Source organism: Podarcis raffonei, chromosome 7 (genome assembly GCF_027172205.1).
Source record: "Podarcis raffonei isolate rPodRaf1 chromosome 7, rPodRaf1.pri, whole genome shotgun sequence".
NCBI lineage: Eukaryota > Metazoa > Chordata > Lepidosauria > Squamata > Lacertidae > Podarcis > Podarcis raffonei.
The window spans coordinates 29,916,430-29,988,257 of record NC_070608.1 but is presented as its reverse complement, the minus strand read 5'-3'; the positions used below and the strand labels follow the sequence as shown (position 1 = coordinate 29,988,257).

The 71,828-nt window shown below is 42.4% G+C and overlaps 4 protein-coding genes across 7 annotated transcripts in view; 2 read left to right on the top strand and 2 right to left on the bottom strand.

The window, feature by feature from the left end:
- The window catches only part of LOC128417321 (nuclear mitotic apparatus protein 1-like), a 24,860-nt gene extending 14,045 nt beyond the window's left edge, over window positions 1-10,815 (bottom strand). For 2 of the 3 annotated variants that reach the window (XM_053395785.1, XM_053395787.1), the window contains exons 1-3: window positions 10,699-10,815; window positions 7,598-7,687; window positions 901-979 (exon numbers count right to left, since the gene is read on the bottom strand). In XM_053395785.1, coding sequence (XP_053251760.1) covers window positions 901-979; window positions 7,598-7,683 — 165 coding nt within the window. In that variant the 5' untranslated portion in view covers window positions 7,684-7,687; window positions 10,699-10,815. Of the gene's footprint in view, window positions 1-900; window positions 980-7,597; window positions 7,989-10,698 lie in introns of those variants that run through there. The other variant, XM_053395786.1, reaches the window with a different exon arrangement.
- LOC128417320 (HIV Tat-specific factor 1 homolog) lies at window positions 3,674-5,219 on the top strand. Its single transcript, XM_053395784.1, has one exon. The coding sequence runs from the start codon at window positions 3,709-3,711 to the stop codon at window positions 5,068-5,070; it is 1,362 nt and encodes a 453-aa protein (XP_053251759.1). The 5' UTR covers window positions 3,674-3,708; the 3' UTR covers window positions 5,071-5,219.
- Window positions 10,816-27,849: 17,034 nt separating the features above from the next.
- Window positions 27,850-69,381, bottom strand: ZNF704 (zinc finger protein 704). Of its 2 annotated transcripts, XM_053395780.1 has the most exons (9): window positions 68,886-69,381; window positions 56,139-56,386; window positions 39,100-39,203; window positions 37,508-37,740; window positions 36,670-36,770; window positions 35,711-35,972; window positions 34,101-34,205; window positions 30,797-30,894; window positions 27,850-29,841 (listed from the first exon to the last, which is right to left on the bottom strand). In XM_053395780.1, the coding sequence occupies exons 1-9, from the start codon at window positions 69,192-69,194 to the stop codon at window positions 29,730-29,732; spliced, it is 1,572 nt and encodes a 523-aa protein (XP_053251755.1). In that variant the 5' UTR covers window positions 69,195-69,381; the 3' UTR covers window positions 27,850-29,729. The 2 variants fall into 2 exon arrangements, with proteins under 2 accessions (XP_053251755.1, XP_053251756.1); XM_053395781.1 differs by lacking the exon at window positions 34,101-34,205 and having other exon boundaries at window positions 68,886-69,380.
- Window positions 69,382-70,483: 1,102 nt separating this feature from the next.
- On the top strand, window positions 70,484-71,222 carry LOC128417340 (uncharacterized; the record flags this gene model as incomplete). Its single annotated transcript, XM_053395828.1, has 2 exons — window positions 70,484-71,187; window positions 71,218-71,222. Coding segments are annotated over exons 1-2 (678 nt in total), but the record flags the coding sequence as incomplete, so codon positions are not given.
- Window positions 71,223-71,828: the final 606 nt, after the last annotated feature.

Genomic DNA, 71,828 nt, shown 5'->3' with positions numbered 1-71,828 from the left:
AAGACTGCCAGGTTTATTTTGAATAGGGTATTTGGTCCATAACGGGAGGTATTATGCTTACATCTAACACCTCTGTATACTATTAAAGGTAAAGGTACCCCTGCCCATATGGGCCAGTCGTGTCTGACTCTAGGGTTGTGCGCCCATCTCACTTAAGAGGCCGGGGGCCAGCGCTGTCCGGAGACACTTCCGGGTCACGTGGCCAGCGTGACGAAGCTGCTCCGGCGAGCCGGCACCAGCGCAGCACACGGAAATGCCGTTTACCTTCCTGCTAGGTAAGCGGTCCCTATTTATCCACTTGCACTTAGGGGTGCTTTCGAACTGCTAGGTGGGCAGGAGCTGGGACTGAAAGACGGGAGCTCACCCCGCCGCGGGGATTCAAACCGCCGACCATGCGATCGGCAAGCCCTAGGCGCTGAGGTTTTACCCACAGCGCCACCTGTGTATACTATTAGTGTACAGTTAATACCTATTCCTAAGTGACGTTTCCTATATAAATGCAGTGACTATGCAACTGTGAGAACAAATTTCTGTGAAACAAATGTGAGCCTGACCATGCATCAAAACTAATTATTCTGTGTAGTAAAATGGACTGAAAAGACACTGATTCAAAGAACCATGTATGCATGAATGAAGTGCTTCTGTACATGCACAAAGACTTCTCATATCATTTTACTTGAGCTGGGCAGCCCCTCATGCCTTCCTAGATCTCACACTGGAAGGGTCTCTAAGTCTACATAAAGTGGCTTTCTGGAGGACAGGCTGTTTCAAAAAAGCCCTGTTAAAGCTGTCCAGGCCTGTAGATTAGCTCCTTGAGTCCTGATGACAGTTGACAGATTACAAATTAGCAGTTGTTTACAAACAGAATTCATCCAAAGGCAAGAAAACTTTGGGAGTTACCTTTATTTTTTGCAGCATTTTTTCAGCTTCTCTGGTAACTTGGGGTTGGACGCTTGTAGCCTTTTTAGCTCTCTCCCTAGTTTACAATGGATAATTAAGGAGCATTTGTTTGAGATGTTGGAAGGTCAGTTCATATGTTTTGGAAATACCAATCACATTAACAATCCCACGCTGTATGCAAATTTGCTATCGGTTTGAGATACCCTCTAACAATTTCTGCAGTGCTAATGAATGCACACCCCCCCCACACACAAGAGAAAATAGCTGCTTTCCAATTCAGATTTTAAGAAATTTGAGGGGGGGAGTAGCTGAGGAATGGGTACAATCCTAAAGTAAGCTCCACTGAGCCCAATGGGAGAGTTAAACATCTCCCACTCTAATCACTCACATAAATGTCTTGCTATTTTCCTAGTTTACTTAATAGGTATTAAAAGTTACATATAACCCTGAGTGAAAGGAGAGTTGTGTATCGTGAAATAGATGTTAGTCATGACATGTGGCCTTGAATAAGTCAACAAAGAGTGACTCGTGGCTGTCCTGACTGGCAAAAGCAGGAGACTGCTTTTGTGCCTCAACTAGCATAATTGACATATTTTTGTAAGAAGCCTTTCCTGGCTAGTGCCTACTTTAGCAGGTACATAAAGGGTTAGCCTCAGAATAGCAGACACACATATAAAGGAGTATAGAAGACATAACTACTGACAATAACACTTCATGCATATGTTTTACTGGCATATTCCAGGCCTGTTCTGTGCCTAGTTTTCACTAGAGGAGGGGTTCCCAAATGGTGGTCTGTGAGCTTCATTCAGCTGATCCACAGTATGTGGTAGTGGTGCCCTCCTTGTGGAACACCTTTCTCTTCAGATGTCAAGGAAATAAACAACTATCTGACTTCTAGAAGACATCTGAACGTAGCTCTGTATTGGGAAGTTTTCAAAGTTTGATGGTTTAGTAAGTTCTGATATATGCTGTGAGCTGCCCAGAGCGGCTGGTGAAACCCAGCCAGATGTGTGGGGGTAAAAATAATAAAATTATTATGTCTGCATTTAAAAACAGTACATATTTTAAATCGTATTTTATTGCTTCTTTTATACTGTATTTTGCTGCATTACAGTTTGAATTCAAATTATAAAACAATAAAAGAGCTACAATTTTCAAAGGGGGTGAATGGCCAATTCCTCTTCCCAGGGAGCTCTGGAAACTGTAGTTCTGTGAGGGGAACAGGGTTGTCCTAACTACTCTCTCACAAGCTACAGTTCCCAGGAATGTGGTATGCTGCTGCTTTGCAGATGGTGCTTGAGAGGTGTGCAAATTTCCAGTCATTCTTTTATTAGGATAATGAAAAAGGTTCCCTGTAGGATAAAGTTAAACATAAAGGAACTGCCTTCTCTCTCCTTGCATGGCTTTCCAGTGGCACTGAAAATAATTCTGGCAGATATGTTGTGGCCTGTTCCTGAATAGGCAGACAGAGACCTGACTTCAAGCTGTCAGTATAAAGAACATAAAAGGAATGCAGTACTTTGCCCCTCAAAGGATGGCCTTCCATATTCCTGAGGTAAAGTAGAGATGAAAGACTAAGCTCTGGTTGCCAGAGATTTAATATGCTGCCAGCTAAGCTTACAGCTAAATTTCTTGTCTGAGATAAACTGATGTTAAGAGAAAGGGTTTCACAGTCTCTGTGAAGCCAAAAGCATACACAGCTGGTCGCAATTTGCCTCTCGCAGAGGAAAAAGTCTGTTACTACAGTCATCCCTGCATATGTTTTTGGATGCATTCACTGAAGGGATCAAGGGCCCAAAAGCAGGGTCCATTTCACATTCATCATCAAATTGTGGTAGGAATTACCCCCCCCCCAGTAATACGTTTTAAAGTAAGGTTAATACAACAATTTACTGCTTGTGGTATTAACCATATTTAAAAGCGTATGTGAAATAACACTTTTAAATTTAGCAAGGGTTATTTGAAATGTGGATATTTATTTTGAATAATTTAGGCTGGAAACTTGTGCCAACTTACCTGGAACTCAGAGGCACTTGCTTCTGAGTAGACATGTATAGGATTGCAGTGTCATAGAATTGTAGAGTTGGAAGGGACACTGAGGATCATAGCTGGGCTTTTCCCTGCACACACATCCAGGGTGGATTTGATTTAAATCAAAATTTAAATCACGATTCAAATCACTAGTCAGTAAGACTTGATTTAAATCATTTTTTTTACAGAAAGACTCCTTCTTGCTGATATAACCTTAATATTTACAACCAGATGAAGGTTTCATTTTTGGAATATTAAATTTTCAGAGTAGTTTTTACAGTTATATCAAAAGTTACTGATTTGGTTATACTATTAGAAATACATAGACAGATAACTTATTAAACCTCACAATAATTTCATTATTAACTGCTTATATCTGGACAACTTTTCTGCTGTACTTTATTGGAAGGAGAAAAATGATCATTTCCTTAATAACAATTTAAATGATTTATTTCACTAAAACGACAACGTTATAGCATATGTATCCATGTTTGTTAACTGATGTGGTTAAACAATTAAAAAAAACACCTTAGACTGAATTTTAGCACACATGAAAAACTTGAAACAAATCCTTATTTCCTGATGAATAACCTTTGGACTATAACGTAACTTAAATAGAAAACTATCTTTAGAAAGATTTTCCCTTCAAAAGCATTTTATTTTTAAAATCTGATTTAAGGCTTCGTGAGGTCCTGCGACACCCGAGTAGGAGGCAGCTGAGTCGCTGCTGAGTCGCCCCGTGTTTTCTGCCTTGTCAGCCTGGGCTCCGGCAACAAGATGAGTATAGGCGGCTTGGATCAGAATGAGGAGTTCTACCAGCAACTGTGGCTGCAGGAGCTGTACGGCAAGAAGAACGAGGAAGGCAGTAAGGACCCTTTCACATACATGGACCCGGCGGACGGGATGCAGTACGAGTGGGATTGCGACAAGAAGGCCTGGTTCCCAAAGGTTACTGAAGATTTCCTGGCAACATATCATGCTAACTACGGCTTTCCCACTGAAAGTTCAGATAATTCACCTGCATCTCTTGCAAACACTAAATCTAAGACTCCTGCAGACTCAAAGACTACCAAGGTCCAGCAGCCAACAGTTCTAAAAGTATCTCAGGCAACAGATCTTAAACAAAATGGAGAGAAAATAAAACCCAACGCAGGATGGTTTCATGTTGAAGAACAGAGAAACACAAATGTCTATGTGACAGGTTTACCACCAGACATTACAAAAGATGAGTTTGTGCAGGTTATGTCAAAATGTGGTATTATTATGTGTGATCCGCAAACGGAGGAGCCTAAAATTAAGCTTTACAAAGACAAAGAAGGAAATCTCAAAGGAGATGGGCTCTGCTGCTACTTAAAGAGAGAATCTGTTGAACTAGCATTACAACTTTTGGATGAAAATGAAATCAGAGGCTACAAATTGCGTGTGGCAGTTGCACAGTTTCAACTGAAGGGGGAGTACGATGCCAGCAAGAAGAAGAAGAAATGCAAAGACTACAAGAAGAAGCTGTCTCAACAACAAAAACTGCTGGATTGGAGACCGGAGAAGAAAGATGGCAGCGTTCGAATGCGGCACGAGCGTGTTATCATTATCAGGAACATGTTCCACCCAAGCGATTTTGAAGAAGATCCTTTAGTGCTAAATGAGATAAGAGAAGATCTTCGGACAGAATGTGAAAAATTTGGACAAGTAAAGAAAGTCTTTCTATTTGATAGGCACCCAGATGGTGTTGCTTCTGTGTCATTTAAAGAAGCAGAAGAAGGAGATGTCTGCAAACAAGCACTCAACAGGCGATGGTTTGGTGGACGCCAGCTCTCTGTGGAGACCTGGGATGGTGTAACAGATTACCAGGTTGAGGAGACTTCAAGAGAAAGGGAAGAGAGACTGAAGGGTTGGCAGAAGTTTTTAGGTGATCCAAATTCAGAAATGCCGAAAACAGCATGTGACACAGATTCTGGTGTCCAGCTTCCAGAAGGCGTTCAGCCATCTAAAGTTAAGAGTGCATCTGAGGGTGGCCCAAAGGGTGAAGCAGCTGAGAGAGGAGATAATGGCAAGGGTACCAACGAAGATGTCACAGCATCCACAGACAGCAGCGTTGCAGGCAGTGATGAGGAAGCAGAGACATCTTTAACTCATTTGTAAAAGCATCTATGTAGGGTAACCTCTAAACCTCAGTTATCCTGTGCTTCAAAGTAACTGCAGGCAGCATTCAAATGAATATGTATGCATTACCCTATTGAGATATCAGTGTGTTTTTGAGGTGTTTCATTAAAAGTAACATTTAATGATAATCTTTAAAAACATATGTTCATATCTGCTGCTGTCCAAGCTGTGTGTATGTGTCCATAAGTTGCCAAGAGCCTGCTGAACTGAGCAGCTGTCTTGCATTATATCTTTGCTTGCCAGTGTTCGAAGTCCGTAAGTGTAAGCAGGTACAAACATGTGGTTCCTATTAACTACACAAGGACCTTTAGAATTAGAGGTATGAATGCTTATAATTTTTAGCTCCCAATTTTCTAAATGCCCCAATATTTGGGTGTTCCAGTACTTATTTGCATGAGCTGGATTTCCTGATTCTACACACTTTTAAAATAACAGATCACTGAGAATACATTACAGTATTGGCACCCTGTACATGTACCTGGGGAGTGGAAAAAATAATTATCACCCACAATTAATAAAGATAAATGTTCTGAAAGTGCTCTCCTTGGATGCAAAGTTTTAGATGACTGAAGATCCCCTTTCATTTAAAATCCTGATGAGATTAGATGACAAATAGGAAAAATGTGTAAATAAGACTAACTCTGATCTCTGTTTTTAAGTTTTTGATGATGACTTCATATTGGAAACAAAACAAGAGCTTGAGTGGTGGAAATGTGATTCTATTTTTCATATTACTGTGTTCAAATGTAGTTTGGTTTCAGGCATTTGTCAAGGGTGATGAGCATATGGAGCCTGTTCTTTTTGTATACTTGGTTTGACTACAGGAGACTACAAATGAAATTGTTTTGAGATTCCCTCTCAAAATTGTTGCTCAAATTTTTAAAGGCAGGCGTTTGTTTACAGATACAAGCCATTCAGAACTAGCAAACATTTGTCTTCAGGTTTTAAATGTACCTGCCTTTCCAAATGTTGAATATAAAATTATTTTCCACTATCATTTTTAACAAGCTCTATCAAATCAACTGCACTAAAAACTACCCAACAGTTACTATTTTTAAGCTCAGATCAGACATAATGAGAAACCATGAACTTCCATGATGAGAATGAGCAGGAGCAGCAGTGGGCATCTTCCTCTTAATATTTTATATTTGGGAATATGGGATTGTGTTTAAAAAAATTAGAGAGATTAAATTTGCATCACGCTAAAAAAAAATCCGATTTAAATAAAAAAAGTTTTAAATCAAAAAGATTTGATTTTTTTATTTTTAAAAATTTCTTTGATTTTTATCCACCCTGCACACATCTCATTCAAAAGTAGTCAAAGCCTAAAAATGGAAGGATGGAGGCTCAAGCTTTCCTCAAAGGAATTACTTCAGTGCTGTCCAAACTTTTTTCAAAGACGGCCAGATTTAATGAAGTGAAGGGCCGTGAGGGCCAACCAAAGGGCCGACCAAAGTTGCTGACCTTTTTTTTTTGGATTGAAGTTGTTGCACTTTTTAATGATTTTACCCCAAAGTTGTTGAGGGTTTCTTAGGATTTCACCCCAGGAAATAAACTGCCACAGAGACTGGATTGAACCAACCAGCGGGCCAAATTACGCCCCCAGAACAGACTTTGGACATGCCTGTATTACTTAAAAACCCCATGTCCAAATTTCAGCAACCCAAGGCACTCTTCCGTATTGCCACTTTACAACATCCACAATGAGGGATCTTGTATTCTCATCTGATTCTGAGCCCGGTTCAGCTTTCTTTTCATTTCCTGATTACTAGATTTCAGAGGATAGCATGCTTTCTGGAGTGGCTCTATGTCAGGCTTACTCAACCTCAGCCCTCCAGATGTTTTTGGGCTACAGCTCCCATGATCCCTAGCTAGCAGGACCAGTAGTCAGGGATGATGGGAAATGTAGTCCCAAAACATCTGGAGGGCCGAGGCTGAGGAAGCCTGCTCTATATAATATTGGGGCTGAACCAAAGAACTGTGCTGCTTGAGGAGGGAAATCCAAGCTGACCACCTTTCTACAATCCCACATACCATGTGAGTTACAATCCAGCAGGAAGTTGTCTTTTCCATTCCTCTCACGACAAATAGACACCATGGCTATTCATACACAAGAATGGATGGACCAATGGTATGACTTAGTCTAAGACATCTTCCAATGTTCCTAACTCTACCTAGCTGAAGCTGCTGCCTCTCCAAACATACAACAAAAATCGTGTTCAGGTTACAGCAAGGAAAATTGCAAATTTGTATACTGTCCTATTAACAGAAGATATGACACGTGTTTTCTAAATAAAGGAACATGCAAATGTTTTTGAACCAGTAAAAAAACAAAAAGGCTTACTGATGTATAAATAAAACCAATGAATGACAGTTTTCCAAAACAAGAAAGACTGCGATTCACAATATTCCAGTTTCCTAAATATTGTTTGTGGGGTGAGTGTGTGTGAACAGTTCTGAGTTTTCATAGCTACTTCTACTAAAACAGTATTACTTCAAAGGATATAGATATGACGTCTCACATTCCAGTAAGCAGACTTGTTTTTGCAAATTCTTTATGTACTCTGCTTCAATCGCGCCCAGAGAGTCCATTGTGCTGGTGGGGGGGGGGGTGTAAAGGTGAAACAAAGCATAGTTTGAAACAGCACAGGTAAGGAAAAAACAATGGGTGGTATCATCCCATCAGTGCAAGAATTTCCATTTGAGTAATGAGACTCCTCCTCTCCCCTGCTCCTCAAATCTGGTCCAGAGGTTTAAGGGAACCCCCAGAACAGATTTAGGGGGCACACAGGACAGCACATTTTTAACATACAAAGGGGGGGGGAGATCCTCCCTAGTCCTCCTGAGTTCCCCCTCTTCCCAGTTATGCCTTTTCAGTTCTGCTTTGCCCTGGCTTACATCTGAACAAAACAAAATGCAGATTTCAAATATGACAGCACAGACAGTTGCAGCACAGCTAGTTAAAGCACAGCTAAACATAGTTCTGAGGGACGCGGGTGGCGCTGTGGGTAAAACCTCAGCGCCTAGGACTTGCCGATCGCATGGTCGGCGGTTCAAATCCCCGCAGCGGGGTGCGCTCCCATCGTTCGGTCCCAGCACCTGCCAACCTAGCAGTTCGAAAGCACCTCCGGGTGCAAGTAGATAAATAGGGACCGCTTACTGGCGGGAAGGTAAACGGCGTTCCGTGTGCTGTGCTGGCTCGCCAGATGCAGCTTTGTCACACTGGCCACGTGACCCAGAAGTGTCTCCAGACAGCGCTGGCTCCCGGCCTATAGAGTGAGATGAGCGCACAACCCTAGAGTCTGGCAAGACTGGCCCGTACGGGCAGGGGTACCTTTACCTTTTTAAACATAGTTCTGAATAGGATCAGTCCAGCCTATTATGATCCCTGGCCTGTTGTCCACTTTTTTCCCAACCAGGGACAGGAGACATCATCAACCTGTTCCAGAAATTTATGTTAAGCAGGACTTGATATTTTTCTTCATATTTTTACTTAGATTTTAAGTGCCAAGTTTCTTTACGTTGCAATAATTCACTATTAAAGTACATACTTCATGGCATTTATTTAAATGAAGATTCAGAATCCCCTTCTGTGTTATTCTATCGTGTCCTTTGGAGTTGATTCCTGCCAGTGAAAATTTGTTTTATAAAGGCTTGAAATTGGGGGAATGCAGAGGGAGTCCCAGTGTGCAAGTAGAAGTCCTTGTGCTGACAGGAGGCTTCCTTTAGATGCAACCCACTTTTTATTAATTTTTACACCTTCTGCAATCTTAGGAGTTTTGTAAAAGCTTCCAAATCAATTTATTTTGGCTTTCTTCCCCCAGCCCCCAGTGTCACATTAAAAAATGGCAAGCCAAATGTCAAAGGTATTATTAAATTAAAATTTGTATACCACCCTTGCATTATTGTTGGGGGAAAAACTTACTTCCAGGAAGAAAGGTAACAAAATTCAAGGTGGAGGTTTTAATGAAGCTAAGAGACAGGTCTGTTGTTTGTTTGTTTGATTTTATCTATTTTAGTAAGTTTACATCCCACTTTATCTTCAAAAAGAAACCAAAGTGGTTTACAATAAGGAGAGGATACCAACGACCAATATACAAAAATTAATCAAACTAATGTGAAGAGGAGTGATGTGTATTTGTGTGTTTATTAAGCAAGTTGAAAGAGATGACTGCAGGGTCATGCAACAAAAAAATAACGACATGTTACATATTGTATAATGAGGCCATCCCCATCTTCCAATGTAGATTGGGATCCTGAAATTCAGCTGTTTCCCCATTCAGTGGCAACAACATGTGCTTGTTGTAGCAAAGCTGATATTGTAGTAATAGCCAGTAATTGCTTTCAGAGTGCTACAGTGGGCATTTTGCTGAACTCTAAATGAGCCAGATCAAAAATAGATTTGGGTAGAATGTTCATGTTATCTTGTTGAAGCGTTGTCTTATCTTTATATTCCAGGTAGGGTGGATAACAATCTTTAATGTATTAATGATGCTGCAAAATACAGGGTTCCAGTCACTACTAGCCTGAGGCTTCCCTCATAGGTCTCAAGGTAACTGCTTTATTTTATACTCACATAGAATCAGGTAGAAATCAGCTTCTTTGCCAGAGACTGAAATGTTACAAGTATATTTAAGCATTTTCAATAGTAAATACTGATAAAATGTCTAACTCAAAGGAACCCCTGTTCTCACCTCCCATGTGTATATATTATTCACACTGAAGCAAGTTATTAGACCAATATTGTGTAAATATTGAGATCAGTTGTAGGCATTAAGCGATATTATGTTCACTCTAATAGTCTTGATTATTTAAAGCTAGTCCAAGTCCGGTATAATGTAATGGGTAATTGTGTGTGTGTGTGTGTGTGTGTGTGTGTGTGTGTGTGTGGTTTGGGACACCTTTGCTTCTACCTGCTGTGCAAATTCTCCACTCAGCATGATTGGAGAACTGGTTAGAAGCAAATCCTATAATCTATATTTGGGGGGAAATGAAGTTATTATTATGACTGCATGACCATTCCTTTTGAATTTGCTCTTACCTTGCAATTAGGAAGCATTGTTGATGCGATTATAATTACTGTTGGGGTGAGAAGCTGAAATGACAGTTTTGTTTTAATTAAAAATGTATTAAAAACATGGTGCACTAAAAAGACCAGCTGAATAAAAGTTTAATGTGTTAGGCAAGATCCACTGTGCCCACTCTCCCTGGTCCAACTGAACCCACTGGAACTCGTGGCTGAGTAGACAGGCATTGGATTGCACTATTCATCATTTATCCACAAGATGTGCCTTAAAAACCATTTCAGCTTTGCAAACAATGCTACTGGCTAGGTGGGTTGGTGATGTCACATTTACAGCTGGGAAACTGAGGCAGCAAGCTAAAGAAATGATTTAGAAGATTTCTCTGATGTCCGACTTGAGGGGGATGGGAAAACCACCCTCAAGGAGTTAGAGGCGTGTGGATGTTTCAGCTTCGCTTTCTGCTGGCCAGTCTCTGGAAAACCCATCCAAACTCCTTGCCCCTCGGGGAGGTCGCTCCCTTAGAGCCAACCCTCTCTATATGCAGAGTATTCAGATGCAGATCAGCCCTGCCAGGTACACTTACCTGCTCACATCGCCGACACCTACGAGGGCTAAGCTACTAAACGTTGTGAAGCCCAACTCTTGGTCCAAGTTCAGCGCTGTTTGCTTCCTTGGCTTGTGACGCTGCTATAGAAACCTCCCCCCCCTCCTCCTCCTCCTGCGCAGACTCTTTGAGAGGCTTTTCAGTGCAGACTCTGTCCTCTTCTAACTCCCTGGTTCCCAAACTTTTCGAGGCACACCCCGCCCCCGCCCCGTTACATAAACACCCCGCAACCCTTCCCTATAAAAAAACCACCATTATTCAGAATAGTGGGTTGCACGACTCACTAAAGAAGACAATAATACAATGAAATTCAAAACAGGAACTATCAATTGCACATTTATTCAAAATCCAATTAAAACTAGTGTTATTCAAAAGAACAGATGAACTTGACCTAGCGATACCAGCTTTTTTTTATAAAAAAAATCAAGATAAGGATAGAAATATAACTGAAAAAGAGAGGGGGGTTATTGGTTAGTTTTTTTGTTCTTGTTTTTATCATGTATTTTGTGATTTTATATTCTTACCTTATGAACTGCCCTGATACCTGCTGGTGAAGGATGGTATGCAAATTTAATAAATGATGATGATGATGATGACAATAATAATAATACATGTTTATGATTGCTGTAAAAAGATGCAATCATATGAACATTACCTGGAAATAAGCTTGCAAACATCTGGCTTGAGATTTCCATCATGTTTCTCATCCTCTGTTTTTCCTTCCAGACTGGTTAAGAGCTTTGATGCACTTGACAGCTTGCATAGTTCTTTGTGACTGTTTAATTACGCCAAATAAAAGCATTAACTGCTTTTATTACTAGACAAAAGTGCATATTTTAATTGTTAAAAATTATACTTATTAGTCGTTTTAAAATGAAAAGTAAACTCAAAGTGACTTACAACGTAATACAAAAATAAAAGCCCATGTTAAGGTGAAACGAAATAAAAGCCAAAAACATTCAAGAGACCTCACTTTAGAATATGACAGTGGAATTTTATGCTATTTTAAAACTGTGATGTGCAACTCCATAACATTTTTCTATAAGAGGAACTTTCTTTTGGAGTTGGGAAAAGCAAGCCGCCCTACACAAAATTAGACCATTGGACTGCCCAACTCAGTATTGTCTAAACTGATTGACAGCTCCTCTCAAGGGAATGTTCCCTGCCCTGAGGATGGCAGGGATCAAACCTGGGGCCTTCTGCATGCAAAAGAGATGCTGAATTGCCCACTTAAGATCAGTGACAAAAGGCCTAAGGAACACAACTTGTTTCCAACTGATCAAGTTGTTTGCATGGTTTACATTGGCACTGGGTGGCAAGCAGGATTCTTGCACCTTCCACAGCTTTGTGGCAGGCGGAAATTCAATAGGTTAATCCTGTTTCGGTATGGAAACTCAATTAAGGGGGAAACCTCTATTTGTTGATACTCTGTCACACATATTATTATTTGTGTGTGACCCCTCCACCTCACTTGTAAAAGAGGCCATACATTTGCACATGGTATGTCTTCTTTTTGCAAGTGAGGTGGAGTATGCCATCAACAATAGGGTTCCAGGCCCAGAAAACCCTGTTCCTACCCCTTGTTCCCCAAGCTGTTGTTGTTTAGTCGTGTCCGATTCTTCGTGACCCCATGGACCAGAGCACGCCAGGCACTCCTGTCTTCCACTGCCTCCCACAGTTTGGTCAAACTCATGCTGGTAGCTTCGAGAACACTGTCCAACCATCTCGTCCTCTGTCGTCCCCTTCTCCTTGTGCCCTCCATCTCTCCCAACATCAGGGTCTTTTCCAGGGAGTCTTCTCTTCTCATGAGGTGGCCAAAGTACTGGAGCCTCAGCTTCACGATCTGTCCTTCCAGTGAGCACTCAGGGCTGATTTCCTTCAGAATGGAGAGGTTTGATCTACTTGCAGTCCATGGGACTCTCAAGAGTCTCCTCCAGCACCATAATTCAAAAGCAGAAATTCTTCTGCGATCGGCCTTCTTTATGGTCCAGTTCTCACTTCCATACATCACTACTGGGAAAATGTAAAACCTTCTAATGCTGTGGAGCATAGTGCCAAGCGCCTCTCACTCCCTTCCTCTCCTGCTAGAAGGAAGCCCCAGAAGAAACCTGGAGCCAAGGCTTCAGCAAGTTTATTGTCCACAAGGCACTTGGCTGGCCTATAAAGGAGCTTTGTGGGTAGTAGAAAAAGGGGCCCCGTTTTCCCCTTGTTTCAGCACAGCACAGCACAAGGAGATACAGCAACTGGGTTAAATATAGGTCTCAGCAGCAGGCAGGGCAGTGTTGATCTCACTCTGCTTTAGCTGCGGTAAAGCTCTAGATAGGATTGGTCTGCTAGGCTGCAGTGCAAACGGGAGGATACTCTTCCACTTTTCTGAAGTGATTAGTGGTTTGAATTCCAGCCCAGGTTACCTAACCCCTCACATGACTTCAGGGGGTTTTGGCTCCTCTTCTCCATTTTAAGTCTTTGCTGTTTTGGAGGCTGCTGTTGCAGCAGCACTGAATTTCCCAGTGACATCTGCAGCTGTGACCCCTGCAGTGAGAATCCAGTAATTCCTTCCATCTGTCTAGATGGGCCACTACAGCAATGGCTGCAATGTTTCAAGAGCTGAGTGCTGAGAATTTCCCCACTGGAGCCTCTACTTGAGACATCCAGTCTAAGCAGGAATATGTGACCCACCTTCAAAAAGTGGTGCATCTTTCTTTCTGCACCTTCCCCCTGTGGATCAATGCAGCCCCTGGGAATTTTGCATGAGAATTGGGATCTGTTCTCTGTGCAAATGCTTACAGGACAGAGCTAAAGGGCCAGTGGGGCAGGGTGGGAGGAGGAGGAGACTTGACCTTTTGTTCTATTATTAACATTTCCCCCTGCAAGCCTTCCCTTTTTTGTTTTCTGTTTTGCTTTAGTTAGCAGCCTTTTCCAAGGTTCAAGGTGTTTTACATAATAAAACTATGCAGCCATCCTAATCTGAAAAGACATGTGTTACACCCCATCTAAAAATCTTACCACAGGTGGGAGAATCTCAAAGGGGAAACCCATAGCCTTAGGGCAACAATTCTTTTAGGCTCCTCCTCAAATAGTGTTATTCAGGCAGGTCTTTGAAATGTTAATTTATTCTTGCCAACCAGTATTTATTGATGTTTTTACCAATGTTTTCATTGATCTTATTATAATTTTTGCATGTTGTGGGGGGTTTTTTATGACACTGTGGTTGATAAATATTTAAACAAAGAAATTACTTTTAGCTGCAGGGCTTCTAATCTCACAGGGAAAGTAGCACATAAAAGTTTCTGGGAAGGCAACTGTAGCAGGACAAGGAGAAAGGCACTGCCTTCCCACAAAGCAGGACAATTTGTTGTGATTTACATCTTCTTCTCCTCACACCAGATATGTATATTAACCCCCTTAGAGGCACTGGCTGTCAGTGTGCAGCTGCCAGACTAGAAGTCAAGATGTGAAACTCAAAAAACTGGAATCAGTGGTGGAATGCAAAAAAAGCTTGCTCACCCATTAGCTTGTATTAGCTTGTATCTGTGCCCAGTGTATCGCCACACATGTGAATAAGTGTTACTTACTGAGTTGTACAGCTCAAACATTTGGTGCACAAATTGTACATATGCTTTGCATGATGGATAAACTTGTTGCCACTAGTGTCTGACTTCAATAGGCCTTTTATCCTGATAGGCGTACTTATTCCCTCAAACCAAGATACAGTGGTACCTCGGGTTAAGTAATTCGTTCCAGAGGTCCGTTCTTAACCTGAAACTGTTCTTAACCTGAAGCACCACTTTAGCTAATGGGGCCTCCCACTGCTGCCGCGCTGCTGCAGCACGATTTCTGTTCTTATCCTGAAGCAAAGTTCTTAACCTGAAGCACTATTTCTGGGTTAGTGGAGTCTGTAACCTGAAGCGTATGTAACCTGAAGCGTATGTAACCCGAGGTCCACTGTATTAAGAACTGAGGTGTAAAAGCTATTGTTTCATGATTTTTTTAAAAAAATATTTCTGTACAGGTCTGTACAGCTGCCTATCTCTGTCATAAACAGGGACACATCCTTCTGTGGCCCCCAACCCAGGTGCTGGTAGAACAATTGGAGAGGTCTACATCACCTGTGCAATATCTTAACCCCCCTTGCATCATATTTCTTAATTATATTTTTCTTTTAATTTGAATTTTTATGCACTAGGAAGGGGAAAGGGAGAATAGGTCAGTTGATCCTGTTTTGTTAGGAAGGAGGAAAAACCCAGTCAATAACAGCATACAAATCTCTGAATCCTTTGCATCATTAAACTGCTGAACTGTTTCATTGCCTTAAAACAGGCATGGCCAAACTTGGCCCTCCAGCTGTTTTGGGACTACAATTCCCATTATCCCTGACCACTGGTCTTGTTAGCTAGGGATGATGGGAGTTGTAGTCCCAAAACACCTGGAGGGCCAATTTTGGTCATGCCTACCTTAAACTGCCAACCTAGCAGTTCGAAAGCACATCAAAGTGCAAGTAGATAAATAGGTACCACTCCGGCGGGAAGGTAAACGGCGTTTCTGTGCACTGCTGTGGTTTCGCCAGAAGGGGCTTAGTCATGCTGGCCACATGACCCGGAAGCTGTCTGCGGACAAAAGCCGGGTCCCTTGGCCTATAGAGTGAGATGAGCGCGCAACCCTAGAGTCATCTGCAGCTGGACCCTAACGGTCAGGGGTCCCTTTACCTTTACCTTAAAGAGAGAGAGGCACAATCTCAATCCTTTCTGGAATTGGCATCTTCTGATGTGGTAGTCCTCCTCCTACAGCCCAGAGGCATCAATATCTGAGACACTCACTTTCATTATGACGTCACAGGCCCTGGAGCTGAGCTCCGACTGTCCAAACAGATTCTGAGGCAGAATCCTTCTGCGCTCTTGCTCCAATTAATTTAGTGAGAATGTGACATTTAATAACATTTAATTTAGTGAGAATGGATGCAGATGTTACTAGGCTGCAGTTCCTATCAGCACCACCAGCACTGCCAGTTGTATGACTATCTGGAAAGACGACAGGCGTTAGCTGCTTTGTAAATAGCAGTTTTAGGGATTTTAAAGCTGCAAACACACTTTCTCACCACAAGAGGGCAACCTATGATAAAGATTTGCTCAGCGAAGACATGTATCTAATAAGATGGGTTTTCCAGCTGGTCTTGATGTCTTTCTGTTCTAGGTGCTGTTGTGCTGGATATAGAGGAGCCAGTTGCAGGGAATCCATGCTGGTGTGTGAGGCGACAACCGGGACACTTAACACTGGGCTGACTCAAAGTCCCTCCTCTGGGGCAACACCAGCAGATGCCTGTGTGCAGTATCATGCCAGACTGGTAAAGGTGCAAAAGTCTTGTGTATGGAGAAGATTCTTGCAGGTATATTTTACTCCAATATTTGGGTACCATTTTGAATAGGATACACAGGGCTTAGCATCTCATGGTGCCATAGGTGCCAGGCACCCACAAATGTAGGTGTCAGGGCCATGCAACCACAGCTGTGGGGCCAAGCTGGCACTCCTGCATAGTGTACACCACGGGTCAGCAAACTTTTTCAGCAGGGGGCCGGTCCACTGTCCCTCAGACCTTGTGGGGGGCCGGACTACATTTTGAAGAAAAAAATTGAATGAATTCCTATGCCCCACAAATAACCCAGAGATGCATTTTAAAGAAAAGGACACATTCTACTTGTGTGAAAACATGCTGATTCCTGGATCGGCTGCAGGCCGGATTTAGAAGGTGATTGGGCTGGATCCAGCCCCTAGGCCTTAGTTTGCCTACCCATGGTGTACACAGTTGAGCAAAGGGAGTTTTTATTACAATAGTGGTCTTCACTATAGCTGTACTTACGCAAGAATGTTTGCTTCTTAGGACTATCCGAACATGAAGGAAAAGTACCGTATTTTTTGCACCATAACACTCACTTTTTTCTTCCTAGAAAGTAAGGGGAAATGTCTGTGCGTGTTATGGAGGAAATACCTACGGGTGGCATGCCTACGGATTTTCCCCCTCTAAAAAATACGTGCGTGTTATGGTCGGGTGCGTGTTATAGAGCGAAAAATACGGTATGTATCAAAATATTAAAGTCTTGCTTCCCTTCCACTAGGGAAATGGGTCTAGCGTATATAAATTAGAGTTATCTCAAATCATTATAACAGATGGACAAACATTGGTGTTTAAAATTATTTAAACACTTTGGGGTTTGTTTGCTTTTTTGGTCTTGTCTTTATATCCATCCATCGTTTTGTAATCTGTCCTGAAGAAGAGCCATCACTTCAAAAATGTGTTGGACTTTTGAACCCTTTCAGTTGCTTAAATTCCATGTTTCCATAAGTGGATTAGTACATTAGATTTGGTTACGTGTTCCCCTGCCTTTGCTGGTGTCCCCCCCATCTTTTTGTTTCAGCACAAAATGAAGTAGACTAAGGAAAACAGCCCCCCCACGACAAAGTTTATACAACAAATGACTTTATTACAGGAAACAGTTCAACATACTGCATGGTAGTAAATCAATTATAAGTGCATTTAAGTAATGTTTCTGGACATCATAACAGTCTCAATAGTTCCGCAAGACTTCTTCTGAGTCTTCTGACTCAGTTCAAGCAAGTGCAACTAATGGAATAGCCATTAACAGTAAAATACAAGAAAACAATGATATTTAGACTAGATAAGCAACAGCATATTTGTCACAACCAAACATCACAAAGCACAGCTCACATACTGAAGACTATCACTAAAATGATTTGTTTTTTAAAACCAACATACTAATCTATTCCAAACAATCCGTTCTTGAACAATGTTACTTCAGTAACTCAGATATTTGTTTGCTTCCCCCCCTCCAAGAGGAAATATTTTATTTTTTTGCAATTATTATAAAGGAAGGGGGGGAGAGGAGGGCACAAGAAAAGATGTAAACATGTTGTGGTCTTTTGTTTTAAAGCCCATTGAGAGCAAAATACATTACATGCCACAAAGAAAGTGCATTTTATCTGGTGCCATCCATCAGAGCCAGCTTAAAAATCTCAAATTCCGCTTCTAAACTCAATGTTGTGAATTTACATAGGATTAGAGTTATTTATCAACTTCTGGTGTAAAATAGCTAGAAAACATTTTGATCAATGCATAAAGCCTTTTGTAATTAATTCATAAAGTAATACAAAACACATTTTATTTCCTTAGAGTACAGCGATAAAAACACAAAACATTGAACCTTACAGACCTATTTTTATATATCTTTATAATGTATATAGATATATTTATATACAAACACACAATATACCAAAAACTAGCAAAGCACTTCAAAACAGTCAGTTCCCCTGTCCTGTACCCCCTGGGTTTTGAAACCTGAACTAGTTTTTTTTTTTGTTTTTTTGCAATTACAGTCTGATAGGAATCCACAGAAGTAGTAATCAGAGTATATGTATCTGGCTAAAAATTATATAAAAAGACAGAACATTTTGCTTTTCAAATAACCTTCTAAATATATATTAAAAGTATCCAGTATTTCCATTAGTGCCAAAATTGGAAGCTCTCTTTTTCAAATATTTATAAAGTGAATTCCCCATATTAAAACAGACAATAAAAGAAATTCCTCCTGAAAACCAAAGGATGACTCACTCTCATTGCATTCTTTGGAAAGGAGCTCCACTGATTCCAGTGGAAGTGAAACCGCAGGCATATGACATAGTCTTACAGGTTCTGAAACACGTTAGTAATTTTTGCAGCATTGGTCTAGGGATAAGTTGCCTCCTGTCCCCGTGTCAGACTAGAGGTAGGCTGCAGTTATTCCCCAGATAGATTCGTGCTAAACTTTGGTGGATGAAATTCCACTCCCTGCTCAGAGGTACGCTTGACTCTAATCTGAGGCTAACCTAAAGTCACCTCCTTGGCACAGGGAGCACAATATACTACTGTGAAAAAGCCCTCTAGTAATGTAGTAACTGTAGCTCTATCTGCTCATTGTCCAAGGCTCAGCCCTTCACTATGATGTTTGCAGACAGATTCCTCCAAATCTGCATAGTTGTAATAACATCATATTGTATAACTGGAGTCTTAGGAGACTAGCAAGAGACTTTCATCCTGTATTGGACGGATGCTAGTTTCCCTAAAATTGTATTGTTAATCAGGCAAAAGGAAATATTTGGCACTGTGTTTACAATAAAACATGGCAGGATTTTAACTCATTAGCGCTACAGTAAAAAATAAAATTTAACAACGCCATTTTTACTCTGCAACTCTGCTCCGTTACAACTGCATATTCAGAATCTTGACTAGGTTTTCAAAAGTTACTTCTTAAATTGGCTGGTGGTATTTGAAAAGATCAAAACCACCTGATGACCTAACCCAGAATTCCTCAACTTCATGCCCATCCAGATATTTTGAACTATTACTCCCAAATCAATCCTACCCAACACAGCAACACTAGCTGGAGTTGACAGAGGTGGTCATAGTCTAAAATATAATGAAGGCATCAGTGTGGGGAAGACTGGCCCGACTCCCTATGGCAACCAGTTTCAAGTAACCACTCACAGGGCTGAATGTACACAGTCACTGATAGAGCAGGATGTAGAATGGACAGCCCACTGCAAGCACCACTTAACCTGCTCACAGTTAAGGCCCACTGACAAACACCCACGTCTCCTGCCTAAAAATAAATGGGACGTGAAAGCAGTTCAATTGCTTTCCCTTTGTCTTAAAACTGCATTACCTACAGCAGGCTTCCTCAACCTTGGCTCTCCAGTTGTTTTTGGCCTACAACTCCCATGATCCCTAGCTAGCAGGACCAGTGTCAGGGATGATGGGAATTGTAGTCTCAAAACATCTGGAGGACCGAGGTTGAGGAAGCCTGACTTAGAGGGAGAGAAATACACATTTCTTCCATGACGCCATTCCTTTTTGTCCCTCTAAAGCAGAATTTTAAGTGTGCCAAGAATGGAAATTTGAGCAATTCACCATGGGCGGCATTTAACCATTTTAGTAGACCTTTAGGAAGATTTCTGAACAGGTACAATGTAACACATGTTCTTATGAAAAATGCATAGTTTTACAGTTACAGATACATTCATTAAAATCCATAGATGCTTTTGGGAGCAGACATAAATCAAAACACAGTTTTCCTGCAAACGTTAACTGTGGAAGCAGTAATTCTGGGGCAGGGAACCTCAGATGTGGGAGCCAAATGTGGCCGTCAGGACTTTCCACAGGCTACACCCCCTGCCTGTCTTGAAATGCATCCTTGAACTCTGATAGTGCTTCTTGTTTGCCTGGATTGAGACTATAGGATGTGGAGTGTCTGCGTAGAAACTAGCCTATTGTACAAAGGTAAAATTCACATTTGTTGCTCTGCCTGCTTTTTGCCTCAGATCCTATTCTCCCCTGGGAACTTTCCCAGAAGGGGACGGGGTCCTAGGTCTGGAAAAGGTTCCCCCACCCCTGCAGGAACTGAATAATATTAACTACATTTCCTTCTTGAAACCCTTTTTTGTTATCAGAATCCATTAGTTCAATTTAAAGTGATATTCCCCAAACTAATTAGGGGATTCCCAATGAGCCTTTTGTTAACAGGTTGTTTTTTCCTTTAGTATAAATATGCTGCAGATTTATAGAACTCTGCAAGTAATGCCTAGAAAACCAAACTCAACACATGAATTAAATATTTAAGATTGACATACTAGGCTGCAATCCTAACCTGGGAATAGGCCCCATAGAATTCAGTAAGTTTTACTTCTGACTAGACATGGTTAGGATTGTACTGTCAATTTCTTAAATATAAACTAGTGCTTTTGCGCTTACCAAGTGTGCTTGATAACATGTATTCCATGTACACTTTGGAACTTAGCTTTTCCCCCGAAAAAAGAAAGCTTATTATTGTACCATGTGCCTCTCCAACATTCACTAAAATTATACATTTTCAGCAGCAATACAATCTTGACAGGGAGAAAAAGGGTATGGAAATCTCTTACACTTCTCTTCTAGAAAGCTCTGAACCTGACAAACATGCATATTAAAACATAACTTCTCACATGTGAAGGCTAGGAGCATAATTCACAAATAAGTCAAAGCTTCTATAAGCTGCAACGTAGCTCAGAGATGGACATGAGACAGAAACCGGAGATAAAAGTTGAATTAGCATAGACATTCAACAGTGATTGCAGCTATAAAACTCTGCTAGATATCCTTTACTCCAGAAAATCTTAGAAAAGTTCAGCAAAAATCTGCAAGAGAACTTCAGAAAAGTAGTTCTGTAGACTACAGCCTAGGTTTCCAAGCTTGTAGAGAGCCAGGCAAACTTTCCCCTCACAGGCTAACCTTCTCACAAGTTGATTTGTTTAGTGAGGTTTACACACTGAGCTGGCCTTGAGAGAGGTTGAACATATGTACAGCTTGCAACTTTGCCACGTCTGTCAAAAACCAAAAGGTAGGTCAGATTCAGACAGGTTGCCCAGGGTTGTCTTCTGATTTAATACCTCTGTTAGTAAACTGATATTAAAGCAGTTTCCTGTTTTGGACACCACAAGGAGCTCTGATTTAAAAGCAAACCAAGATCTCCACAATGAAGCCAATGCTCAAGAGCAGGGGAGGGGGAAGAGTATGCAGGCCTGACCCTTGTTCCTGTCTTCACAAACTATGGCTTGTAAAACAGGCGACGTTGCATTCAAACCGGGCCTATGCCACCTTAGTCAGAACCATGATATTTCCACAACATCAGAATCTGATTAAAACATCTACATCTAAACAGAATCTTGATTAACTGTAAGAAAACAGAAAGCTTGCAGTTCAGGTTCTTAGCCTCAACTTTCTAACAGTCTATAGTTCGTCTTTTTGACATTAAAGCATATATTTAAATACTTATTCCCAGCAAATGACAGGAGCTGCAGCCCTTACCAGTTTTGTCTGAAAATCAGCTCTACTATTTCATTTGAAACTTATTTCCAAATATGAACTTAGGATCCCAGACTTCAGATACATATTATTATCTAAGAACAAAATGGTTTCTCCCCTATCTTCCACTTTTAAAAGAAAATGACCACCTTTCTGGAGCAAAACAAAGTTCCTTTTTTTTTTTTTGATGGAGGGGGTGGGGAATCCACTGTAAATTATAATTAGCCGTGCTACTCTTTGTGAAGATGGACTGGTGTCATTACTGCAACCCGAGGAAGCTTTTATTGTATTAATCCAAATATTTAATCTGAGCTGGACAATTACAAAAGATCATGTTCATTAATTTACTCTAACTGTGTAATTAAGCCACAAGCTTGACTAAGTACTCAGAAGATAGGGTGGTATTCAGCTAAATAGCTGTGCAAGTGGAATGACTTCTCACCTTCCCCCTCAATAGTAGACCTTGGGGTCTCAAATTTCAGTGGGTCCCTGTGCAACACCAATATTTGGCGCCCCCACCTCTCACCTTCCATTCTATATCATAGTTGTGGCACTGCCTCCAACTCTGCCTCCAGTGTGACCGACCCAGTTGCTCTCCCCTAAACCCACCTCTGTCCCCCTGTGTGACCTTCATGCCATTCCCAAATCTGCTCCAGTGGGTTGGGGGAACTTCCCAAACAGATTTAGGGGGCCTGTGGGGAAGAAAGGGGGAAAGTCATCTTGTGCAAGTTTTTCTGCTTGTGCAGTTATTGAGTTGACCACCACCCATAGTGACTGGCATGAAAGATTTAGTGTTGTATTCAGTGGTGATTTTTCATTGACAGAAACCCCTTGGATCCAGCACTGGCTTCTATTAATGGAACAAGAGAGGGAGGTGGTTTTTACCAATTACATCCAGCAGATCCCAGGTGCCACCTCCCAGGCCGTTCTGAGGGGGCATGTCTCACAACCCCCAGGAGCAGATTTGGGGGTAGGTTGCAGGGGGGGGGGAGAAGGAATTGTGAAAATATCCTTCCTTTCGGACATGCTGAGGAAAACCTTTACTGGATCAAAGAGGCTTCTGTCAAAGTGTCTACTAGATCTAATATATACAACCCGCAGAAGCTAAGAGTGAAATAATTCAATGCATTTCTTCCAGGTTCTCATTTTATATCACATAAACACAAATCATCAAATACCACAAGGATCATTCAACAGTAGATAAAAAGTTCAATTATTTTGACATGAGAAGACGTAGGGGAAGGCAGGAACAAACTGCCATCTACCACTGATGTATTAATTTCAATGTTGGATTGTGTAGGACCCCTGCAGAAGCCCCAATGAAATGAATGGAGACTGTGATAATACTAATGCTTTGCTAAATGTAGTGGATTTTTAATGTACGTTAGCCTCTGTTCTCCACCCCCACCAGAAATCTGTTCACCTGATGCAAAGTACTGCCACCTTTGTACAATTTGAGTGCATTTTAAGGTATATGATATTGATAACCTGAATTGCATGACTACTGTATCCCTAAACAGGGCTTTCTGATATAGCTTGAATATTTGTCTTCACACTGACCTTCCTCCAGATCCGTAACAATAGAACATCAATGGTTAAAAAAGAAAAGAAAAAGCAAACGACAAGATAACCTGCTCCCTGGATCTTTAATCTTTGGCTAACTTTAGGGGTTTTAGATAGCAATTTTTCTTTTTCTTTTGAAGAATGTAAGGGGGGGGGGAGAGATCATTCCTTATGATGTTTGAAAAGCTTTTAGTCTTGTGGTTAAAAACAAATAATCATTATCTAGGACTGTGGGTCAATTCAAAGTATGCTTTGAAACCAGAAGATTTGAAATCAAATTTTAAGCTACCTTCATGTTGTCTAAATGCCAGAACTAGGCAGAGACTAGTTTAAAACATACAAGACTTTTTCAGGACTAGAATACTAGTTAACCTTCCTTTCCTGTGGGACATATGGCCCTGAGAATAGAATTCAAACTGACAATGACAAGAAAAATCCCTCTCTGAAACGGATTTTCAAATTACATCCCTATTCAAATTTATGTACTCTCAACAAATTTTGGAAACCTATTAGATTGGCTAAAAGTTCTGGCTATACAGACTTGCTAGTAAGATGCTGCAAAATTATTCTTCACAGTGGCTTATACTTTTCTTCAACAAGATAGCCCTTTGTTTAATAGAAAAGCAATATTGCACCATTCAGTAAGGCTGTTGTTGCTTTCCTTTTTTATTTTTTGCTATAACTACTGCATATCTCAGACACTAAGACCACCACGAGACAGGTTAATTTTACAACGTTTTGTAAAGAGCCAATTAAGCTTGCTATTTCTTGGCATATCTTTAATTACTTCTCCCTTTTATATATAAATTGTGGCAGAAAAAAAAGCTTTCTGGATCTATACAACAAATGGCATGGCACCTCAAAAAATCCAGATTGTCGTGCAATGTAAATGTATAAATACAATATTAGAAATATAATGTCACATTCTAGCACCCTAAATAGTGTAAGGGACTCAGCTTCATTGTTAAGTAGTCCTAATTCAAAAAACATAAGCAAGTTAAATTAAACATGAGCTTAAATGTTTTGCTGAACTAGGGACTCCTAAGACAGAAAATCACACAGAACAACGACGCTCAAAAACCTCTTTTCCTCAGACAATCCACCTGACTCTAACTTGTCTGCCAATCAACTCCTACTCTTTTGTCTGGTGCAATAGATTCTGGAACACTTGCAATGCCTAGCAGCTTCCTGGCCATTACTATATTTACACTGGGGCACTCCAAATTTCCAAAGAACACCCTTGCAAACTGATTATAATCAGTTTCTCATTGGCATCTGGTTGGCATTTTTTTTTAAAAGACTCTGAATTAGATGGGTCATAGGCCTGATCCTGCAGGCTCTTTTTATGTTCTTAATATACAGAACAACACCCCTCGCTCTCTATTTCTTTGGGCAGACTTTAGTATTCATTTCCCACAAAACTTTTTGCAAAAGTTAAAGTTCTCGCAAGATCAGCATCCCTATGAGAGCTCTGATCACGAAAAGGAATCATGCACTATATACTGGACTTGAGGGCCAGGCATTTTGACAGAATGGGACTATACAAAAACAGTATTACATTATGCTCAGATAAAAGATTGGTGGCCCCTCATTCACATACAAAAGCACTGCCTTTAAAAAATAAATAAAAAGGAAAGGGGAGTGTTGGGTTTCTTGTATGTGTAGCCACAAAAAGGCCAATTATGCCGTATTTTCATATGCAGGAATATGAATAAATCTCATTTTTATTTAAAATTCTATCTTGCTGACATGAAGTAAACACAGAGGGAGCTTCATTAAAACAAATCTATAAAGAAAAAATAAATAACAAACAATTTTAAAAAGCTCTGGTAAGAAGTTCACATCTGAACACAGATCAGAAGGGAAACAAACCTCAAGCTGTCTTACAGCCTCTTCCTGGCCTGTTTCCCCCCAGCACAATACTGAGTTTTCATGCACTTGGCACCCCCTTGAATCTGCTGCCCATTTTGGGATTGAAAAGATGCCTGAAAGCGGATTCTGCAACACCTTGGGTACAGATAAGACCGGTATTCCCTGGGAAATAATTTAATTTCTCCTTTGGGAGAGGATCACGGGGGGGCAAGTGGACACCCCATGTTGATCCACTCTAATACGGGGCATAGGAATGATTGGCTTGACAATGTCCAAATACCTTTTTGTCTTTGAAAGACACACTATTTGCACGTAATAAAGTTTTTGGTTTTTTTTTTTAAAAAATTGAGCGGTCATTCTGTTGCAGATACTTGAGCAGTGTGATTGTAGAAAGAACGGTCAACTGCCAATTGAATTAGGGTCCACTGGAATTCAATTCCTAATATAAACAAATGTCACCTTTCAAAACCCGCCTTACTGAATATACACAAGATTAAGATAAATGCTCGTTTCTATAAACAATTTCAAGGGACTAATTTTTCAAATTTTATTGAATAAATCTGGCTAGAAAACAAAACTTTTTATACTTTACATCTCTCTCTGTGCTCAACCAATTCTATCTGAAACAAAACTATATTGCTATTCTTTTTGTTTTCCTTCCCTGAGGGAAAATAATTTATTTACATAATTTTAAGAGTCAATAGGGCGGGGTGGGGAGATAACAATTAGGGGGCAAGCCTATGGTAAGATTCACAGTTTAGGATGGCGTGGATCTTTAGAATAGGGATCAGGTCGACAACAGCATATTCCACATTTCACCTAGAATCAGTGACAAAGAACCAAAGAACCAGAAACAATTGTGTGAGTTCAAGAAGCCTCAGATTTGTTTTCTTCCACTGCATGCTCAACTTCTTTTGAAATGAAAGAGGCGGTTTTTCAAAGGGGGAGTAGAATAAAAACTTCCACTGAGCTACAAGTCCCGTGCATGTTTTGTTTTTTTTGTGGTGGTGTAATTTTCATGTATAACACTAACCACAAGACAGTTATCAACGGGTTCATCCAAGAAATGGCTAACTCTGACATGGTCGGACATTTAAAAACCAGCCTTTAAATAGTTCACTGCAGCCACCTGTGGTTCAGTGTAGCCTTTTTCTCACCTGACAAGCTGGCATAATTACAATTCTAGCTAATGACCTACTTTCTGTGGTTTTCCAAACCCTATTGAAATTCTACAACAATAAAAAAAAATGTTATTCTGTAAGCAATTTTAGAACAAGCAGTTACTATGTACAACAAGGCAAGCTCAAGCAGTTCTGTTGTAAAATTATGCTCTTCTCTTCCTATCAGAGGTCTGGTAGAATCACTTATAAGGTGGTTCAGTCATTGAATAAGCAACCAAATCCTATCTTAGGGCAGCTTGGCCTTAAACCTAGCTATGGCAAACAGTAGTTCAAACAAAGCCTATCTCAGTGTTGCCACATGGAACACTCCCACCGTTCAAGACTTGAACCATACACAGAATAAGAAAGCTTTGCAGAGCAGAGAAATGAAGATGGGAGAAATAAGTTGTCGATGCCGATTAATTTTTATGAACGCTATCGCATTAAGACAGAGTGTCATGGGCAATATTCAGCAGGCACTATCCTGGGAAGATCATGTTTCAGTGTTTCTAGCCCTCATGAATGCAGAGTTAAGTTGAAAATGCCTGACAAAAATACTAAAACGATCAAGGGTCAAACATTGGTTTTCAACTCTTGTGAATATTTAGATATGTCAAGGGCTGACTTCAGCTCTGAACATTTGAGAGCACCAATAATAATTTGGTACAGTCCCTATCATATGCAACCATCCTGAAACAGAATTTCCAATCATATCCATAAATACATGCAACGAAATAGCAGCTGTGGGTTTCTAGTTTATTATGTATTTCCAATACCTGCCCTGCCCTGCCCGCCAACAGCCTAAATATTTAGCATCCTCTGCCCTTACACTTTCTGGTTTTGTGACCTTGAGTCATATTAATGGTTTATTTGAATGTGAGTTACCATTCTGCAACTTGTATGGCAATATTGTCCTGTGAAAACGCCACAGAACTAGAACAGGACCATGTGAACTTCAACTGGAACATTTAATTGATAAAGAATTTGTTCTTTAGTGCAAAATATTTCTGCGGTACTTCATTCTTCTTAAAACATGTGATTGCAAAGTCAAACTCTTGGTCTATCGATGCCAATAACATCTATTCCAAATGGTAGCGGCTCTCTAAGGCCTCATGTAGAGGTCTTTCATAGTCCTGTTTAAGGTTTTTTAATGGAAATGCCAGGAATTGGACCTGGGTCTTTTAGCAAGCATGCCTTCTACAAACATTGCCTATGCAACATTAGGAATGAAGCTGTGGCTTACCTTTTCTCCCCCTGAACATTAAGGAAGTAGGTTAATGTTTGTACTCATCTCCAAGCAACAGGTCCAAACAGAGGTTATGGGTGATCCCTATTGAGTGAACCTCAAACAGATCATTGTGAACACTCAAGAGATATACGGCAACACATAAGAATGACTGCAACCTAAAGCATGAACACAGGGTGGGACTGTTACATTAGGTATACAACTCTGGAATTAGCAGTTAGCTTCCCGATCACATAAACACTATGCATTGCTGGTAGTCTTGCCAAACACCGCTGACATTTGAAGATGCAACTAAAAACAAGGCTTCACTCCACTGCCTCTCAAATATTACTTTTTCTTTAACTTTTATGGTCAGACTAGATCTAAACAGTTACCATATAGTAACAACACTATTCATTTGTCATTTTGTATTGAACTCATGCCTTCTGTTATTTCACTGCCACATCTCCAGGAGGGCATGATCCTTATCCCGCAGCTGTTAAGACTGACTGCATCAGCTCAAGATCTGTAGGACTGTGTTCTTTGGAGGTGTTAGAGAAAACTGCTTGAATTTCTTTTGGGACTGCTTACATGGGAGAACCCTATTGATGCAACCCAGTCGTTTCCCAAATACGCTTGTTTTGGAATCTTAGGCTTACCTGTACAGAACCCTACAAAGGAAGAGGCCTATTATTAAAGCTATTTTTTTTAAGTTTGCATGAGGACCAACCCTAGCTATAGATTCTGTGCTCCAATTAAACGTTGTGCTGCCCCCCATAGCCATCGGTAGACACCAGTATCTGTGGTCTTACAAAAAATAAAATTTGCCTATGACTTGTAGTCATGCAATAGTTGGACTGACATCCACATAGGCTCCCATTCTTGCTCTTGTTTTCCCAACTTGGGATACCATTCTTTTTCCACCTGAGTTAATATCACAGGACAAAATCCACCAGGATGTTTTAAGAACAAGTACCCCATTGTGCTATTGCACCAATCTCATTTTGTTTTAGTAGGGCCTGCTCAGACAAACAATTTCTATCTACCTGTATGCATTTTCCCCACTGATTTTCAAAAGCTCGCTCAGCCACCACCCCACTAATATAATCTGTGCCTTCTAATGGACCCCACCCCCCAATACTAAATTACACTAAAGCACCAAGACCTATCAAAGTGCAAGGCAGCTTGAAGACCTTTTATTTCTGACCTTGAAACAACTTTACCCTCTAAGGATTTTTTTATATACACATATAACTGCTATGCTACACTCATATTTTACTTATTGGAAAGCATTTAAGAAGTTGTTGTTGAGCTGTTTTCCTCCATGTAGCCTTTACCCCCAGAAATAATGCCTTGTATTTTAACTGATCTGTTCATTTCAGAATGTCATATAAAAAGGCAGGGAAGGAAGCTGCTGGTTTGGATCGTCACATCCCTGAATAAATGCTGACAAAAGTCCACATGGCTGCCCATGCTTCTCCTTAACAGGACCTTTAGCACAAAGAATTTTCCTGCAATCACTTCTAGGAAGATCATATTAGAACCCAAGTTCTTATTCTTATTTCAACCAAAGGTCGTTTAATGTTATTGGCTCCCTTCCCACTTGTGGTTGTACTTTTTAGTTTGGGTGTGCTGGTGATTCCCCTGCCCTCTCCAGGTATCCTCCTTTAGCACAGAAACAAGACTTGTGCTTGGGCTTCAGGTTTGAGACCTCTCACAAAAGATTCTTCACAAGGATGCTTGTCTTTCCAGCAAAGCCGCATCCTAGTACCTCTAAAGGACACTTCCCACTTCTGAATCAAGACTTGCTCACATTATAATTATTCACCACTCCTGGGAGAGCTGCTCTTGAGAAAACTGTAGCTTATGTTATGCATTTGTGTGGTGCATAAACATTTTAGGAAAAGAAGTATCACTTGATTCCCCACCCTCCCCATCCCAAAGTTCACAACACAGACAATAATGCAGTGTGAAAAAACACATGGTCCCGGCAGGCAAATTGTTCAAGGTTATTAAAGAGAGTTCTTTTCTTTTTTTTCTTTTAAAGAAAAAAAAAGACATATAGCTGCTCCTGCTTCAAAACTTTTTGAAGGTTTTGTTTTTGTTTAATTCGCACTATATTGCTGCATGTTGGCTTCGAAGAAGTCCTTCTCTTGGGGTATAACTACTTCACCTTAGAGTGCAAAGTAGAAGCCAGCACTGAAGGAAGTGGACAGAAAAAGAAGAAGAAAATCACACAGCCTGGCTGTAGCGAGAAAATCCTGCCATAAATCACTCCATACCCCTCCATCGTTTTTTCCATGCTTTAGTCAATGAACCTCTGGCAGGCCTTCTTCCAACGACAAGCTGTGCACCACATATCTCTGTTCTCCATCCCATACACTTTGCGACATTTCTTCCCCTCTCCTCTCGGTTTTCTGCCAGAATAATGGGAAGGAAAGCTGGTTTATGGTTATTTCTTCTAAAATGCTGACATGGAGAATTTGCTATAAGTGTTACTGGAAATCCAAAGATTACTTTGAGCCCAGTTATCTCAGACTGGAGTTGAAAAAGGATGTAAAAGACAACCAAAATGGGAAAGTGCTGCAAGGAGCATAGAATCAGGAGAAGTCTATCCAATTGAGACTAGTTTGTGGTGGTTGTGGTGAATGGAAGGAGGGTTTTTTTGTAAACCAATGAAAAATTTCAACAGAATGGAACACTTGGTTTTCTTTCTATAGCCATTTTAACATGAATAACCAGCTGTTCTAATACTCCTTAAATTTTCTTTGAAGGGTCAAATATGAGGCCAACTATTCTGCTAGGAGTGCAATTCTATGCATGTCTACACAGAAGTAAGTCCAATAAGTTCAGTGGGGCTTACTCCCATGGTAAGTGAATATAGGATGGCTACCTAAATCTTTACAAGTGAAGTTAGCAAGAATCCTTCATCCTCATTCGGTAGAACAAAAAGTCACTCCTTCAGACCCATTTCATTTAAAAAAAACCCTCTTCAGATGTCCTTTATCAATCTCCTTTCAACTCCAAGAAAGGAGCAAAGTTATATTCGCTGATATTTCAGGGATTCCCACCCCCCTTTCCCCTCTCATTTCCTAGCCAAGCAGCAAATCAGTGGACACAAATTTTTCTTTAAGAAGAGATGGAAGATGGGCTTTGTACTTATTTTTCTGGACTGAGAAAGAATTTAATGGGATTTGTGAACAAAAAAATGTATCAATAATGATTTTAAAAACATTTTCAATATTATTTTGCTGTCTAGTTATATTGAAAAGAATTTCATCGAAACATATGTAATGGAGGGGAAGCAAGTAATTTACAGTCACACCCTCAATTAATTTAGTGATTTGCTGTCAAAAGCAAAATGTCTCTTACCTTAGGCCAACTGACAGTCTAGGAGGGGATGACAGAACGGTCTGAATCTGCTGCTTCTTCTCTCCACTCCCTGCAGGACGTGTGTGAGTTGGTGAAATCTAGAAGCAGAGATGAAAATACAATTCTGATTACAGAATTTCAATGGGAAGGGACACAATGGATTATATGTACTGCATTTCCTAACGGCTCCTCCATCCCATTGGCTCTCCAACAGCCAAGCCAAGCATTCAGCGGAGCACATGGCAGAACTGAATGCGTCTCATGTTAAAAAAAGAGAGAAAGTTTCAGCCTCCCCGCCTCCATATGCATGGAAAGAAATGTTAAGTGACAGGGAACATCTGAACATGCAGTGTCCCTCGACAAATATCTGAACTAGCCTGGTTCCATGTAGGACTATACTACATTGCCCTGCTGAACATTTATTCCAATTCCTCTGCCTCATCCCTCTTCTACTGCATTTGTCTCAAATTCTCTGGCATATCCAATATCATAAAGAAATGAATGGTGGTGCGGGAGAAGAGATGGGGACTGGGATACCCACCAGAACCAGCAGCTATGGGGCCAAGGGGAAGTTTAATAGTAGAATTTGCAGTTTAAACGAGCCAGCACTACCCATCCCTAGCAGGTGACTATTTGGACGTCCCTTTAAAATGTTCAAGGAAGACTTCATGACTTATGCACAACTGTTATGTCTTCCCTAGGTTTAATCAGAACTTTCCTGTAATTCAAAGACGCTGCTTCCTGCACTCTCTTAGTACCAATATCTAGTTGCAACAGAAGCAAAACACACTTTAATCTTCCATCAGGGCACTGAATCTCTGGCACTTGGTCCTAAAGGTAAAGGACCCCTGACAGTTAAGTCCAGTTGCGAACGACTCTGGGATTGTGGTGCTCATCTCATTTTACAGACCGAGGGAGCCGGCGTTTGTCCGCAGACAGTTTTTCTGGGTCATGTGGCTCACATGACTGAGCCGTTTCTGGCAAAACCAGAGTAGCACACGGAAACACCATTTACCTATCTACTTCCACTTTGACATGCTTTTGAACTGCTAGGTTGGCAGGAGCAGGGACCGAGCAATGGGAACTCACCCCGTCGCAGGGATTTGAACCGCCAACCTTCTGATCGGCAAGCCCAAGAGGCTCAGTGGTTTAGACCACAGTGCCACCCACGTCCCTTTGGCACTTGGTCCTATGACATTCCAAATCACAGGGTGAGAAGGACAAGACATTCAACACATAATAAACAAGGAGGCTGCTACTCAAGTGACAGACCATTAACGAGCCTGTTCCAAGAAAAGCCTACATAGCTTCATCAAGACTTCATCAATGTTTGGCCAATGGAGTGAAATTTTAATGCACACTGCAAAGAGATTTCTGCCTGCAACCATCCTGATATATAAAGTTAGGGCAAAAGAATCGACTGCTATCAGACACTCCAGAAAAGCCATTGGAGGCACACCTGTATATTCCAAGAGAAATTCAGGATTAATGCTTTCATTATTCAGCTTCAACATTTTATTAGCTTCTGGGATAATATATGGACTTGTCTAGAGAACTACAGTGAAATGGGAAAATGCTCCAGACAATGATATTGATTCCTTATAATCTTTTGTCCGTATTCAACTAAATTGTTATGCTAGTGGAAGCTACGGCACCTTCCTAGGAGTTAAGTGTAACACATGTCAAAATCACATAGCTGTGATTTTAAAAAGTACTTTGAAACAATACAAATTTGAAACACACGGAATTATGTTCATCTAAATATGCATTTTAGTATTGCTATGAAAACTGGAAACTCCTTTATATTAAACTGTTTTGTTGCATTTTTAATTTTAAAAATCATGCACTTTCTAATTCACTTGAACTATTTACTTGGTTTAATTTTGTTGGGAATGGTAAGTCATTATAGGCAAAAGATCACTGGCATTGCATGAAGCTCTGTGAATACCTACACACCTAATCCAGTTGCCCTCAATATCTGGTTTATAGAGTGACTAATAAGATTCTTGGATTTCTTGTGCTACTTCAGCCAATTTTCTACAGCGCCACAGAGAACAAGCCACCTTTATAATTATTCTAGATCAACCGTATTGTCATGAAATCAAATTTTGGGAGTATTTTATGCGCAGCATGTTCTGTTAAGAGTCTCTTGTTCAAATTGCTACCAGCATGATGCCTTTCACCGCTAGCTGTTCCTTGATAGAATTTAATAAATATTCATTGGCAGAAAGCAATGTAATTGATTCAGCTACTTTCATTTTTTATCAGCTCAGCAGGAGACCACAGACTCCACAGAAAACCTCCAAGACATGCCAAAGGTTGACAGTAAGAGGCTTTTGTGATTCACTTGGTGAAGAGAGGGAAGAAGCGGGCAGTACCTTATCGGTGCCTAATTCACACTGTCAGTAAGCAGAGGCTTTGTACAGCCAGCGTGCATTTGCAGGAAATGGAAAATTTGGAACGTGTGGCCTTAGGTAAAACACTTTGATATGGAAAAGGAGGGTTATGCTCTGATGGCAATCATTTAAATGGTGGAACAATCATTTTAATAAAAATTAGAACATAATTTACTTATAGGAGCCATTTGTGTTGGGGAAATGCAAGGCAGGGAGAAATGGCAAACAAAGAGGCTATAAGCAGCTGGGCAGAAGAATGATAGAAAGCAATATGGGATTACAATGGATCACATGTCAACAAAAATAATGCAGGGAAGGGAAGAGGAGAAACCATCAAGCCAGTGTCCTATGAGGCTTACAAATCCAATGGACTGGAGGACGTCAGAATTAACTGTTGTAACTTTAGGGAGTATCACCTATTCAGGATCGTGGTGCCAGAGGAGAAACACTTTGATACTGCATGTTACAGTAAGAAGCATCAATGTAAGGTCCAGAATGAAAGTTGGCAGCGGGGACTAGTTGATTCACAGCTGGAATACTGTGTTCGTTTGCCAGTCTTTCTACTCAGCTCCCACTAGACTCTCTTGATCTCAACAATGCACCCACAAATTACAGATTTGGGCAGGGCAGGCGGAAGAGGACAGAGCACTGCTACAAAGGAATGTTCACCTGGACAAAGGACAACAGTGCCTGCTTCCAGGCATGTACCGCAATATAAAAGCAGGGATAGTGAACCTGTGGCCCTCCAGATGTTGCTGGACTGCGGCTCCCTTCTTCCACAACAATGGTCCATATGCTGGCTAGGGCTGTTGGGAGTTGGAGTCCAGCAACATCTGGAAGGACAACGATTCTGAATCCCTGGTATAAATAAAACCTCCCGTTGTTCTATTTTGTTGGTTTCTACTTACTGGAATGCCAGTGAAGGTAACTGGGGGTGATTGCCAGGAGATGCTAAAGCTATTTCCATTGGGAGTGAACTTTGTTGTTCCTGGAATGTTCACAGGAGCTGTGGCCTGTTTTAAAAAACACCAGTCAGTTAAGGAGGAACATCTCTGTTCTACAGAATTATGTTGCAAACTGTCTTATACTAAGGACCGTAAATTGGGTATCAAATTTTGGAAAGAGATTATTTTGAACATAGGAGTACAGTGTCACAGCACTGGTCTGTCTAGGTTAGTACTGCCAACAGTGACTGGAAGAGGGTTTCAGGTGGAGGTGTCTCCCAGTTAGCTGGGCACTAAACCTATGACCTTCTGCATGCCAAGCAGATGTTCTTGCTACTGAACTATGGCCCTTCCCTGTCCACTGTACTTTTCATGCAGTTCTCTGAGGGGTACAGGGAGGATGTCTAATGATATGTATTGCAAGCAGAAAGAAGAATTGCATTCACAATAATTCACGAGCAATGAACGGTTTTCCAATATATGCAGACCCAATAATGTTTTTTTAAAAATCAGATCTTACAGAAGCAGCACTTTAGGGGGCAACACACACCAGAGTGGGTGGGAGAGAAAATGACATTAGCTAGTTTCTCACAGAAACTATCATGAAATGGTGAAAAGAACAGTTAATGCACATGAGCAAGCACATGATGCTATCTTGTCATCATTTTGAAACAAGTCAAAAAGTCAGGGCTTATGCAGCAACTGCAAGGCAAGAATGGGGAGGGGGAAAGAGGGAAGGCAGTATGCAGCGATCTTTCAGAATTTACTTGCAATTGCTGAAAGAAAGAAAAAATGAAGTTAAAATAAATAGCGAGAACACTATCGTCTTGTGTTTGACTTGCAGTTTAATTCTCTGAGAGGCTGCAAATCTTTCCTCTGCAAGACTTGCACAGGGATGGGAAGCACGTGTACAGGAGCAAATGGTGATGGACCGATTCTCTCTCGTATATATATAACCTTGCATAGCTAGTATCCTACTCTGGGTGCCCTTGTAGACTGAGGTTTGGCAAGAGTATATCAGAAACAGGTCCTTCAATCATGGCGTAAAGTTTCTGAAATATTATCCTAGAGGGAGGGATACCTAGTCCCATTACTTTATGCCTTCAGACCCTAGGCAACCCGCCCGCTTTTCAGACCACCCTTTGTTATTTTGTGTTGCTAGGTGCTTATATTTTCTCTCTGCTTGTTTCTGATGTTGTGCTTGTTTGGGGGTTGGTAGACTGTGTCATTGACAATTTGAATGTTTAATTGATTTCAGCTGTCTTGAATTCAATTATAAAGAAAGGAATGGTAACATTAGAAAAGAATAGATTCTAATAAACATTCTGGATTCCACCCCCAAAACAGATCAGTAGAAGGAAGCCACAGTTTGAACAAACCACAGTTCCTAAAATTCAGACATCACAATGAACTGTGGTTTGCTTAATAATCAAAAGCTTCTTGTCCATGAAAGAATAGAAAAGGAGGGGAAGGGGAACACACAAGACTGATGTTTGCCATGGTTCATTCACATTAGAAATCATGGGCTTCCCATGACACTGAGCCAGTAACCCTTAGTGGAAAAAGAATCTTACCTGGTAAGCATGGTCAGAGTGAACGAGGTAGAGATTGGTAGGAGCCGAGCGGCTTAGAGGTGTCATCCCTTTCACATCTGTTTTGGCACATGACAGGTCACTTTTGCTCACATCTTGTGATGGAAAAGGAGGAGGAGATGCTAGAGACGGGGAGACGGGAGACAAGCTACTTAACCCATCAGCTACGGAATCAGTGTTGAGGCGTATCTCTGTGTAGTAAAAATCTTCCTCTCCATCACTGTAGTCAGACTCTCCCGCACGTCTAAATCAAGTGGAGACCAAGAAGTTATTTGTAGCATATTAAATTAACTGCAGGAGAATTGTGATGTTAGTATATGGGCAGATGCAAAGAAGTTACGTCTCTCAACTTTTATAACTGATGTGACATAAAACTTTTATAACTGACAGTTAGACCAATATTAAGATACCTTCTTCATTTGGTTGTGGGCTTTTTGTGCCATTTTGTTGATGTGTGCATGCAAGGCACATAAGCCTCAGAGGCAAAATAAAGGGGCACTAGAATTTAAAAGCTAAGGGGTCACGATAAATAGTGACTTATTATGAGTCACAGTGAGGCAAACCATGAGCACAGATTCAGATAGCACACTAAGCCAAAGCATGCTTAGCTCATATTTGCTTATTCATGTTAAGCCATTGTTCAGCTTTAGCGTTACGCGAGTACTAGACCTGCATGTCATCTCCATAATCACTTTAGAAACAACTTTGATACAGGTGAAAATATATCCCGACATAATGTGGGAACCAGCCATAGAATTTTCTTCAAAATCTTTATCAACCTGAAAGTAGAGAACTGAGATACCACAGATCAGCGGTTGATTCTAAGCAAGCTCTGTTGGTTAGGGATATAAATCCTAGCGAAATCAATTAGGGTTATTTCTGAGTAAAATGGATTTGGGTATCAGTCTTTTCCCAGATAGAAGGGATAGTAGTTTTCTTACCCAAGGTGAATGGTCCGGATGTGTTTCTGAATACCGACGGCTGTGCTCAGTACTTTTCCGCAGTTTTTCCAAAGGCATTTAAACATCACCTTCATGGAATTCTGGAAAAGCAAACAAACAAGAGAGAATACAGATTAATTAATTTGTTCACACATCTGCTTGACTTCTATGAATCATAAATTGGACCATTTTGTAAATTTCTGCTTAACGCTAATACAGCTTTAATTAGTATGGCATCTTTCAAAACACTTTTTCCAAGTGATCCTCTGCAAGGGGGAAATACACTTTGTTTGAAGGAAGCCCCCACAGCTGCACTAGGGAGTTTACAGGAATGCAGCTAGAGATTGTTTAAAATAAGATGACATCCCTATTGGCATTACATGCACTTACATATAAACACACACACACACACACACACACACACACACACACACACACATATAAATGTAACTTGCAAAGTGAAAAGGGAGAGATGTAATATTCCATTCCACTCCAGTGTGGAATCTATGTTATTTCAAAAAGACAAGTTATTTTCTGTGCTCAAACTTTTCGCTGTAACTTAATTTAAATTTGATAGTGCCTTTGATTGCTTATCTTTGAACTAGATGGTAAGAGGCCTACGTCGATGTGGCAGAAGAGAGAGGATAAACCATGACAAGTTGACTGTGGCACTTTGTCAATAAGCCCCAGGGTTGGACACTTAAAAAGCATGCCAACATCCTGGAGCAAACAGTGAATGTACTATCCCGTAAGAAACAATGCACTCCTCAGGTTTGTAAATTAACCCCAAGGGTACCACACAAGCTTGAGTCTCCTGTGAAGTCAATATTGGGCTCACCTTCCTCTTTCTAGGAATGGGCTCATCAAAGAGGAGACTACTAGTTTCAGCTTCGTCAATGCCGTCGTCTGTCTGGGAGGGCAGTCGAAATGGTTTGAAGCTGTCGGCAGAAAGAGGGGGCGAAGGGGTGGATGGGTTTGACTGGTCGCTTGGAGCACTCCAGCTCCAATACCCGCTGCTGCTGGTACTCGAAGGCACGAATCCTCCTTCCTTCCAAGATCCATTTAAGGACTCTAGAAATTCGGAAGATCAAAAAGGAAAGGAAAGTGAATTAAAGTTGAACAGCACTGGATAAAGCAGGGGCAGTCAACATGGTAGCCCCCCCCAGATGTGTTGGGCAACAATTCAAGGATGATGGGAACTGTAGTTCAACAACATCTGGAGGAAAATACGCTGTTTACCCCTGGACCAAAGCAACTCAATGCAGTGGTACCTCGGTTTTTGAGCATCTCGGAAGCCTAATGTTTTGGTTTTCGAACACTGAAAACCCAGAAGTAAATGCTTCTGTTTTCAAACGTGCCTTGGAAGTTGAACAGCTTCTGCTGCGTGTTTTCAATTTTCTCAGTTTAACTTGCAGCCAGCCCTTTGTGCCTCGGTTTTTGAACGTTTTGGAAGTCAAATGGTCTTCTGGAACGGATTACGTACGAGAACCAAGGTACCACTATATCAGTTACTGTGTTTTTTAGAAGAGAATGTTGGCAACAGTCCTGCAGCTATAAATGTGCGAAGAGTTTCTGCCTGGGAGTACTGCAATACTTTCACTAATTTATAGATACATAGCACATCTGGTATCAGAGTTGTGTGGGTTTTTTACAATCAAGCAGCATGTAAATTTTATGTAATAAATAAGTAAGTCAAGCATAGTTTTAAATGCTGTTTGTTCACAGAAGCTAAAGGGGTGAAAAAAGCACCTATCACTCAAATGTAATGTTCAGTCATAATTATGCCATTTCTGTGTTCTCTGGCTTTTTAACTTCTCTTTATCTTTCTTTTTTAAAAAAGAAAAGATTTCTACATGAACAAAATTTTGAAAAGAGAAGAAAGAGGCTGAATGAGGCTGATAGAATGAGGCTGAAACAAACAAAGAGAGAGTAAGTCTGAATCTTGTTTTCCTGCCATCTTCTTTGTTATTCTTTGTCTTATTTAAAGAAGAATGTCAGTCTGATCTTATGCGCTACCTGTTACACACAGCAGCAAGTTTCATGTCCCCTTCTCTTTTTGTTGTTGTTTTTGTTTGTAAATCAAAAACTGCCTAGATGCTTCTGCCCAGAGAGGAAGAATCAGGGAGGAAAAGGAGTGCCTAAATTTCTCCCTCTCTGCTGTTTATCTGCTCAAAAGTACTCCGCCACCCCCTTGTTCAGAAAAAGTAACTCATGATCATTGATCACAAGGTCCAATAATGCACTGGTGGCAGGTCCCCTAATAGCATAATGGTTTATAGGATTTATTTTTCTATATGTTCCCAGTGCAACAGGTGGATACTTATTATAGTTAGACATACATGCTTCATGAATTGCAACCACTGATGGAATTTAAGTTCAAGATCCCTACCACTTTTCACAATCTCTTGTGAGTAGGAATACAGTGCTTACCATTGGGTCGGACAGGAGGGCTGCGGACCAAAGGGCTGGTGGATAAACTGGTTAGGACCATAGCTGCTGTGACTTTATCCATATCCAGTTCTTCCAAAGATTTTCTGAAATGGAAAGTGAAGGAAAAGAAAGATCTAAATCAGCAGCAAACGCAGGCTGGTGAGGGAAATAATAATGTTTATATTCCAAATTCTTCCTGCTCAGAAGCTCTGTAAAGAGCAGAAACCTAAACTTAAGGTTACAAAAAAAAATTCAATGAATCCAGGGACACTTTTCAACTTCAACTGATTTTGTATGGGGACTGATTTGTAAATCCGGGGACTGTAACCTTACCTAAACTGTTTTGACAAAAGTGGATAAAACAGATAAGCCAAGGCCTCATTAGTATCCACTTGATCCAGGGAATGCCGACTTAAATACACAGAAAGTCTTGCAATACCTTTGAAAGCTTCTCTTGGCTCCGACTTAGATGTGTTTCCAGTGCAAAAGAGTACCAAAGATGTAGGACCATCACCAAGAACATTTTGGGTGGCAATCCAACACAGTTAGGCATCAAAGGGACTTAGCAGACATGGACTGAAGTTTTTATGCATGAACACAGTGAAGGATGCCTTTTATGTCTGCTTGAAGTCTCAAGGTGCTATGGTGTCTCTATGGTCATTGCTCAGTGGCAGAGCATCTGTCTTGCATACAGAAAATTCCAAGGTTCAGTAATACTGGCATCTCCTGGTAGGGAAAGGCACCCACCTGAGACTTTGGAGATCAGCTGCCAGCCAGTGTTGACAGTACTCAGCTAAATAGAACAATAGTCTGGCTCACTGTAAGGCAACTTTCTATGTTACTGTGAACTGCTCAGAAGAAGAAAAAACAGGCAGCCTCTCAATCAAGACCAGATTACATGATGCACTGCAGATATGTGAATACATCACCTAATAATTTTGGGTTTTAATTGAAAAGGAGGAACAAAAAGCATCAGGTTTGATTAGAACAGAAGGAGGAGATTGTTAACAGACTTCCTGAGTAGCACAGAGTTCAGTCCTGATTTCAGCATAAAGAACATTACAAATAGGCAGCAGGTTTTACCCTCAAGTATCTGTTAAAGCAGTAGCAGAATTTACTCTGTAGCTGAAGAGTTGAAACAACATGAAATTCATAGGGGGAAATGCAAAAAACACAACAGCACCTTCTTAATTTCCCATGAAGCTAATTAGACAAAGTAGCCTCAAGGCAAACATAGTGCCCTTTAACACAGAGTTGACTAATGAATGGTAATCATTTTAAGCATAGGGTAGAGAAAGGAAAAACTTGCTTCACTCGGTGTTACGATGTAGTGAAGCTTCTATCTTTCCAAAGCCCGAGAGTTTAAGAGAAGATCCCTACGGGACTAATGCCTTTCAGACACAATGTTTGATAATGTACTTAAGTTAAGGTTGATGGTTGCTTTCAGTATACCCTTCCCATTAACATTTACTGAATTATCAATACTGAGTTGGCTCACAATGCAGCAAACATTGTATGCAAATCTGCTGAGTGGCAGGAAAATTCATAGTGCACTGCTGGGAGTATTAAGACTAGGTTGGAAAAGCTGTTTACAATCTCAATAGGAGTTGGGATTAGGCTACTGCAATGTGTTGTGCATTGGGACTGCCTTTGAAGACTTGAAGTACTATTGGCTCAGATTACAAAGCAGAACTAGTCGGTCAGAAAACATCTTTAGCGCAGATTCACTGCTTCCCTGTCTGTTTCTGGGCACAGTTCAAAGCGCATAACATTCAAAGCCCTATATGGGATGGGATGTGGGTATATGAAGGACTATTGACTTCCACATGAACCTGCTTATCAACAGGAGGAGAGAAGTGTCTGTGTAAGAAAGAGGGAGAGGGGAGAGTGCCCCATCTTACTCTGGCCATGCAGCCCTCAACCACTTCACCCTGATCAAATGTGGAGCTTGACCCCAAAAAGTTTGCACGCCCATAGGCGAGCAAAGACTGCTGCTTTTATATAATTTACTTTGAAAGATAACTAAAATCCAGACAGAACAGCAACAGAAGGTTGCAAACAGATTTTGTTTCTACTGTTTTTAAAAATTGCGGTTCACACTTTGAATCAAAACAAATATTTGTCTTCCTAGAAAAAGATGCCTTTAGCCCAGTAGTCCCGATTATAATTTTGCTCCAGATCACTAGCTTGTTACTTTTTTTTTTTAAGAATGGAGGGATGGATTATCTATAAAAAGCTGTTTTTTCCATTTAAAAATACTTATTTTTAAAATACTTGCCAACTGTTGAAAATGACAATAGTATTATAGCAATTAAAATGGATACTAGCATAATGGCTTTGTTCTCCCTTTGCGTTGAGAGGCAGTGTGTCTTTGAGTGCCAGTTGATGAGAATTAGATATTATGAATAAAAAATGGGGTTCCCACCCTATCCTGAGCTTTCCTCAGAAAACAAATGCAGGGATGGGGAAGAGATACTTGCAAGGAGAACTGGTGGTGGTGAAGGAACAGGGCAGGAGAAGAGCGTTAGATGGGGCTTACTCCAAGGAAGGCTTTATATAAGATTGCAGCATTAATTCATGTTCTCCAGCTGAGCTGGGCTGGGCTGGGTTGGGTTGGTGTTAAAAAGAGAGGCACATTTCAAAGGAGACTTGCACATGTTCAGGAAAGATTAAGCACCTCACCCTCTCACCCACTGCTTTTCCCCTAAAAACAAAAAAATAAAAAAAATAAAGTAAAAACAGCATGGGCATGTGTGTATGTTCAACCCTTTCGTATCACTTTTCTGCACTCCAAATGACCCTGTCGTCAGCAGCTTACCCTATCCCAGGGTTCAAAATTCATTTTTTCATGTTAGGAAGCATGGAAACAGCGGGGGGGGGGGCGGTTAAGGTTAATAATCTCACCACAATTTCTCTGCTCCAAATGGCCTTTTCCCTTTCATATAACATGTACAATCAGGTTGCTGTTGTGTGTGTAATGTGTAGTTTGGCCTTCGTGAACATGCTTAAGAGTCTTACTGCTTTGTGGTAAATAAAATGATATGACACCACTAGTTCACTCAGGAAACGTGCAAACTGTAACATACACTGTTTAGGCTAGATTCCGAGACAGGTGTATATGGTTGTTTAAGATGCAACTATGTCTGTCATTCACACTTTACAAGTTAGTTGAGGGAAGCCTAAGTGTACATAAAGCCATCATGTTTACTATCTAAAATGTGGAACCTCCCTCACTAACAGACTGGGAAAAGTCTACCTTCCTGACAGAGATATCAGAAAACTACAACGTTCTATCCCCCTGTCGATCCTAAAAAACCTCAATAGTTCCATTTCTATAAAGATCATAAATAAAACAAGCAAAGGGACAATTATTTGAAAAGTAAATTATGCTTGTTCTGGAAACAGTGTCTCTAGGATGAACGTATCTGCCCTCTAGGAGTTTATAAACAGCATCCCAATTTGTGAATAAATCAATTTTCACTGACTTCTGCTGCTCTGTGAACACCAGTTTCCTGTTTCTCTTGCTGTGGTACCTTTATAAGCTGAAGCTACTTCTCCAGATTTACCCCTGGACAACCCCCTGGACCCCCCAAACATCCTTTTTAATGTGCATTCTTGATGTTTCGTTTTCATGATGTTATCTGGGCAGTTATAAGTAATCCCACTTTGTTTGCAAAATTGGAGAAGCATTGCAGAACAACTACAAAGCAGAATGATGGTCCAGTGTAAATCCACCACGAATGCAGTATTATTGCATCAGTGACATGTTGCAGAAGACACCCCAACCCCCACCAGTCTAGAGGGGTCCTCAGCCTCTCCCAAAAGCCCTTACAGTCATCCTTCAGTATAGTACTTCTCTGTCCATTTCAACTTCCCTTTCTTATTTCTAGTTCCTGATTCCCCCCTCCTACTTCCTTGAAACACTCCTCATTTTCAGATTCTGTTACCGCTCCCCCCCCCCACAATCCAAATCCAGTTTTCTTTTTAATGCTCAACACACAATTACCTTCCATTAAATAGCTTTTAACACTAAGCTATTTGGGGGATCTGAGACACCCATATTCACAGCACACACCATATTTCAGATGCACTGGGCTGGGTGCCAAGCTTCACTGGTTACGAAATCCAAAATGTTATCTATTTTTTCCTTCTAAAAGGGGGGGGGAGAAAGATAATTTTAAAAGTTCAGGATATCTATCCAGTAAGATTAGCATATCAATCTGGGGGGAGGGGAGGGGAGAGGGAAGAAGAGCAATATAAATGATAGGCCTCACTGTACCAAGAAAATCACCCATATCAGTAGTTGGGGCTGAAAGTTGGGTACAATATACAGGGCTCAGCTTTCTTCCTCTTAGTGACAGAACTCAATCCTTTCCATCCTACAGTAACAAGAAAAAGAGTTGCTTGAATCATGTTCTTTTGATTGGAAATTTGAATCTGTTCTGGGTTTTATGATTACACACACACTTATCTGTAGGTTTTTAAATAATTTATAATGCAGCCTCCCTTTTCCTCCTCCTCCTCTTTATTCTGTTCTGTTGGTGAGCGCAGAGAATGCTAATCACCACAGGCTGAACTGGCACAGCTGCGAATCACGGAGGCTCCTCCCCAATGAGCTCATCCTCAAGCAGTGCAAATGAGAATGACATAATGTTTCTCCGAAGCCTGACACGCGTAAAACTAATTTCTCAAGCCGCAGCCGCTCTCCCCTCCAATACAGCTTTCTCCCCTCCCAAGATCATTCATTATGAGGAGGGCATCATTAAAGCTTCAGGGTGTAAGGGGATAGGAAAAACAAATGCAGTGCTTCCACATCATCAGATTAGCCTGTTTCCCCCCTTCCTTTCACTCCCACCAATTTTTAGGTCAATAATACCACCAGCACTGCCATTTCTTCTTCTTCTTCTTCTGTAAAATCAATGGAAGCTATGTATTTCTGGAGAGGGCAGAAGAAAGGACGAGGAAACAGAATTATGGAGGACAAAGCCTTTGGACAGGGAATTTATCCTCTTTCATTTTCCCCTGTTGAAATCTGTTGGCCTCCTTCTACTTCCCATAACAGTTTTGTCTGTGTGATGTTTAAAAATCAGTACCGGTATCCTATTAGTCAGAATGTTTTCAATACAGACAACTCCCACTTAATGAAAGGGTTACGTTCTGGGTGAAATTGTGTAAAGTGGGGAGCACCCTCTAAACACCCTCCTTGCCACTCTCTCTCCAATCCAGACCAGAAATACTGTATCCCATTCAAGTTGTGGATATTTTCGAATGGGTGTAAGTGGGCAGTTGCCTGTACACAGAATCCCTTCAAGTTCCTTTACACGGAAGCACCTGAGTATGTGAGCACAGAGTGAGTGGGATCTCTTGTCGGGATCTACACATCTCTAATGCAGGAGCAAAACATTCAAGCCATCCCCACAGAGAAGCTGGCTTCCTTCAATGGCCAACCAATCTGCCCTGGCTGAAGCTGCCAACGATACCTGGTCGAGACAAACCGCTCAATACATAAGGACATTTGAAAGGAAAGGAGCAGGATGTTCAGTCTTAACACCTTGAGGAAAGTCACCAAAACACCTGCACAGTGAGACATGCACACACACCTTTTGCAGTCCAAGGGGCACATTCCTTTCTGGGCAACCTTCCCTGACCAACAATCCTGGTAGTTTGGGATGATGGATACTGAATGAAAAGGCTGCAGAGCTACTGGCTAGGGAGTTGGACCAGATTCCTGGCTCTGGGCCTGGTGTTACCTGCCCAAGAGAGGCACAGCAACTAGGCCCACAGAACCAGAGGCAGGACCCTCATAGGTGCTGTCCTTGGGCCTGATGAACTGAGTATTGCCCACGCCACCTTGCCAGTCCAACACCAAGCGGAAAGGCACATAAAAAAGGAGAAGCAGCCCAGTCGGCTGGTTCTTTAAGAATCTCTAGGGCTCCAGTAAAGGAGGACTGGACTGGACGCAGAGGCTCAAAAGGCCTCTATTCACTTTAGGCCCTCACTGAAGGATGTTGATCACAAGGACCTCTCCATGGTGCTGCGACATCTAACCAGACTGGCTCCATGGGCAGAAGCAGGAGCAGAACAAGACACACTTTGTGACGGGGTGGGCCTGTTTTGTTTATTGATATACCGAGGCCTAGTCCTACTTTCCTTGCATCCAGGGGAAGTCATACGGCAATTCATGGCCTCCTCTAAATTAACACAACACTGCAACAGCAGCCAAAGCTAGCCTTAGCTGAAAACAGATATAAAGGATGCCTTAACTGCAGGTACTCTGTCAAAATCAAATCGCTAACATCCGTAACCCCCCCCCCCCACAAATGATTTATTTTAATTTTTGGGAAGACCAAACAAATTAAACACATACACAAAGATGCCAGCTTTTCTCAGCCTTGCTTTAGTAAGCACAGATGTCTGGCACTTCAACAGATATTTTTGTACATTACTTAACACAAGCTACAAAGCTGCTACTTTTACAGAGGATGCTGCCTGCTGGTTAACAGTTTCCTGAAATTTCACAGCTATTTCTTGAGCCCCTCGGCTAGAAAATAAGGCATATCCTCACTTCACGATCATTTACAATGGGTATGCAGTACAGCTCTTCAAGCAAAGGCTATTGGCTTAATCACTCTACAGTATATATAAGCTTTATTATTGGCAGTATCATATAAATATATGCTTATTTAATTGAGGATTTATGAGCTCTTAGTTTTGTTCCCACAAGGAAGGGGGCAGAACATAAATTAACAGGATACAGAAAAGCTACGTACAAGCAACAACACTACCATTAGCATTTTCAACAGGTATAAGCCCAGCCACAATAATAATAGCATAAACCCAAAATGTCTAGCACCATGTTCTATGCACAACTGGGAACTTTCACATAGGACTTTCCACTACTTCTTCACACTGTGGTCAAAACCTTGGATTGGGGCACACATCATGTGGGTGAGAAGTTTTTAATTTATCCTCCCCCCCCCCCAGTTTTAATGTAACTATGTGTGTGTTTCTGTCTGTTTGGTTGGTTGGTTGTAAGCTACTTTGGGTTGCCCTGGGCAAGATAAAGCAGTAAGTAAGTAGGTAGGTAAGTAAGTGGCTCTCCAGATGTTGAACTACAACTTCCATCATCCCTGGCAAGTGACCTCCATGCTGGCTGGATCCGATGGGGGCTGCAGTCCAACAACATCTGGAGGGCACTGCATTGGCAACCCCTGCCCTAGATTAATGTGTGAATGTATCTCCCCCCCCCCGCCCCTGCTCAATTGTGATAATGTAAGGAACATATTACCAACTTATAATTAGCCACTTCACATACCTTGCAAGATACTGGCATTAATTCAGGCATTTGCTTGTTAATGATGGCTGCACACTTGAGTGGGTCAACAAGCTCCATTCCCAACCCTACAGGTGTCCCTTAGAGCTTCTGTGTGTACGTTTGTACCTGTAAGCTTACATACAGATTTTCTAATGAATGTACATGGTGGGGGAAGGGCCAGAGTCTGCTGCTGCAATACTGTCCCACCACATACTAGCTGAATACTTATGAACACATGAGAAAAGAGCAAGAGGCCTTACCAACGTTACCCAAATGATCTTGATGGATAACAGAGCACTCTATGCATCCAATTTCATTTAGAATGCTTATAACTTGCTTTATAACCCTGAGAAGCTCTTGAAGTGGTTTACAAAAAAATAAAAAAAAATTCACAAAAAAATGGTATTGAATAAATGCCCTGAGGGCAGGCATGGCCAAACTTGGCCCCTCCAGATGTTTGGGGACTACAACTCCCATCATTCCTAGCTAACAGGACCAGTGGTCAGGGATGATGGGAACTGTAGTCCCAAAACATCTGGAGGGCCAGGTTTGGCCATGCCTGCCCTAGGGTGACAGGATTACTCAGGTTGTATTTCCCACCTTCGGCCTTGGGTCTTTCTTGGTGCTGTCCTCTGATTCAAGGGAAGGAAGACCCAGCAGTTGGATCTCATTCAACCTAAGATGGAGGCAAGTCTCTTGCTGGAATTTGCCAGCTGCCGAGCAGAGCAGAGGGGCTGATCAGCTGTAGGTCGTTCAGCCCATACTGAAAGCAGGCTTTTCCTTACTGGAAGCTGGTGTTGGAATCTGGAGTAGCATCTGTAACTGAAGGACTTTCCTTGTTCACAACAACCAATGCTCACCCCTCTTTGCTCTGCCCCTTCCCTGCGTTTCTTAACATCTGGTTCCCTACTGCGAGAAACAGGGTGCTAGACTAGGTGGTCTGATTCAGCAAGGCTCTTCTTTCTCATTACCCTTATCCTTTTTACACAAGCGACAAAAGGAGACAACAGCAGTACAAATGCACCTTTGCATGCCCAATTACCATTTACACTTGCATGCCGGTGCAAGTAGAAAAATACCACTGTGGTGGGAAGATAAAAGGTGTTTCTGTGCGTTCTGGCTTCCATTACAGTGTCCCATTGCACCAGAAGTGGTTTAGTCATGCTGGCCACATGACCCAGAAAGCTGTCTGTGGACAAACGGCGGCTACCTCAGCCTGAAAGCGAGATGAGCGCCGCAACCCCATAGTTGTCTTTGACTGGACTTGACCATTTACAACAGTGCATTCAGTCATTAACTTGAATAGAACTAGAACTGTTATCTGTTAATTAGCTATGCTAAGTGCTCCATGTATGGCAGGATAAAAAGGTAAAGGTACCCCTGCCCATACAGGCCAGTCTTGACAGACTCGAGGGTTGTGCGCTCATCTCACTCTAGAGGCCGGGAGCCAGCGCTGTCCGCAGACACTTCCGGGTCATGTGGCCAGCGTGACGAAGCTGCTCTGACGAACCGGCACCAGAGCAGCACACGGAAACACCATTTACCTTCCCACTATAAAGTGGTACCTATTTATCTACTTGCACTTAAGGGTGCTTTCGAACTGCTAGGTGGGCAGGAGCTGGGACCAAACGACGGGAGCTCACCCCGCCGCGGGGATTCGAACCGCCGACCATGCGATCGGCAAGTCCTAGGCGCTGAGGTTTTACCCACAGCGCCACCTGCGTCCCGTTTGGCAGGATACAAATCTCAAAATAACAGACATATTCTCTGAGGCTTTATGTATGCACATGCTAAGCACTCTATCTCCTTTAAAAGCAGTATCTAGACTATTTTTCATCCAATCACCCATTTAGAATGGTGTAAAGAAGACAGGAGAGTGAACACACACTATGAAAATGATCCATCTATTTGTTTCTCAGGCTAATAATTCGCCTTTTAAAAAAAAGAGTACAGCGGGGGGCGGGGTGTTCCATCATTGATTGAAGCCCTTTACTCTAGTCACTTTTCTGTTTCTTACATTAACATTGATCCAAAAACTTGACTGTTTTACAGTCTCCTGTCTCTTTCGTGCATCACACATGCCAGGAAGTGTGCAAATGCAACTCTGAACATTCAGTATTCCATTAAAAGGATGGTTGGGAATATACAGTGCCTCAAAACTAGAAGATGTTAGCACATATTATTTGCTCCTGGTTAGCCTCACACCTTCCTTTCCTTTCTCTTATCTGCTTGTTATCCTTGCTCCCTCTTTTCCTCAGTTTCTTTTGTTGTATTCTCCTCTACAAAAATCTGATAGCAATTTTGGAAAAAATCATGTCTCACTGCTCTGAGGGCATTATAAAAACCAAATAAATAATACATTTAAAACAGAGCTGCAATTTCTGACCACTGGTCATGCTGCCTGGGGATGATGGGAACGGAGCCCAGTAGTAGCTTCTGGTTTAACTCTTCCCCACCCTTGACATATATGTACACATATAGAGATTCAGTTTGTATTAATACATCTCTCTGATTTCCACTGAATTTGTAATTGCCAGAGACTACCTAGGGAGACAGTATAAAAGGATTAAAGATGCTCAAACAAACTAGTGATCTGACAAACCCTAATTGAGCTAAATAGTTTTCTTTTTCTTTCCTTCCCCTGATTTTGGAGAAATCAGTGGGAGGCTACCTATTTGTAAGCAACATATGTAACTTCACTATTTTTCTTAAACCACACACTTATCTGAAACAAGGATGAATTGCAACAAAGTCAGGCTGCAGACTTGGATAAAATCCAGTGAGATGAACTGCAGCTGAACTACAGTCTTGAAACAGATCTGAAGCTTTCAGTGTCAGTCGTGTTATGTCTGTATTATACCTGCACTGTAGATATGGTGCCAGCACACAACTCACTGCTTTAGTTTTTCCACAAGCATGGTTCATGGGATACTAAGCATCTGACTTCTTTTAGACAAATTATTAGACTTACTCATTTCTTATGTCCCTGAACAGCACCTGAACGTTTTGAAGGAAGGGGCTTGTGCATATTTAACACAGCATAGTATCTAATGGCATTAAGTGCTGCATTGTCATGAGTTAGTTTTGCTTCGGTAATTGCAGATATCATCAGCACTGTGCATAATTCATATCAGTTCCTTTCTACACAGGTGCTCACTCTTATTTCCATATCCGTAATTAGTGCTTGACAATGAATGTTATCTAACCTGTCTAGGTGAAACAGACAAATCTAGTCACAATACAACTCTCTAGGTGACTGATTTAACTGTGCAGACAATTGGGACCAACCGTTCTGAAAGTAAACTTAACAGCTCTGTTGTACATTGGCCAGCCAGAATGCACATTTCGTCTTGCAAACCTTACTCATATTTCTGTTGGGGACTCATAGCACTGCTTCCTTGCCAATAAGCAGGATCTATGCCACGTTCCATTGCATGGCTGCTCCAGAGCCAGTCCCAGAAATAAAGGGTGGTATCCAACTAAGCTATACTCAGATTCGACTCACCTCAATCACCAAGATCTTTTGAGGGGGGCACCTCTGTGGTTCTCATGCCTCTGAAGTTTGGCTGGCCTTTAGTTTGACAGGCACTGCCCTGTGGAACTCCCTGCTAGCAGAACTTTGGGCAGGAAGTTATCTCCCTCCTTTGGGATGTCTTTTGAAAACTATATTGTTTAGGCACGCATTTGCAATTTGAATTTTCTCTTTTAAACCCATCAGCATTTATGGATTTTTTAAATTGATATCGTTCTTGATATCTTTGTTCACTTTAATTTTATATGCTGCAATCCACCTTGCTACATGTTTCTTAATTAATATGCAGATTATAAACACACAGATAAATAAATTAAAGAGAGTTGGTGATATGCCTGCTCCTAATTGGAACTTAATGGGCCAGTCCCTTTGGGCTTCAGATCAAAGAGAAAGGACGGCCAACAACATCATCACTGAGGAATACAAGAATAAGCAGAATTTCATTCTGAGACAATTTGTCAAGTACAATTCACTTTTGAAATTGACTGACTCCTCTTTTATATGGGGATTTGTATTGCTCTGAGCCAGGGGTCAGCAAACTTTTTCAGCAGGGGCCGGTCCACTGTCCCTCAGACCTTGTGGGGGGCCAGACTATATTTTTTTGGGGGAAATGAACGAATTCCTATGCCCCACGAATAACCCAGAGATGCATTTTAAATAAAAGGACACATTCTACTCATGTAAAAACATGCTGATTCCTGGACCGTCTGCGGGCCGGATTTAGGCGGCGATTGGGCTGGATCAGGCCCCCGGGCCTTAGTTTGCCTACCCATGCTCCCATGCTCTGAGCCATGCAAGGAATTGAGGCAAATGCATTTTTTGACAACTAATACATTTGATTTTCACCAAGGTGAGTATTTTGACCTTCAACAAAGTGATCTCTACTTTAAAGTAATTCAAAAGTGCACAAGAAATAGCAGCATTAACCTTAACTATTGTCCAGAAGCGCTGATGCATTTTTAATATCAGTTAATAAAACTAAATAAAAATTAGGAGAGTTTGTTTTGCTGTGATGATGTTTGACAGGATCGCCATCCTATTCTATGCAGCACCTTTATTCTTATTCATTTTCTTTGTAAAGAATTTTGAAACTCAAATTCAAACTCGTAAATAATACAATTACCTATATTAAACAATATTTGGGGATTTTTTTAAATTATCATCCATTTTCCTGTATCAAGGCTGCAAGCACTCTCTAGTGACACCTAGTGGCTGTGATGCAAACATGCTCTTATGCTGTATTTTATGGTGACTGGATTGCGTTGGTTCCACATAAACTCCGAGGTTATAGGAACAGTCTAGATAAATTTAGGGCCAATGGAATTAATAAAGTTAAGCACACAATTAAGCACTGCTGTGTCATTAGAATTAAACAAAGAATTTAAATAATAGTTATTTTTATTAATTGTGCATGTTAATATACTCAAGATCTTTTAATTAATTTTTATTAATTGTGCATGTTAATATACTCCTAAGCTAACACCAGAATGAAGACAATGGATTGTATCCAACTAAGACATACCCTGTAGACTTGAGTTAGTCATGGCTATCCTAAGATATTCCTAAAACATGCAGGAATTTTTAAAATCTGTTTAAAAAAAAAACCCACTTGATGGATATTATTTTTATACTGCAGAATTTTCTATCAAGTTCTTTTATGTTCATATATTTGTAGATGAGAAAACTGTATTATTTTTATTCACCCACAAATATTTCACCTACATTTTAAGAAGCAAATACCCAAAGAGAAAAATAGGTTTTGTGTAGGAGTGTCAAAAAGCAAATTCAACAAGACACATCACAGATTCAAACAAATCCTTCTGTTCATGGGCTGATATGCAAAAAAACAAAACAAAAAAAACCCACCATCAGGCAAGGCCTAGTGCATTGAGTCCTGGAGTTATATGAGATACACATTTAAAACACCACTGTGTTTGTGCCTTTGTACAAGACCACTGAGCTTCAACTGGTGGCTCACACAAGCTCAATTAAGGCATGCTGTGGCTACCACCATTTTGATAAAATTTCTGTTCCCCCTTTTGTGTGCTTTGCCAATGGAACTGGGGTGCAAAAAATTCGGCGGGGGGGAATGCTGAAAAATGAAAGGGATGCCAGAGGGCATTTGTGTAGCACAGGGGTCTGCAACCTTTAAGACAAAAAGAGCTACTTGGACCCGTTTCCGAAGAAAATAAAACTGGGAGTGGCAAAACCATTGCAATATTTAAAACAAATATATCTCCGGAGCCGCGATCTGACAGCGGGCAGGAAGGTGACGTCAGGACGGTGCGTGACTAACGCACGCACCGCCCCCATGCGACGTCACAGCCAGTACAGCGCCCGCCACAGTGGGGAGTGTTGGGGCGCACAATGCGCCTCCTCCCCTCGCTAGTATCCGCCCCGGAGCCGCGGCAAAGGTGTAAAAGAACCACACGCGGCTCCGGAGCCACAGGTTGCTAACCCCTGGTGTAGCAGGAGCCAGCGTGCAAAAGACTTGTGTTAGGCTATAGAAGCAGCAGAAAAAGAGAGCAAAAATATAAATTCACTAAAAATATAAAAAATACACTAATAGTAAATACCACATCAGAGTTAAACTTGAGTCCTATGTCTGAAAAGACTTTTATCGTGCTAAGCTACCAAGAATATTATTGGGCAATGTTAGCAAGGAGAATGTGAGCCATGATGTTGGCTGGTTATTACATCTGCTGCAATCTTTGATGAGGTTTAGGGTACAGCTTGATTCAAATTTAATAAGCCATGGCACACTAGCCTGAAAACGAGCACCTGGGGCACTTCAGCTTTGATGCTCCCTGTCATTGTATTAGACAACAGTGACTGCAGGTGTAATTGACTAGCTCAGGATTTGCTGCTCTCAAAGTTCCCTTCTATTGTCAAGGGAGAAGAGGGGTAACTAGAGACTGGGCTGGCATTAAAAGTTGCCACAATTGAACCCTGATATGGCAGATCATACCAAACAGCTAGATTACGGTCTTGACCGTTTTAAAAACAAACAAACAAACAAACAAATGTATCCCCTTTCAATAAACAACAACCATTTAGTGTATGTCCTTTGCTTTCTGTAATTTCCCACAAAATTGCAGTTGGGGCTCTTTAGTTGATACCCCATTTTTATTCAGCATCATTGTAGTTACGATATGGAACTTGCCCTGAAGAAATAGCCATTACTACTCCTGCTCTTACGATGCCCATTCAACAGCACCACATATATAAATATAAAAAAAGAGTCTTACCTCCCTCCTTATACCTTCAGCTCCCTTTCTTCCTTATTTCATTTTGCTATTTCATTATAAGCTCCCTAATGGCTGCAGCACCAAGCAATTAGTGAAGGGGTTCAGGATAGCAAATTCTAAAGCTTTTCCAAGAGGTCTAATAAGCTGAGAGTGAATGGAGGCAGAATCAAAGCTACAACCCAGTGCCATAACATCCAACAAATTTCCACAGGAAGTCCAGTAAGTGACCAGAACAAAATCATGGGTGCCAACTACCTCAAACTCTGGGGAAGGTTTGTATTACACAGAAGGTTTCCATAATAATGCAAGCACACTTATGGTAAATATACTTTATGAGTCTTTTGTTAATGCCCCAAGGCAAGCACTGAGGGAAAGAAGGAGAAGGAAGGAGGGAAATGGGAGAAAACACACAGTCCTGCCATTGAGGATAAGGGAGGGAAAGGTAAGTCTCCTGAATGAAACTTGCAGCAGTCAGTAAAGATGCGGGGGGGGGGGTGTCATCTGGGGAATCAAAGAGGATTTAAGGTGTTCCAGAATCTAGGTATTTTGTAATGACTCCGAGAAGGCTGCCAGCACTGATTTCCTATGTACTGCACTAGAATGAAATCTGAAATCCAAACCCTACCAGCCACTGCAGGGACTTTGGAGAGCTACTGCTGAGTCCACAGCCCAGCCACTTATGGTGACTATGGTGGAAGGAACAAGCGAATGATTGGGGCTGATCCCTGCACCACCTCCAGGCTTTTGCAGTAATCCTGTATGGATCAAGCCTGACGCTGGCCAGCAACAGCCTGAATCAGGCTCACTATCCAGTGAATCTCAGACTGTTCAGCCCCGCTCTGCCCCCCTCCCCAGAATGCCCCCCATTTTGCAGTTTTCCACTACCAGGTATAACAGTAGCAGGCTTCCTGCCCACATGGCTGATCTGTGGCCAGAAGGGGCAAGTCAGTGGTGACTGGCTCCATCCAACCCCTCCCCCAGGCAGTGTTCGAAACTCTGATGGTTCTAGGTGCATTTGCGGCAGGGAATTTCATTAGTGAAGCAGTTGCTGAGTTCTGGGCGCAGGACTGCGCCTAAGATTTCAGATTAAAACTGCAGAGTGGAAGGAAAGGAGGACCTTTTTCTGCCTCCCCACTTCCAACGATTCTCTGAAGACTGGAGAAGAGACCCTCTTAAGAATATGAGGGAGGGTGGGCAGGGGAAGGACTAGACCATGTGAAAAATGAACATAATATTTTAGCTGCAGTTCATTCATCTTCAGCTTTGTATTCTTGTTGTTAAAAAAGCACACCTAGCCATTCCGTTGTTGCGCCCATAACCTAGATTCAAGGTGCCATTTGGCTCCTAGCTTTCTAACACTGCCCATAGGGGTTTTATACCCATCCTTCAAATTCAGTTTCTATTCTATTCCACTGCAGCATGACAAAGAAAGAAGAGAAGATGGAAGCAAAGGCACAATGCTCATTCTTGGTTTAATGAAATCATGGTTTATCAGACTAAACCAGACTGAAATTATTATAGCTGAATCAGGCCTCTGAGTATAGTTTAGAGCAGCCTTACCTAACCTGGTGCCCTCCTGATGTTTTGGATCAGAACTTACACCAGCTATGAAACTGTCTCACCTGTCATATGTGTGGAAGGATCTCTGCTTTAGTATATTCCTTGCTGGCATTGCTCACATAAGTTTATATTTCATTTTAAACAATTTACTATTATTGATACCTATTTTAGGTACCTACGGAACCGCCTCTCCTGGTATGTCCCACAGAGAAATTTACGGTCTGCAAATAAAAACATCCTGAAGATCCCAGGCCACAGAGAGGTTAGGCTGGCCTCAACTAGAGCCAGGGCTTTCTCGGCCGCGGCTCCAATCTGGTGGAACGCTGTCACAAAAGATTAGGGCCCTGCGGGACTTGACATCTTTCCGCAGGGCCTGCAAGACAGAGCTGTTCCACCAGGCCTTTGGTCAGGGCGCAGCCTGACCCCCTCCTCTGGCAATCTGCACAGAATTTTGCTTAATGGTTGCCATCAATTTGATTTTAATTTGATTTTAATTAATTTTATAATGAATGTTTTTAGAATGTTGGCTTATTTTGATTGTTGTTAGCCACCCTGAGCCCAGCTTCGGCTGGGGAGGGCGGGATATAAATAAATTTTATTATTAATTATTATTATTATTATTATTATTATTATTATTATTATTATTATTATTTTACAATGATAGGACTGGAGTAGTAGCAACTGGCCAAAGGCTGCCCAGTGAATCTTATAACCCAAGTGGTCCATATCAAACAATGACCACTAACCTCCACAACAGACACACACACACACACACACACACACACACACAGACATTCAACCTGTAGGAAGCGCTATATACCATATTTTTCGCTCCATAAGACGCACATTTTTCCTCTTAAAATCTAAGGGGAAATGTCTGTGCATCTTATGGAGCGAATGTGTGGTCCCTGGGGCTGGGGGGGGGAACCCGGGCTTCCCCCACCAGCCCCACAAGCTCTGGGAGCAGCTCCCTGAGCTACTTTTTGGGGCTGGGGGGGGAACCCAGGCTTCCCCCACCAGCCCCGACAAGCTCCTGAGCAGCTCTGGGGTAGCCCGCGAAGCCTCCACAGGGCGGCGGGGATCAGTGACGGGCTGCCCTTCTCCCTCCTCGGGGAAAAGCCTGCAAGTGCCGCACACACACTCCACGGGGCTCATGAAAGGGAGCGCTGAGCAGAGCCTGGGATGCATACAGGCTCTGCTCAGCACTCCCTTTAAAGAATTTTTTTTCTTGAATTCCCCCCCCCAAAAAAAAGTAGGTGCGCCTTATGGTCAGATGCGCCTTAGGGAGCGAAAAATACAGTAGTTTATATCAGAAAAACCCAACTTGCTGAACTTGGAAGGCTAGTCATTTTGCCACCCTTTCCTGCTTTTCAGGCTTCCCTACCTTGCAGGAGGCACATCAATATTTGAAGACACAACTTTGCGTTTCTGCTCGAGAAGGCAGATGGAGCGGGTGCTTTCTTTCTCATGCTCATGGACTCTGCCAGGTTTTTTGGTGTCTGCTGTTTTTGAATCCTCTTCCTTCATCGCCAACAGAAAAAAATGTTGGTCTGACAGTTTTTGATTCAGATCACTTTTTAGCTCCTCCTGCTGAAATGCTGCGAAGGTCATTTCACGCTTTATGCTGGTTGCCTGAAAAATTAAAAGGGATTATTAGATTTCTTGCAATTCATTTGCATCATTTTAAAAAGAGGGGGCAGACATAGCCTCCAGGCATCCAATTCTATTTAGCAGCTCCGACTCACATTACCAACCACTTTGCTTTGCAGGCTTCAGACAGAAACCTCTTCATTTCCTTTACTACAGATACCTGCAAATTGTCATGAGCACCCTATTGAGAGGGCCATCCACATATCAAATAAGAGCAGCAAGGGCAAACAGAAAGGTGCTCTTGGTGGGCAGCACCCAGCCTCAGTTCTAGAACTACCTTGCTCTGTGCGTCAGGGGAGGGGAACTTGTGGTCTTCCAGATGCTTATTGGACCTCAGCTTCCTTCATTCCTGACCACTGGGCATCCTGGCTGAAGCTGATGGGAACTGAGTTCAACAACCTCTGGAGGGCCACAGCTTCCCCACCCTTGACACAGAGGAAGGAAGACCCAGCATCCTCTCACGGCAGGACCATCTTGGCTGTGAATCCTGGAAGACTTGCTCTCTGCCTTGCAGGTCTTTTCCCACCTGGGCTAACTCCAGCTACAAAAGCTGAGGCTGAACAAACTCTTGGGCTAGGGTATTGTTGAGAGGGTTTTATTTTTTGTATCTTTATTTTATATCTCATTATGATTTATGTGGAAATTGTTCAATATGTGTACTTTCTCATGTTTCATTTATTGCCTACTATGACTTTTGTTAATGTTTGTAATTATGCATGTTGCAAGCCACCTTGAACATGACTTACACATTCTTAGATGTGCTTAAGTGTTCAAACTTATTTTAAATTGCAGTTGTCATGTTTTACTGCTTTGTCATGTTTTGCTACTTTGGCCTCTTGGGACAGAAATTGAATTAATAAACAAACAACAAATATATTAGTGAAAACAGCATATAAAATGTGTTATATTAGGGGAAACTGCTCTCAGAAAATGTTATATTAGGAACTAATTCTGTTATTTTTTTTCTAATAAATAAAAAATCACAAACTGACGTGGAAATGTACTGAAATGAATTTAAAACTGGAAAAATGAGTAACTGAAACAGAAATGGGTAGCTTCGTACAACTTTGCTTGCATCTAGCCACACTATGACCATGTGTGTGTGTGTGTGGAAGGTAAAAGACCCCTGACTGTTAGGTCCAGTCACGGATGACTCTGGGGTTGCAGCGCTCATCTTGCTTTCTGGCCAAGGGAGCCAACATTTGTCCGCAGACAGTTTTTCTGGGTCAACTGGCCAGCATGACTAAGCTGCTTCTGGTGAAACCAGAGCAGCACATGGAAATGCCGTTTACCCTCCCACTGGAGCGGTACCTATTTATCTACTTGCACTTTGACATGCTTTCAAACTGCTAGGTTGGCAGGAGCAGGGACCGAGCAACGGGAGCTCACCCCATTGTGGGGATTGGAACCACTGACCTTCCAATCGGCAAGTCCAAGGCTCAGTGGTTTAGACCACAGCGCCACCCACTGTGAAAATAGTCCTGTGCAAAAAAAGGTGCAGCTTCAGCCCATGTGAAACATGAAGGTTTTGGTTAAAAGTTAAAATCTTGATGCTTCCAAGAGAGTTTATCAATAATAAAAAAATAAAATAAATGCAACAGATGCATAGTAGTTTGAATACATGGATGGGGAGGGGAGTTCAACATGGGTATTATCGGGAAACACTGCTGGTTGTTGCCCAGCGCCAGTTTATTTTTTTAAAACTGTAAAACTAATTATGCTGGTATAAGGTTACTGTAAAATACAATGAAAAATTACAGTGCAAGCCCATGCACACACTTAAAATGATTAGAGGCAAAATATTTAAACACATTTCCCATTTTGTAGTTTCCTTGGAAAGCCTTCTGGCACTTGTTTCAAGAGAAAAACCAGAATGATTACTTTAAGAACACAAATGGTATCCAAGCTGAAAGCATTAGTCATATTATACTTCTCGACATGCAGCCAAATGACATATTGCCAAGAAAATATGTTTCCCCTGTGTTTTGCAAAGCAAAAAGCTCACAACACAACACAACCAACAATTGTAAACAAGTATAGTTTTCACTTTAGTAATAAAGGTCATGCTTGAAAGACAGATGAGATTTCCTGTTTTGAAAGTTGATTTTTAACCAATTATCCTGAAGAAATCAAATACTAATTCTGGGACAATTCAGAGAACCACTGTGTGCATGGCACGTACCTGACATGTATGTGCATAGGTCAACTGTCCAACCATGGTGCAGAATTTGGTGGCCAGGATGCTTAATGGGGCATGACGGCTTGAGCATATTACACCAATCCTGGTCAGACTGCACTGGCTGCCAATTAGTTTCCAAGCCCAATTCAAAGTCCTGGGTTGTTTTTTATACCTATAAAGCCTTAAATGGCTCAGGACCACAATAGCTCAAGGGCAGCCTCTCCCCATATGAACCGACCCAGACCCTGCATTCATCATCTGAGGCCCTTCTTCGTGTGCCTACTCTACGAGAGGTTTAGAGGGCGGCAACATCATAACGGGCCTTTTCTGCAGTGGCTCCCTGTTTGTAGAATGCTCTCCCCAGGGAGGTTTGGCTGGCCCCTTCATTATACACATTTAGGTGCCAGGCAAAAATGTTCCCTCTTCAACCAGGCCTTTGGACGATTGACATCTTACACCCTTTTGAAAGTGTTTGTGGGAGGGGGGTAAGGTGGTGTACTGAAAATCTCCCACAATGTCCCTTTCAATGGTACAAATGGATGGGTCTGATAAGGAATGCAGAAGACTTCACATCTGCTGAATTCATGGGGAGTGATAATATGGGTAACAATAATGGGTAATACTGTATATGGTGAGTAAATAGGGATAAAGGCAGCAGAGAAAAGAGTGATGAAATGAAATGCAGCAGAAGTGATGGCCAGGAGTTTTTGTTACGTCTGTTGAAGCCTGTGTAGGCATTTGAGGAGATGCAGCAAGTTCTCACAGTCCAAGCTGCAGGCCTATGTGTGATGGAAATTTCCCCTTTGCAAATTCAGTTTAAGAGAACAGACGCACAGCACTCCAAATCTGCACATGCAATAACATGTATGGGGTTCATGCAAAATTGGACTCAAATTCTAATCAACAGGTTCAATTAACTTTGTGTTACTATCCCCCCATCAAGTTACCATGTATCAAAGACCAGATTTTTTTACACAGCCTTCAGATTTTGTCTGGCTAACCTGCTCTTTATAAAGGGTAAGGAAGGGGGATGGGTAATTATAATTTTAGACTTGGGTAAAGAATAAAAATGCAATGTTCCAAGTTTGACACATATTCTCTCTTAGCCTCATTGCTCTGCACAGACACCCTTCCTAAGTCAAAAAAATTAACAACTCTATCCTGCCATTGTGCTAGTTGCTTCTCCAGTCCATCACATGATGCCTCTGACTCTGCCGGCGGCTTACAAGGCAGAATGGTACAGATAAAGTAAGTTTGCTTTGCTGCAACCCACTATGACTCAATTCTACTTATCTGCTCTTCTTCACAGACCCGTGATAGGGATTTCCAGTAATTCAATAGCTATGCGGACAGAAGCCTAGTCTGTAGCAAAACTTGCTTTATTAGACCAAATTAAGTTTCAATCCATGACTTAATTTGAAGTGGTACTATTATGGGATGCACCTTCACCCGCCCAGCTTCAGTGGAGAGATTAATGATTTGGGTAGAAGAGTTCTAGACATAAATGAAAGGACTAAGGTGCATAAAGGGAAGGACGGAAATTTGCAGTAGCCAAGACAAGAGATAACCAGAACATGACTTGTGGAGTCTGAAAAAACAGCTACTGGGTTTTTGTTGTTGTTGTTTTGGTTTTTGCTATGCTATGCAGAAGAAGAAAAGGAGTTTGGATTTGATATCCCGCTTTATCACTACCCTAAGGAGTCTCAAAGTGGCTAACAATCTCCTTTCCCTTCCTCCCTCACAACAAACACACTGTGAGGTGAGTGAGGCTGAGAGACTTAAGAGAAGTGTGACTAGCCCAAGGTCACCCAGCAGGTGCATGTGGAGGAGCGGGGAATCGAACCTGGTTCACCAGATTACGAGTCCACTGCTCTTAACCACTACACCACACTGGCTCTCACTTGGTGACTGAGACTGTGTGCGTGGGAGATAGAGAGGGGATTCTGAAACAAAACCTAGATTTTATTAAAATTATTTAAACACGGCTTCCCATACAGGGGTCCTGAAACAGCTTACAAAATAAAATTCAACACTAAAATGTTTTAAAAGTGACTATTAAAATATACATAAAATCTAAATAAAATCAGCAATGAGCAATGCCAATAATAGAGTGCTCCAAAGAGTGGGCACCACTATAAAGAAGGCCCTTCTTCATTCCCCCACCCCAAGTGACATGCTTAGATAATGTGGTACCACTAGCAAGGGTTTCTCTGATTATCTTAACACCCTAACATGTCTGCATAGGAAGGGGAAGGCAATCTTTTCAGTATTCTGGTCCCGAGTTGTTTAGGGCTTTATACACCAGAAACAAAACTCTGGACATTGCTTGGTAGCTAACAGCAGCCAGCCTGTTTGAGCACTTTTAGCTCTCCACTCAGTACCTTCGCTGCCATCTTCTGCACTAGCTGCAGCTTCTGAAATAATTCCAAGGGCAGCCCCACAAAGAGTGCATCACAGTAACCCAAATATAAGGACTGCCCAATTCCAGGACATCATTGCTACACTAACTGGTAATAGGTGCTCCTAATCACCATGGTTATTTTAGCCTCTGGTGACATAAGAAGAATTAATGCCTGGTTAACAGGGAAGATAGTATCTATAGACCCTAGTCAATAGCCACATTAAGAAGTCTTCAGTTAAGCATAAAGTTGCACTATGTGCAACTGGGAAGCTAGTTAATGGCTTCAGAAGAATCCAGGATATGAAGCCAACTTCAAACGATGGTTTGATATCCTACCTTATTCTCAAGCTGCTAACCATGGCTTCCCAGTTTGGATACAACATGAAACCATAGTTAACTGAAGACTTCTTGGTTTGTTTCCTGGCTTTCCTGCAGGGGCACAAGGCTCATTCATACCTCAGCTTATTAGGCCAAAATATTATTGTCTGAATGTAGCCAAAGAGAAGGAGGCTTAGGAGAAGCAGTTCAATCATGCATGTACCGCATTTAAGATGACAATGATACATCCATGAAAAAAATATATCAGGAAGCTACTTGGAGAGGCAGGACAAGATATATGGAATGGGAGACTTCTGGATGTAGAAACATTACGCAAAACCTTTTTAGAAATACTTACAATGATAATAAAAGGAGACTTACAGGAATGCTTAGGGTGCAAATTCTTCCTCAAAGCTTTTACTAGCACCAATAAACCCTTTCCGTAAGTCTGAAATATGCTTAATAGCACACCATCACTGGAAGCAACAGGGGCCAGACTACACCTCATGCTGTTAAAATATCAAACATCTAAAAGGCTATTTAAAAACAAATCTAATTGATTTGTATTCTTAACATACAACTCCAACCTCAAGTTCTCTTAAACATTTTTTTTGTGCTAGCCTGAGGATAAATCAATTTGAAAAAGAAGAATTATATTGCACAATCTATTCAGCAAGAATAATATTCACGGAGGAGCACAATGAGGTAAGAAAGATTCTTCTATCAATATTTGGAAAGGTGCTGCTCTGAATCTTAATGTATCGTTACATTCTAGGCTACTCTTTGCATTTATTTACTCACTCACCTTGCCAATGCCTGCTTATTATAAATAACCTATGCTAGTTAAGCCTAATCATTCAAAGTGTCTGGAAATAGCTGTGCTGAAGAACACTACCTGAAATAATGCATCAGGAATGCCATTACAAGCACCACTTCTTCTAAATCAGCATTATATTAAAAAAAGTACAAAGAAAGAGAATTCCTAGCTTTGCTATTCAACAGATGAAGAACTAATATTCCACTCAAATATCAGTTTCTCCAGAACAAAAATGTGAATGGTTTTATTGTGGTCAAGAAATTACATGACTACTACTATAAATTGCACAGTTTCATCCAAAAGGGCCAAAAAAGGAACAGTTTTCCTGCATAACTCTTGACAATTCAAAGGCTAGCCAGTCAGCTCAACACAGAAACAAGTCATATTTAGCTATACTTAGCTTACCCTGCCTACTCTCCCTCCCTTCCATGTTGCATGAAATACAACATAACGGGATACTAATCTTCTGCTGCCCAAACAGTATACTATATTTAAAGTTACAAGAAGCAAAATGATAGTTTACACATGCAAAAACAAACAAACAAACAGTGAAAGAATAAATGGAAGAGACTGGTGCACCTTTTCGGCACTTCTGTGCATATACAGCAGGGCTGGCCAACATGGCGCCCCCAGGTGTTTGGACTACAGCTACTATTATTCCTGAATCATGCTGGAATGGGATGAGAGTTGTCATCCAAAACATCTGGAGGGCACCTCATTGGTTACCCCAGAATTGTGCACAGTCACCAAAAGGGAAGGATATACATTTTTCTATTAACAACACATATGTCTGTTAGTCCCAGTAACTGCATATTCTTTTTGCCGATTGAAACTGGCATATTTATGTAAATTTGTGTATTTTTCATTTGATAGGACCAACACAGCAGCTCCTCTCTGCTCCATGCTTTTCTTAAAAAAAAAGAAAAAGAAAAGAAGCAATGGCTCAATTCGGTTAATTTTTCAAACCATAATTTTAAGAAGCAGGAACATGTCATTGCCCTTTACATTTTTTCCTCACTACTCCCTTCACTTGCATGTCCATTCTCTCCTCCAGCCTCAGATTCCCCTGTCCCAGCTGTAGTTTGTTGTGGTGCCTAAAACCAGAAACTCTTTTTACTACTAAATCTTCAAAACCATGGCTTGGAGTAGGTTTGCAGACCATTGTTTGTACAGAATGTCCACTACCTATGATTTGCTTTATTGGCTATCAAAGCACACAATGCCTAAGAAAAGTAAGAGATTGGGTGCATGAGAGGAGAGCAGGGAGACCACGGATTTGTAACATGCTCCCAGTCCTTCAAATTATGACCCAGCATATCAGAAGAGAAGTACAGTATCCAAGCTGGGACATTGCCAGAAGTAGTCTTTTTTTAAAGTTTCTCCATAGTTTTGGCCAGAGTTTCAAAAATGTGTAACATTAACTGATGGTGCAGCTCTTGGCTTCATAGCACAGTTACTTTTTAACCCTCAGACCAATGTGTTTATAGTACAACTACTTCCAGTATTAGTCATAGTACAGTACACCATTCTTGGTTTTACCAGCAGATTATTATTATTTACATTATATAAATGCATATCACCTGATGATAAAAAGTCAGGTTTTAAGATTCTCAAGTGTAAGCATTTTTCAGGCCCAAATGTTAACAATGCAAAACTGTACTCCTCAACAGCTTCCTTCCCCCATATAAAAGAAATATAATTCTTCCCCTTATGCTGCATGTTTCTGAACAGAAGTGTTCTTGTCATACACAGCAAACGTCTTTGATGTTTCTTGTCTTAACCAAGCTGAGTTTATTTGTGGCATCAGCAACAGGTTAGATCTCTTTGCATTACAAGCCAACTATCGTGTGTCAAGTGTTTGTCAGCCTCCATCACAGTTATAAAAAACATATCACATTAACCATCGACACAGTTGGATCTGTGAGAAAAGCCTTTCTGGAGTACACAATGTGGTTTCAACTTGTCCATTCCACACCTTTAGCAATGTTGTTAAGTAAGCATTATACAGTTTTAGATATGGGGCTGCATTCAGATGCAATGCTATTCCATGATTTAGCACTTCATGAAAGGCGCGTTCTCCTGAGTTTGCAACCTCCCTAATTCTTTTCCTAGAGGTGTTTGAAATGCCCCCTCCCCCTTTTAGTTGTTTTGTTTTATCCAAACTAGAAACGGTGTTTGAATGCTAGCTGTAGTCATTTTCAAAACATTCCAATTTCAAACCACCAATTATGAAGCTGAATGGTTTGAACTAACTATAATGGCCGTTACTTATTTATTTAAAGTATTTACTATCTACTTTTCATTTCCAAAGAATCCAACAGTATAGTACATTAAAACAAAGGCAACAACGTAACAAAAAGCATAGCACTAAAATGGCTACAACTTAATCACCAGGAGGAAACATGATACAATATTAAGCCATCAAGATCAGGGACTAATGTTCTGTGAGAGTCTGAGTGAACAAATGAGTGTTCAGCTGAAGAGGGAACTCTTCTGGGTCAGTGTCAGCTGTACCTCAGTGCAGTGGCGTAGCGTGGGGGGTGCCAAGGGTGCCGGCCGCACCGGGCGCAACATCTGGGGGGGCGCGAGTCCAGAGGGCCCAGCCGCGTCGTGCCCTCAGCCCGCCCCTATTGTCAGAGCGGCTGCTCCTACCTTGCCCACCCGAGGACTGCGGCAGCGCCCGCCCCCGTGGCCACCTACCCCGCCCCGCCTCGCCCATTGGCTCGCCTCCCTCGGCCCCGCCTCTCTCCGATGGCCGCGGGGGGTGTCCTGCTCAGCGCCGGCGCCTTTTTTCAGGAGGTAGGGAGGCTGGACGGGGAGGTGGGGTCGGAAGCGGGCAGAGAAGGAGGGGAGCTCGTAGCCAAAAGGGCTGCGCCGGCCGGCAAAGTGCCGGGGAAAGTTTGGAGAGGAGAAACGCACCGTCATAATTTCCCGGTGGAAGCGGCAGGATTAGGGATGGCGAAGCGTAATTACGCACGAATTTCACTGGGTGAGAGCTTCGGGGATCGATTGGCGGAAATGGGAATCAATTGGAATATGAGAAAGAGAGAGAGAGAGGGACCGTCATTCATAGGCATAGATTTGTAGGGTTAGGGGGCGCAAATCCACGGGTTAGGGGGCACAAATTACTTGCCTTGCCCCGGGTGCTGACAACCCACGCTACGCCACTGCCTCAGTGGTGAGTGAGTTCCACAGTCAAGGTACAACCACTGAGAAGGCCCTTCCTCTGTATAGTGGTACCTTCGTTTACAACCATAATCTGTTCCAGAGGTCCATTTGTAAATCATAACAGGGTGTAAATAAGGCCTGCTTTTGCCAATGGGGCCTACCAATAAAAAATTGTTCGTAATAAAAAGAAATGGGTCGTAATAATAATAATAATAATAATAATAATAATAAGAAGAAGAAGAAGAAGAAGAAGAAGAAGAAGAAGAAGTTGTTACAAACCGGGACATGCACTTCCAGGTTTGACGTGTTTGTAATCCAAAACGTATGCAAACAAAGATGTACGCAAACCAAGGTAGCACTGTATTGACACGTGGCTTATATCAGCTGCCTGCAGGAGTGCCAGCTTGGCCCTGAGACTGTGGGTGCCCGGGGCCTTGGGTGCCATGCATTGTGCATGGCCTTGGTACTGAAATTTGTGGGTGCCCAGCCCCCACAATGGAGTTTTGTGGGTGCCAAGGCACCCCAGGAGCCAGCACTGCAGCACAGGCAGGAGGGTCTCCCTTAAAGATCTTAACACAAAGGCGGGTCAATATGAGAAAAGATATTCCTACAGGGAACCAGATCCCAAGTTGTTTAGGGCACCTTGAATTTGGCTCAGCAGCTAAATTTCTTTACTATTAATCACATGGTTCACACTGTCTAACAATATCTAAGGGCCACAGGTTCCCATTTCTACTTTACCCTATCAAACTCTCTTCTCTGGCAGATATTGGGTTAAGCTAGCATGTATTCTTCACTGTACAGCCAAAAACATTTCCAAGCATGCAGCACAGTTCTTAGGCTGCCAAATTTCAACAGGGAACATGAAAAATGACAAATATATATACTTTTGAATAGGTTTAAACTGTAGGTCTCCAATCACCACTTATTATCCCTTTGCCTACAAACACTCACAGCACTGCAGCCACTGGTTCCATCACTGGGTACATCTACCAATTAATGAGCCAAAACACCAGTGTTGAAAATCTCAGTTTTCCATGTCAACCATAATCAAGAAAGAGAGACACCTGAGACACAAACATATTCTTGATCATGGCTTGCATTAGTGGTGGTGTTAAGACTGCAGAAGGAAAAATCCAAGCTAAGGTCACTTTTACAATACCTGTTTATCAGAGCATTCACCCCAGTTTGTTTGCAGTGAGCTTATACAACATCATGTCAAGCAATTTCCACACTTTCCAGTGCATTTCCCCATCACTTTCCTTACCGCAAAAGTCCAAAAAATTGTTTACATGGGTTTGTTGTACCAAAGTGCCAAATCCATTTAAATAGTGCCATCTGCATTTCATAGTACGAGACTCAATCCTAACTGCAAAATGGCAACAGTTTGGAAGTGGCCGAATACAATTTTAAGGGAGATGGTAAGACATCAAAAGATGCATCCTCCTGTCAACCTGTTGGGCAATGCAACATTTCTCCATGCTTTCTCAGCCAAATCACAATTGGCTGTGGTGTGGTTATGTAAAATTGGACATGGTAAATACTGATAATGATTAATAATAAGCCTTGCATACACTTCATACTGTATTCCACTGGGCAGCAGATAATACATTTACAGCATAGACTTCACAGGGTTACATATGTCCCTGTTAACTCAGGGAATCTATCAGGTACCTTTGTAATCTGGACAACTGCAAAATGTCATATAGGATAGCCCCACATAGAACCATTCAGAAGTTTTAGCTTTACCAGAACAGGGACCTAGTTCTACAGCAGTGACAATGCTAAGGAGATTATGAAGCATAGAAAACTCTATGTAAACCTCTACGTGGGCAAGCAGAATAGAAGTATAAGAAATAAAACAGTGACAGACCACCTGGACTGATTTCCTATTTGTCTTCTGGGCAAAAGAGAGGAAGTGGGGCTACCAGGGAGGGCTTCTTAGTAGTGGCACCCCAATTTATGGTTCCCTAAAAAGTACCTCCTTCAGTCAACTTTTATCCTTTGTTTTCCCAAAACCTTTTGCCTGATTTTTGCTCTGATTGTTAGCTTCCCTCTGGCTCTTTAGATCTTGATGCAATTTCATGTTTTTCTGTTTTAATTGTTTCTCTGTCACTTCAGTTACTAAGTTTCTTTGTATACAATGCACCTTGCAAATTTTTTAAAAAACTGATGGGCAATAGAAAAATATAAATTATGAAATGCCATGACCCTGCATTATGAACGTTCTTTGTAATATTGAAACTTGTATATGAATGCATTGAAGATAAAGTAAATGCATAACAACAAAATAAAAGTTGACCTTTAAGATCCAAAATAGCCTTAGGTACATACTGCCTGCCTTCCCTAAATCCCACCGCAAACCTGAAGATCACCTAAGAAGCATCCTGCAGTAGAGTCACACATGCTTGTTTCAGAAATTTTAGAACAATTTCTTCACTGGTCACAGGGGACTCTGGTCACACACAGTGCAAAGATTGTGCTTTGCAGCGCAGTCCTTATGCTCATCTACTCAGAATTCAGTGGGGGTTACTCCCAAGAAAGTGTGTACAGGGATGCAGCCTTAATTGCTCCAACTACTTTCCCAATATACCTGCCCATTACCCATTCACACACCCCCAAACACTTAATATCCCCATGGCTCTTTTCACTGCCTCATTATGTTTTACCATTATCTCCTGTCTCACTGTTGCTGCTAAGCCGGCTTCATTCTTTTGCAGCAGCGTGGTTCAGATGCATGCATTTCAAAGCCTACACGCACACACTAGAACCCAACAACGCTGATCCCTATTATCAATGGTCATTCCAGCATTGCCCTCTACTGTCAGAGGGCACTTCGTTTCATGTTATTCGTTTTAGCACAGCACACCATCCCTAACCCTGCAACAGCAAAAAGTTCTGCAACACAGCACAACAGACCGTGCAAAAGGATCCTTGTTGATGCTTTTATTAAAAAAATGTAAACAACAGCCATCTTTATTTACACTATGAGCTAACTGTCTGAGATGGGTAACAGCAATCCCAAAGGGCCCTTGCAAACCAGTAGATTATGCTACATTTGCTTGTTTAAATCCACAATGTTTTGGTTTTTTTAAACGCACTCTACCTCCCCACCCTTATACCTTTTCCACACAGAACGGTAGATGTACACCTGATGCCTTTGTCACACATTACATGCACCCAACCCCTTCCCTGCAGACAGCTAGATTTCCCTCGCAATAAACGTGGGTGGGTGGGGGGACAGTTATGCAGCGGGGATGGTATGCGGCGGTTCTCCCGTCCACTTTGGCAGGGAAGTCAGATGTGCAAGCCTGCCTTACAATGGAGTCGGTGCCCCGTCCCTCCAGCCTCGTGCTGGGAAGGCGCTCTGCGTATGCCCCGATGCCCCCTTCCCCATTCTCTTCCTACCCAGGGCTGGAATTCGGGGTTGCAAGCAAGTGGGGGCGCAAGCGAGGCCCGCCTCCCGCGCAACTTCCAAGAGGTCGCCCTACGAAGCCCCTCCGGAACGCAGCCCGGAGACTAGAGCAGCGACGACCCCGCCGGCCCAGGCAGGCGGCGGCTTCGACGGCGCTTTTCCCGCCCAGCGACGCCGACGCACCTTGAGGCTCCCCCGGGCGGCCGCGTGGCCCTTGCCCGGCCCGGTGTGCTCCGCCGGCGGCGGCGGGCTGCCGCTGCCTCCCGCTCCTCCGCCGCCACCCGCCTCCGCCTCGTCGGCGTCGTAGTCCTCCTCCACGTCGACCACCACGTCTTCCTCTTCGTCCTCCTCCTCGAGGGCGGCCGCCGAGCCCTCCCGCCGGGGCGGCCTCCACGAGTTGTCGAGCTTGGGCAACGGCTGCGCGGCCGACGGCGAGGCGCTGAGGCGCCGGCTCCCCAGGCTGGAGCGCTTGGCCAGGCGCCGCGCTTGCATGGCTGGCCGCGCCCAGCTCGCCTCAGCGCGGCGCGCGGGAAACAGCAGCAGCGGGCTCGCTCGCTCGCTCGGCGGCGGGGCTCGGCTAGGGGGCGGCGGCTGAGGAGTCACTCACGGCGAGCAGGCGAGAGGGCAGCTGCTGCCGCCGCCGCCACCGCTCGGAAGGAAGACCGGACGCCGCGCTGCGGCCATGAGGGCGACCCGCGCCGAGGGCAAGCGGCTCCGGGGGCCCGGTTGCCTGCCTTCCCGCAGGCCCGGCGGTGGCGCTCCCCAGCTGCGGGGAGGGACGGGCCGAGGCTCTTTTGCTAGTCTCTCTCCGCGCGGCGCGCTCGCCCCAGCCTCAAAACCCGGACTGGAATCGCCTTCCCGTGCTGCACAGGCGGCAGCCGCCGCCGCCGCCGAGGAGCTGCTGCTGCGGGGCTTGGGACGCTCCCTGCTCCCTCCTGCTTCACCTAGCAAGCAATAACTGGCGGTAGTCCGAGGTGAGGTGGGCAGGGCGGCAAAGCCAAGGCCCGGCGGAAAGGGGAGCTTTCCCCACCACGCCACGCCACCCCGTCCGGACCTCGCGCGAGGAAGAGACGCTGGAGGTGCAAAAAGAAGCAGCAGGTGGAGGATGGCGCGCGCCTGATTGCTCTTTGGGAAGGGGCAAAAGTGAAGAGGCGGAGACAGCATCCTCGGGGGAAGCGTCGCCAGAAGAGCCCTAAGACCTCCGGCAGTTCTCCGGATGATTATGGGAAGCCCGCAAGCAGGTAGGGCTGCAAAGACTTCTTCCTGTCAGAATCATATAATTGTAGAGTTGGAAGGGACAAGCATCTAGTCCAGGCACCCCCCAAACTCGACCGTCCAGATGTTTCGGCACTACAGTTCCCAGCATCCCTGACCACTGGTCCTGTTAGCTAGGGATGATGGGAGTTGTAGTCCCAAAACATCTGGAGATCATGTCATTACCGAGGAGGCAGGTTTAGTCGTTGTCTGAAGACTATCCCTGCCTCCGGGTCTGGCCTTGACCGGATGGATACTGGAATCAACAGGGGAAACCTACATGACCTGAAGGTGTTGCTGTGTAATGCCAGGTCAATGATGAATAAAACCACTGCCATCCACGACCTGATTGTGGATGGAGGATTTGACCTGGCATGTGTGACAGAGACCTGGTTGGAGGAAGCAGATGGGCCTGTCCTTGCCGCTGCTTGCCCACCAGGTTTCTCTTACACACAGCAACCCAGGTCATGTGGGCGGGGAGGGGGGGTTGCAGTGATTTTTAGGAAGTCACTAGCTTGCACCAGGCGTCCTACTGGGAAGATCCAGTTTTCTGAGTGCATGTTCTGGAAGCTGGGCAATAGGGGCAGTACAGGATTCCTTTTGGTGTACCGACCTCCCCGCTGCACCAAGGATTCCCTGTCTGAGCTGCTTCAGGTCGTGGCGGATTTTCTCCTGGAGACACCTAGTTTGGTTGTCCTAGGGGATTTTAACATCCATGCCGACACGACCTTACAAGGGGCTGCTCGGGACTTCGTGGAAAGCATGGCCTCCATGGGGCTGTCCCTGAATAAGTTTGGCCCAACCCATAGTCATGGACATGCCTTAGACCTGGTGTTCACCTCTAGTGACGTGGGTGATCTGACACTAAGTAAAAGTGAAACAAAAGAAGTGCCATGGTCAGATCACTTCCTGGTGCAACTGGACTTCTCCGCGACCCTTCCCCTCTGCAGGGAGGTGGGACCAATTCGGATGGTCCGCCCCCGCCACTTAATGGATCCAGATGGTTTCCAGAGAGTGGTAGGGGATGCTTTATCCCATGTTGATGGCCTTTCAGCTGATTCCCTGGTGGCCCGCTGGAATGCGGAGTTAACCAGGGCTATCGACTGTCTGGCTCCGAAGCGCCCTCTCCGATTGCATGGAGCCCAGACAGCCCCGTGGTTTTCTTCGGAGCTGAGGGCGATGAAACAATCGCTGAGACGGCTAGAGCGTCGGTGGCAAAAAACTCACTCCGAATCTGACCGGACACAGGTTAGAGCTCAACTTCGAGCCTACCAAGTGGCGATAGCGACGGCGAAGAAGACTTTCTTCACCGCCTCTATTGCATCTGCAGAAAATAGTAGCAGGAGACTCTTTCAGGTGGTTCGCAATTTAACGGAACCACCTTTACCACCAGGGCCTTGTAAAGACCCCAAGATCTCCTGCAACGATTTTGCAAAGTTTTTTGCAGATAAAATCACTCATATTCGGAAGGAGCTAGACACCACCGTGGGAGCAGGGCTGGGGCGGGAGAGTGCTAGAGCTCTGTCTGGTCAAGTTGCATGGAATCAATTTCAATTTGTTACCCCCGAGGATGTGGACAGGCTGCTTGGACGCGTGAAACCAACCACCTGTCTCCTTGATCCTTGCCCATCCTGGCTAATAAAAGCAAGCCGGGAAGGGCTGGGCGATGGGCTCTGCGGGGTGGTGAATGCTTCCCTCTGTGAGGGAACATTCCCAGATCCGCTGAAAGAAGCGGTCATTAAACCGCTTCTTAAAAAACCATCTTTAGACCCGGCCAGTATGGCCAACTATCGCCCAGTCTCAAATCTTCCATTCTTGGGCAAGGTGATTGAGCGCGTGGTTGCTGAACAACTCCAGGCACGCCTGGAGGAT

What these genes read in the sequence shown, in the direction of transcription:
- LOC128417320 (XM_053395784.1), top strand. Translation starts at nt 3,709, where the DNA reads ATGAGTATAGGCGGCTTGGATCAGAATGAGGAGTTCTACCAGCAACTG.
- ZNF704 (XM_053395780.1), bottom strand. Translation starts at nt 69,194, where the DNA reads ATGCAAGCGCGGCGCCTGGCCAAGCGCTCCAGCCTGGGGAGCCGGCGC. An exon ending in ACTCTGACCATGCTTACCAG is followed by an intron (nt 34,206 to 35,710) that starts GTAAGATTCTTT and finishes TTTTTAAAACAG; the next exon opens with GCCACAGCTCCTGTGAACAT. An exon ending in AGACTGTCAGTTGGCCTAAG is followed by an intron (nt 29,842 to 30,796) that starts GTAAGAGACATT and finishes TTATTCTGGCAG; the next exon opens with AAAACCGAGAGGAGAGGGGA.